This window comes from Sinohyriopsis cumingii, chromosome 16 (genome assembly GCF_028554795.1).
Source record: "Sinohyriopsis cumingii isolate HCF-2022 chromosome 16, ASM2855479v2, whole genome shotgun sequence".
Lineage (NCBI taxonomy): Eukaryota > Metazoa > Mollusca > Bivalvia > Unionida > Unionidae > Sinohyriopsis > Sinohyriopsis cumingii.
Window position 1 is genome coordinate 21,914,420 of NC_142976.1, and position 72,089 is coordinate 21,986,508.

Consider the following 72,089-nt stretch of genomic DNA (forward strand, 5'->3'; position numbering starts at 1 on the left):
TAATCATAATTTGTACATAGAAATTTGTCCAATCTGCTACCCTTATCTGTTTTATATTCATATATAAAATCTCTTTTTAAAATATTCAATCTTCTATATACATCTGTTAGTTTATGTCTTGTGAAGAAATTTTCCATTTCTGGTTTAAATCTTAGATCATTAGTTGTCAGTTTATCTGTTCTGTCTATATTGTCCCCCATCCAATTAAAGTCGCTCCCAATATTAAATTTTCCATTGTATATTTTTCGAGATATTTTGAGTCTGTCTAAAAACTGTTGCTTTTGGTATTTATTAGCTGGTAGGTATATATTAACGAAATGTATGTTCTCCATAACTTTGTGTAGTAATCTCCCTTTAAAAAATCCCCTTCATCCTTTCTTTCCCATTTAACTCCTTTTTTATTTTTAATTATTGTTGCAACGTCCCCTCTTTAGTCTCTTCATTTAGTATTACTATTCCATTAAGTTTTTCCTCACATAAATATATAAGCTCTTGGGTGAAGCCATTGTGAGTTTCTTGTAAAAAAATAAAACATCGTAAATTAAGTCGTTGTTAAGTTTTAGTATTTTGTCTTTATTTATCCCATTAGCATTTATTGATAATAAACGGAAGTTTGTTCCTTCCATTTTTGTCATTTCGCCAGGTCGTCGCATGGTTGTTCTCACTGTTACATAATTTAATTTTAGATAAAAAGTGTAATGTTTACTTTATAGTTAGATTAGATCAGATTTATGGGTCTATTTGTGGGGGCACTGGGTCACCCCCTAGTGTACTGTTAATTGGAGTTTCTGTTGTGTTTTTATCAGTAGCATTGGTCTTGTCAGTTGTATTTTCCGTGCCTATTTCTGTTTCCATTGCATTTCCGGTCCTATGTGTATCGTCAGTGTCACTTTCGTATTCTGCCCCTGTCTCAAAATTCTCGTCGCTTTCGCTTCCCTCGTCATTTTCGTCTTCGTCTTCTTCTTCGTCTTCATCGTCTATTTATTTCTTGTCCGTTATGTCCGTCTGTCCATTTGTTCTGTCCATAGTTTCCGGTCCCTTTATTGTTCTTTGTCATGTTTTGTAATGTTTCAAATTCCTTTTTTATGTGCAGTTTCAGGAGTGTCGCATCTTTCTTCCTCTATTGCTCCCTCCTGCGAGGAGCTTGACTCTGAGAAGGCTTTTCTTTTTTATGTTCTTATTGGGTAGTTGAGTTGATGTAAGGGGTACCAGACCAAAAGGTCTGTTTGATCCCCTTCCATTTCCTCCTCTTCCTTTTCTTGTAGTGATGTTTCTTCTTATTGCAATGGTGCAAATTTGTTCCTGATTTTAATTTTAATTTTAATTGGTTCGGGATGTGTGCTGTTGCAAATTCCAGTTTTATTTGGGCTGAGAATTTTTGCCCATTCTGGCGTAATTTGAGATTCCTCCAAACTTTGGTTTATTTCCGGTATTGGCACCGCTATATCTGATTACACCGTTTCACTGGTCTGTTTTGGGATTGTATTTTGGTTTATTTGTGCAATTGAATTTTCTGGACGCACTTCATCGTCTATTATTTGTGGGTCTAAGACTGTCGCCACCTTACTTGCCTATGTAGGGGGTGATGGTTTATTTGTGCATTGTTGGGGGTCATGCCCGGTTTGCCCACATTTCGGACATTTTCTCTCCAACTCACATCTCCTGTACCATGTTTTGAGCCTAAAGCCCATTACATAGAAATGTGCTGGTATTTTTTTTTTGTATCTTCTTTCTTGAGAAGTAAGATTCTTACTCCCGATTTAATTGGCCCGAACCCCCAAATGGTGGGCATCTTGTGCGCCTTGACTTGCGTTTGAAATTTGGTTTCTACTTTATGCACCAATTCGTTTGTGTCTATTTCAAGTGGTAGCCCAGACACAAATAGTTCACTTGTTTTTCCTTCTATTTCCCTTATAAAGGATGGTGTTTCTCTAACTTGTGTAGTTATCCCCTTCACTTCTACTGACTCAGATGTGATTAGGGGGGTGTCATTGTCTTTGGGATATAAAACGTACTTGTTATATCCACCATTCTGGAGGACATCGATTTTCCCCAAGTCAATTCCTTGTACATGTAGGACCATCAGTACATCTCGCTGCCTCGGTGCATTCGCTGTTTCTCCAAAATCTATTGTCTGACAGCCCTTGGTGTGATATACAAATAACCTACCTTCCTCTACCTTTGTTTTGTAGTAAGTACTGAGTGTAGTACTTGCTTACACTTCGACATTATGACAGAGTCAGTCAAGTCAGTTCACTGAAATTGCATGGATATACATTACATTTATTGTTACCTTTTCAAATTATAATGCAATGAAAAGGTGATTTTCTCGATACAAGGGTCGTAAAGTTTATGACACTATTAGCCAGTGATTTCCTTGATACAAGGATGTTAAAGTTAGGGACACTATCAGCTTGTGATTTCCTTTACAGAAGGATCGTAAATCACATGCTTATCAGAAAGTGATTTCCTTAACATAAATATGTTACATTCTTAACAAATTTTATTTGGTTAAATTTCATCGTACAAAGACTCTCTCTCTCTGTCTCTTGGATCGTCTGCCAGTTCCTTTATGGAGAGAGAGAGAGAGAGAGAGATTTATCTTTTTAAATTATAATGCAATGAAACGGTGATTTTCTTGATACAAGGGTCGTAAGGTTTATGACACTATTAGGATGTTAAAGTTAGGGACACTATTAGCCAGTGATTTCCTTGATACAAGGATGTTGAAGTAGGAACACTATCAGCTTGTGATTTTCTTTACAGAAGGATCGTAAATGACAGGCTTATCAGAAAGTGATTTCCTTAACAGAAATATATTACATTCTTAACAAATTTTATTAAATTTCATCGTACAATGTGTGTGTAAAGTTCCATAGAAGTCCTCTATGCAGTTTAGGAAGATTAGCAATAGCAAACTTGTGCTAATTGACTTCGGCACTACAATAGCTGTTAGTGACATATGCTTCAGTCTGATTTACGTTCTCCAACATACGATGCCACCTGAATCACCAGTAGATTTTAGAAAATTTGTAGTCATACAACTTCGTTTGTTTAGATCAATCCCTCATAAGTGATTTTGTTCACAAAAACTTACATATAATCAGTGGTGTTTAGCAATGCATTGCTAATAATGGTGTTGTTTAGAAAAATAAGGACTTGCGTGCAGACTCTCCAAAGAAGTCGCGGTAACAAACGACTAAATCAAGGCGGTGTTTACGTTTTTGCGATGCGGTTCATTGCATATTTCACCTAAAGATCATAGTCACCGGTCGCTTTTTGCAAACTGTCACTTATAGCAGCGCATTTATACAAAATTGATTCATTCATAACAATTGTGGTCACACAAGAAGGTCTTTCTGTATTTTGAATATGCCAATATTAAGCCATTTCATTAGTAAAAGGACTTTAGCTGAAACAATCGGATGATACTATTTTTAAATGTTATTTCAGCAAAACAGTAATGTGGATCATGCATATGACAATATTCACAATACAAATACACATCTAATTTATTTATAATTGTTCGCAATATGGTTGGTTAAAAAGACTAAAGTGATAGCTTTGGTATCTTCCCTCATTGACTATGTTGAGACTATATTCATTTGAAGCAAATTATTAAAAAAATAAGTTCAAAATGATGAAGCATTGCTACTGGCGAAACATTCTGAACGGTATTGACCTTAATCATCCATGCAGGGACAAGCGAAATTCAAGAACAGGAATAAATGCATATATAGGGAAAATGTCAAGAAAATCATCCATTAAAAGCTGCATGGAGAAAAGGTGACATGAAGGTAGCCAATAACAAATGAACGCTGATCATCAATAGCGAATGAAAACGAGTGGGATTGGGGAGTTTAATAACCACTGAAAGCAGTTCATGTATGAACGGAACCAAACAAGCAGTGAAGTTGCACATAAAATCGAAAAAGATGAATCTATCCAAAAATATAGAACCGGCTGTGACCTGAACATTGTATGCTGGGAAAAACTTAATGAACCAATAGAAAGGATATATATGTAGTAAAACGTATTGCGAAGATATCACATAACCAATGAAAGCTGATCTTCAGTCATGCAAAGTTCACGGTTGGTTAGATTACATTTACTAGCCTTGTATATACATTGGATATGCAAATTTAGCACATAGCTTTTATTACAAAATTTATAAAGATTTCTCATCAAATTAAACATTTAGATTAACTTGCTTAACAGCTGACAATACTTAGGTTTCTTTCAGGTGTAGGGATAGCAAGGTCATTAAAAATAACTCCATAGTCGCAAAACTGTTGACCTTGCATTTGTTATTCTATAAAAGAGCTGTGAGGAATTCATCCAAGATAGAGAAAGATAAAAATATAAAACTATACCTTTTTTGACGAATTCAACATTTTATTAATGTATTTTTATTTTCTTGGCAATAGTTTCTCTACACTTTGTCCTTTCATTACTAGTGAACGTATCAATTTTATGAATAGTCACCTTCAGTCGCGTATTATCTAATTCATGTCACTGTTACCTCTCAAGAAAAGAAGCAACATTATATATGTATATATTGCTGGTTTCGTTTTTTCTGTTACATAGTTTAAGATCGTATTGTCGCAACGGGAATTGTGATTTTCTCCGGAATCGGAATTTTCTTTGAAACGTTTCAAGATTATTTAAATGTTCCTTTAAAGAATTTAAGTTATCTTGGCTTCGGAATTTTCAATGTCTGCGATAAAGATTTTTATTTCATATATTTAAGGAATGTTTGGTGAAACCAACATACATTCACCATTACATCTAGCATAGTGAAATTGGTTTCCTATTCTAACTAGAAGGGATTAGATTTTATGATACAGAAAGAATAGATAGAATTGTAAATTCAGAGGGAAGAAAAGAAGTGGCAGTACAGATGGACCCAGATAGAGTGAGGAGACCTGCAAAATCAGTACGACAAAACGGTGAGACAAATGCGGATGCAACGAGAGCGAGGAGAGAGAAATACACAAATTCATAACTGGCAGATGAAGCACACTTTACGCATAAGTTAAGTATTTGATGTGACCAGAAATATTAGGTTAATGCCATTTGAAATACAAAAGTAGATAAATACTTTACTTCCTTCGAAAACATTAATGAAAACATGAATTTTCCAATAGAGCATTGGATTTTGTTTTAACAAAGTGTACTTATTGGCAAAATATTAGGAATTGAAGAAATGAACTAGAAAACTTATGTCGAATTTACAAAGGAAAAAAAAACAACTATTAGATAAATGGCCCTGAGGCAAGAAAGTTGATATAGATTTACGAAAACATCGGACAGCTCAAGTTAGTTGAAGAGTTCAAGAATGGAATCCAAAATGATATCATGACGTATATCGATGAGCGAAAGGTTGAAACCTTGGAAATGCTGCTCATAAAGTAGATGAATAGTCCTTGAATCATAGGGATTCATTTATCATCAATTTCTTCCTCTCACCAGCTTTTTTGAAAATAGTTATCTCAGTCTCATTTGAGTACTTCCAAATCTTCATCTTGCAAAATCGATAGGAATCAAACTGTTAATACGACTGATCAGAAATCATTATCTCTTTCTACTTGCACGTAATGTAAGGACAAAGGGCACAATATGTATGATTGCTACATGTTGAAAAGATACAACAGGATAAAGACAGAGTTATTCCAAAAATTCATATGTCAAAGATGTAAAATCACGGCCTTGTTGTAAAATCCATACAGTGTTTGGGTCAAACAAACAAACAGTCTGATCTTTTTATTAATAATTATGATCTAAGAATTTCAAAAGTTTTTATATCACTCATTGATGATTCTGTGAAATATATCTCCACAAATATTAAGGTGTACATGAATTATCTCAGCGTTTGTTATTGTCAGTTACTTTGCCTTTGTCTGAGAAGTCTTCCTCTAGTAAAAGTTTTCTTATTCAGGTAGTTTAGTGCGACTTTAGTAATGGTCCTCTCCATTGTGTCAATTAGGAATCAGACTTAGTTTAGGCATATGTGACTTTTGGAGTAGTGAATTCGTTACACATCAAATACATTCCTTTATTACCAGGCAATAACCTAGCAGGAGATAAGGTTGTATTTAAGACATTTGCATGAAAAAAAGTTGATCTTATTAAGACTGAATTCACTGATTTATATCCTGCTTATACAGTTACTAGAGCTATGGCAAAAGCATATCTTGAGAACAATGTTGATCGGAAAATTGCTAATTTAGCTAAATTTATTGGTCCGTCTTTTGATTAGGTCCCTTTACCACCTAGTATTGATCATTGAATGTAGAATGATCACAGCGAGCCTCTTTTTACTAATAATTGTTTCTATTTTAATCAATAAGACAAGAGGCAATCGCTCGTTATCGAAAAGAAACAATATCCTAATATCTGTTTGTTTCATATACTACTAGTAAAACTGAAGCTACAGAACTTGAAGTTTGCTCATTTGTGACTAATGGGGTCATTTTGAGAAAATGTAGGCCACCTAAGTTACCCACTGGTGATGAGTGGTCATTAAACTATCAACTTATTGTTAGAAAGTTATATCGACAGGAAATTCTTAGTCTTTCCAATGGAGCTCCATTGGCTCATCATTTAGGGCTAAACAAATCTTATCACAAGATCTTGTACATTTCTATTGGCTGAAAATTAACAGTGAACTTTCTAAATATCGTATCTGGTCACACTTGTCAAATGGTAGGAAAATCCAGTCAGGAGATACCTGCATTTGACGAATCATTTAGCAGTATAATGGTATTTTGTTGTCCCTTGCCAAAGACCAAGTCTGGTGTGTGTGTGTGATTTGAATTGTAAAGTAGTTTTAACAATTTTTCAGTCATATCGCTAAGATGTCTGCAGTGTGGAAGTTTATAGTGATGTCTAGTACTGAGGCATCATGCCGCAGACATGTAGCATGATGTTCCACCCAGTCACATTATCCTAATACCAGGCCGACGAGTCATTTGATACAGGAAACAATGGGGATGAATATGTTCATTCCTTGTTGTTTGCTATTAGGAATTCAGTTTAAAAATCAGTGGGCTTTAGTCATTTTGAACTACTTTATGGACAAAGTGTTCCTGGACCAGTGACTGTAATGAAAGAGACCTTTCTTTCAACTGAAGGTTAAAAAGTTTATCCTATTGACTATATCTCTGATTTCCAATATAAGTTGTCAATATATTGTAAAGTAGCAACGACTCATCTTCACTCTACTCAGGCAAACATGGATTTAGGTATGACAGAATTACAAGGGAATGATATTTTCTACCTTGTGATAAAGTTCTTGCTCAAACAAGCAATTTACCTGTATCTATCCGACATAGCGATTTTGTAAGCTAATAAATGCAATATGACTCTGGTGACTTTAGTTTAACCAATCTTCGGAATTCAAAAATATTGAATAATCTTTACCAGAAACTTTCTCATCTACGGCCAGAGGGAAAGGGTGAAATCAACAACTATTGTGAGAATATGAGCATTTGTTTTTATATGTTCCAACACTAACAAATGACACCTAACATGACATTAAATTGTAGGTTCTACACTTATGCTATAGCTTCTTTACAGACAAAATCTTCTCAAGCAGAAATGTTTGCAAAAGGAAATTTAGTATTTGCTGGAGATAATTTCATAGAAACATGTAGGTTCTTCTTATATTTTTATGCCTATATCAGATAATATTGTCCCTAAGGTTAATAGCAAATTCCACTCACAGGAAGAAAGAAAAAACTTTTAAAATTCTTGATAACCTTTATCAACATAAAGTGATGCCTTTTGGTACAAAAATTCTCCGTCAACATTCCAGAGCTTGAGTAAGATAAATGTGGTGCGTACCTCGATGAGGTCATCATTTACAATGCTACAAAGAAAGGTCACTCAGATCGACTCAGTGGTGCAAATTTGACAATTTATGTAAATTTAAGTTTTGCCATACTTGTGTTATATTTTATGATATATTTTGGGATACAGTTACGTTAAATTTATTGACGTTAAAGGTAAAGTCTATCTCAGTAAAATGCGACTGATCCGAATTTTGCGTATAGATGGATATTAAAAGCAAATGTCCATAATTGCCAAATATCTGACAAACTTGTGAATTAATGAATTCAAATTCCGTCGTGCTGACAAATCTCATGAGGCTTCTGATAAATTAAAGGCTTAAGAGTTTATCTGTTCTTTTAGCTCTAAATTTCAGTTAGTTATATTATATAAAATGTTTACCGTTGCAAGCGATGTGGGTTGATAGGGTATTGACTCACGAAGATAAAAATGTTGGGGATGATTTAGTGTGCACTTCGTGTATATATAAGCACTATGCTGCTTTATGTATAGTTTGTGTCATTCGTCAGACATTTATATGTAATTAATTGTTTTTGTTATAACGTCATATGTATGAGCAAGATGTAAAGGAACGTTTTACTGCGTATATATTTCCGTAGCGTTATGAGTTGAAATGCTGTGTATATTTAAATTGTATTGTTTACAAGACCTTTGTCCGTTATTGAGGATAGAGTCTTGACCTGTCTGACTATTGTGAATTTTTTTTAAAGCTGTTCGCTTGGATTGAAATTCAAGCACTATATAGACTAAAATGTACGTAAAACCCTGACCGATATTCGCAACTCAGAGTTTCTGGAAATGAACTTTTCACCAGCATCAATGTCATTTTATTTTGTCATAGATTGTTATATAAGCTACATGTAAACACAATCATTCATTCTTATCTTTAAGTTTCGTTTTGCTCAGATATAATTACAAAGTGCTCATTGACTGTATTAACACTATTTGTGGGATTATTTTGCATGCATTCGAATATATTCTGGATTACATAATTGTGATGCACGAATACTGTCAGTCCATTAGCACATTCAAGATAGAAATTCATTCGGGACAGACTATACTTTTTGGACTTTGATTCACGATGCTGTAAGCGTCCATTTAACTGTTCCTTTTGTATCCTAGGGAAATAAATATATTTTGAATTTCACAAAACTGGTTTTTTTTGGGGGGGAGGGAGGGTCTTTCTGTAACCTATTTTTTGACGATAGAATCGTAACAATTTAAACATATATACCGAATATGAAAATAGAAATACACGACTAAAGTACAGACAACCTTGTCCCTGGATCTGGTTATACCCTTGGGTGTATAGATTGGAAGCCTGGGGATATGCAATGTCATTTAATTTACCTAATTCTAGTTTTTTTTTCAGTATCTCAGTGTGGATGTTTACACAAACAATCATTCTGTTTGAAAACCGTACAAGTGCCAATGTCCACATGTTACTTGAAGAAAATATTATTCAGAGTGCATGGGTGCTTGTTTCAGTTTGTGCTGAATCTAATACAATTATTCTGCTTGTAAGGTTTGCTGAAACTAACATATCGTTTATATGCTATTTTTGTAAACGTACTCAGAGGAGAGAGAGAGAGAGAGAGAGAGTTCTTGAAGATTAAGATGGTGTCCTTGAATGTTAAGCTAGCATATTAAAGTTACATGTTGTGTGAGTTTTATAACTGAATTTGATCTAATCAGTAGTACGAAAATCTATAAGGTTTCATATAGATGCAATACAAGGGTTTAGGATTTGTCACTTACATTTTTCTCATTTAAATATTAGAGGTGGACATCGCTATATTTGTTTAAAGCTGCAACTTGCAAACATTTAAATGAAGTTAAACGCATAAAACTTAGTATGTTCATACATTATGATTTGATGTTGTAAGTTGGAACTTTCATGGACCTTTCTGCAAGGTCTGTTAGGTATATATCATTGTATGTGTCCAATCTGTCACCTAGAAGCTTTTCTTAAAGATCATAGAATGAATAGCTTTCCCTGTAGAATTATAACTTAAAGGTGAATCATATACCCATCATGTATATAAATGGCATGGTCCAATCCACAAGATTAAACTTTTATTTACATTATAACTCTAGAATGTTTTATTCATTTGCATGATATTTTCATCTCGGCTTAGATTATTGATCAACATTATCTATTGTTGTGTCTAGCCTAATCCCTAGCAATTCTCAGGAATAGTGAAATAATCACATCTAATGTACTGCTGTGTAGTACACTTGTTACTGTAAACCTTATGATTATGTCACATCTAATGTACTGCTGTGTGGTACACTTATTACTGTAAACCTCGTGATTATGTCACATCTAATGTATTGATGTGCGGTACACTTGTTACTGTAAACCTCATGATTATGTCACATCTAATGTACTGCTGTGTAGTACACTTGTTACTGTAAACCTTATGATTATGTCACATCTAATGTACTGCTGTGTGGTACACTTATTACTGTAAACCTCGTGATTATGTCACATCTAATGTATTGATGTGCGGTACACTTGTTACTGTAAACCTCATGATTATGTCACATCTAATGTACTGCTGTGTAGTACACTTGTTACTGTAAACCTCATGATTATGTCACATCTAATGTACTGCTGTGTGGTACACTTGTTACTGTAAACCTCATGATTATGTCACATCTAATGTACTGCTGTGTGGTACACTTGTTACTGTAAACCTCATGATTATGTCACATCTAATGTACTGCTGTGTGGTACACTTGTTACTGTAAACCTCATGATTATGTCACATCTAATGTATTGCTGTGTGGTACACTTGTTACTGTAAACCTCATGATTATGTCACATCTAATGTACTGCTGTGTGGTACACTTGTTACTGTAAACCTCATGATTATGTCACATCTAATGTACTGCTGTGTAGTACACTTGTTACTGTAAACCTCATGATTATGTCACATCTAATGTACTGCTGTGTGGTACACTTGTTACTGTAAACCTCATGATTATGTCACATCTAATGTACTGCTGTGTGGTACACTTGTTACTGTAAACCTCGTGATTATGTCACATCTAATGTACTGCTGTGTGGTACACTTGTTACTGTAAACCTCGAGATTATGTCACATCTAATGTACTGCTGCGTAGTACACTTGTTACTGTAAACCTCGTGATTATGTCACATCTAATGTACTGCTGTGTGGTACACTTGTTACTGTAAACCTCGTGATTATGTCTAATCCAATGTACTGCTGTGTGGTACACTTGTTTTACGCATCGATACTTTCTTAGGACTAATTTTGGTTTCCCATACTGTTTCTAATCTAACATTACAGATGAAACATAGTGAAGCTGTGTTTCTGTACACCTTCAAATTATCCAAATAAATAGAAACCGCAGCCTTTTTCTTCTTTTTTTTAAATATTTTATCATTCATTTGCTTATTTTAAGATTGTTATGTATATCTATATCGTGTGCTTAAAATTTGTCTATGATTGGAGATTGTACTGGATGCTAATGGTCATTTGTAAATAACATGTTTAGATAGCCTACTTTTATCCATGATTGTGAGTTGTAAATAACATATTAGCGTAGCATTTTAAGTAACATAATATTCCAGACTTTTTCAGAATTTGATGGGAATTTTCCACACATCTAGGTCAACTGAAAATGTGTATAAATCAGGACATGATAAATAAATGATTCATTCTTATCTTAGATCAGTCTCTGGAATCCATTTGTATAAGATAGCAAGGAGCTGAAATAAATACTAGCAACGGTCGAAAAAGATGTTGATATATTTTATGATATTGTAATTCATAGCATACTAACAGCGTTGAAAATTAAATCAAGTCAAGTCTCCGTCACTCAAGCTATGAAAACCAGCACGTATAATAATAGCGTGCAGTCTGGGTGGTCTCCGTCACTCAAGCTATGAACAACAGCACGAATAATAGCGTGGAGACTGGGTCAATCAAATTAAAGGCTGTTTAGAAGTGCCACCCAAGATTCAAGAAATTATCAGAAGAGAAATTAAAAGCTATTGAAATAAACCAGTACTCAGATGCGGCCAGATGAAAACAAAATATGGGAATTGGCGTTTTTCAATCTAATTTGTTTTGTTTTTAAGGGGATGTGTATATGACAGAAAGTGTGAAGTTGACCACACCCACAAAACACATTTATGAAAGAATTACCTTAATATTGCAAATAATAATTTTATGTCACTGTTACAAGAATGAACTAAAAAAGAAACAACTCAGCATTTAATATAGGATATTCTTTGTTCGTGAGACAATACCATACGCACTTCCCCACTGTGACGGAATTATATTGAAATATATTTCTACATGCAGCTCTACTTTTTAATTAAGTTGAAGTATTATTTGGATGAGTGGTGCCTCATTTAAAAAATCAAAATTACAACATCTGTTTTGGATGCAACAAGTTTTACCTAAAAGTTAAATTAAAAAATATATACCTATTGAAGGATGCGATTGCTTATGTAATCATAGCACATACATGTAGTTTACTGAATCTCTTAACAAACAAAACACCCAGCAACAATTTTAAAAAGCAGACAATGAATGTATGAGAAATCTGTATCAATTAGACCATGCTGGATCAAATATATAATATGACGATATTTAATTCCAGGTATAAAAAAATGGTTTTTTCTTCTTCTGAACGTTAAAGGAGAAAAACAACTGAAAAATTATAAATTTTCCCTATTTAGACACAGTTTACTGCCTAGCAACTGTTGGGCACAAGTTGAAATTTAACACAATCAGACCAGAGGAGCTGAGTTACCGCTAAAGAAGGTTCAGTGCAGAGATCAAACATAAATTTTCATCTTCCACGGTTACGAAAATGAAAGGTTAATCCGGCTCAGGAAGACAAAAAGAATTTGCATGGCCACAAGCAAATATTTAAGGACATTGATAAGAATTGGATATTGTTAGAGACATAAAGAAATAAACATGTTGAAACAATGTTGAAAACCCATTACAAGTTGGATCTTAAATTAGGTATTTTAAGACCTACACTGGGCCATCAAGAAATATCACCAAAAGAATTAAGGAAAATCAACGCATATTTTCAAAACGATGATCTATTTGTCCTTCGATTCTGAATCTGGTATCTTCTGGCTTTTCATTTTTCTATCTGAGGTGTAGAATTTCATCACTAATTGATGCCAGCTTCGCTACAATATGACGTTAATGTATGTTGGATGGCATAGAACATTCTAACCCATGAAACGGTTCAACCAATCATCGAGATGGTGTTGATAATAAAACGGAAGAAACTTCAGATAATAAAATCAGTGTTCAGTGAAATCCGTGAAAAAGTTTAAAGAAAACTAACAAAGCAGTAAAGATTTTGTTTGCACAATGCAGCAAAGAAGCGCTAGAATCTTTTGAATTAAGTGATAAATGGTATGTTTCACAACTTGTAAAAAATTTAAACAAGTGTCCGCATTCATGCCCGACATTTCAAGAATGCAGGAGTGTACGCGACACTGGTCACTCATTCCTCGCGACAGCAATTGCTGCTATGAACTATAGGTGTACTATCAGAAATATCTTATTATTGATGTACTATATTTTTAAAAAAAATTATAGTCGCAGATGTAACACTGAACAAAAACAACTCAGGTTAATTTGAATGGTGTTGCTACTAATGGTCATACTTTATCTGTACCAATCATTACCCTCTCACATTCTTTGACTTTGGATCAAACATTGTTACCCTTGATAAAATCTCCAATCCGAGGTGCAAACACTCTAATCGCATATTCACATTGTTACCCTTGATAAAATCTCCAATCCGAGGTGCAAACACTCTAATCGCATATTCATTCTTGCCCTCGAACAGTCAACTCTATAACAAAGCAATGCATATGGCTGGCTTTGAGAGCAACTACAACAACTGCGCATTTCGCTGCACATTACAAAATTCAATGGGCCTTTGCAGCTGCTCTCGCTGCTGCGCTTCACATTAAATTAAAGTTTTTCTTGTTTGCTGTGCACACTCTATTTTATTTGTCATCTTATTTGGTAAGGTATTAACTCCTCTTGTTCACGTTTCCCTGCTTTCATTGATACCGTCCCCAATTACTACTGTACAGTTTCGCTTCCAAACGGACTTTATGCAGTCTTTATATGAATTGTAATTATCACAAGTCACGATCATGTAACGTAGCGAAAATGGTCTGACAAAAATGGAAAATATTTATTTTTGTTTATTGATATTTTGCTTTTTTATTTTCGTTTCTTTACTTGTAAATAATTATATGAAAATTAAAGGGCAGGAAATATTAACGATACAAAGAATAAAGGTTTTCAGTAAATATCATTGTGGCCCTAGGGAATATTTTTCATGTGATTTTCTACAGCTTGTAATTCTTCAATCGCCCTATAACAACGTCATTAAAAAACTCAAATGTAACCTAAAATTACATAATTTCCGTTAACGGCATCTAATGATTCAACGACAGAAGGAACAATTTTGGAATTATAAGAATTAAATCGCCGTGGCTACATATGTATCGAAGTATGAAACATTGGAAATAAAATCCCGCAAATAGTACATTGTACGCCTGACCCCAGTGATATTTAGAGAAATACTGACCATTACATTTAGTTGTAAAATATTCAGGCGCTTTTATCTCATCAAAGCCAACTTCTAATTTCCTTGAATTAGCTGAGATTGCTTTACAAATCCAGAATGTTTTCCTACAACACATTTGATATTTTGAAATAAAACTACCACAGAGCTCTTGACTGTTACAAGTTCTGCTTGTAAGAAAAGACCAACATTTGTTTCGTGTTAACATTAAACGTGTGCCTACCCAGCATCTGAGATAATGTATTTGCGTTAATATTCATGACTTGAAATGAGTTCTTCATTATTGCAATGCTGATTTAAAACAATAGACAATCAAGTCCTCCCCCTCCTCCCCCTTGATGTCTGATTCTCTCGTTCTCTTGACGTAACCTCTCAATATCATTCCTCAACTTAGCAGCTTCTGTGTTGAAGCCTTCTTTAAGCAACCGCTCTTGTTCTTTAAGTCGATTCTCTAGAACTTTGTTCTGGTGTTCCATTAAGTTTTTGATCTCCTCCTGTTGTTTTCGCTCCAGTTGTCGTATATTTTCCTGCATTTGACGTGACTCATCTTCGAACTGTTGTCGCTGGATTTTGGCAAGGCGTTCTGCTTCCTTCCTTTGTCGTTCTGCTGCGATGGCCTTTTGTCTTTCAACTACAACAGTGTTTAAAATTTCACATTAAGGAACAAGTCTTTAAAAACCTTTCAATAGGAGATGGGCCATTTTTGATTTCAGACGTCTTTCGATTTGATAAATTTATATCTGTTGGACACAGAACGAAACAGTTTGACAATATTGTAATATTGCCGAGTTTTAAAACCAATTTTACTCACGTACTTTGATGATTAATTTAAAAGAAATGCTTCTCTCACTCAATAAATATGTCAGATCAGCCTGACCTTTTGAAAATAAAAGAATTACACATCTGCTTTACGATAATTATTTTTGACACTTATACAACTGAGATAATTACTTTTGACACTTATACAACTGAGATAATTACTTTTGACACTTACACAACTCAGAGGTAATTAGGTATAATCAGAACCTCTATTTTCTGAGACACTTTATTAATGATTTTAGTACCAACTGAAATAACAAGAAGGTAACCTAACATTTTGCCTGTGACGCCATGTATCAAGTTTTATCTTACCTTTAGATAGCAAAGGTTTAAACTAGTAAAACAAGCGATGAACATAATATATTTAATACTAAAATATGTTTACTCTCTGCTTCCTTTTCCCTTTCTGTAACTTGCTGGTCTGCTTGAAGAATGGTTTGGCCTTCAACCCACTTGCTCTCTAAATATTTCAGAAGCGTCTCTTGTTTCTAGATTTAAAAATACGGAAAGAACATTTGGCAAAGAGTATTTTATAACTCAGTTATAACAGGAATGTCTAACAAGCAGAAGTCTATTAGTCCGACATCATTACAGTCAGACAAATAAGTATATGTTGTTATGTATACCTATATTTTAAATAACCTTTGATACGAGACTGTGTCTATAGTGTGTTCAATTTTTGTCCATCACTGTAAATTGTAGTGATCATCTATAACGAGGATAAAATGTACCTAATTTGTTGGCCACGTGTGTAAATTATATTTTATAGATATTAGACTATACATAGGTGTTTACAACTTAAAGTCAATTTATCTATTGAATCCGTTTGCAATTTTAAGTAATTTCTCATTGGATGGTGGGGTCTGGAGGGATTTCTAAAGAATTAAGTTATTACCCATTGGATCGGTGTCTCGTATTTTTACAAGAGTTGTTGTGAAAAGCCACGTAGAGAGCGGGGGAAAATCGCGTTTAACGGCTATATGGATGAATGAAAGTAGGTAGAGTCGGACATTTATTTCAACCTCATGTGCTATTTTCATATTTTAACTGGAATTATTCCGAATATATTCAGAGGAATTCTAGACAATGCCCTTTTGATATAGTATGGCTGTTGGCTGGCCTGTACATTAGACGACCTGGACTTCATTCTAAACATTCGATCCTTTTTTACTTGTTGAGAACTTTTAGGATTATTTTATACTTAATTAACAATAATATAGAGTCCACTTATTTTTGTTGTGGACAACTTTGATAATTGAATAATTTACGTTTTAAAAAACATGTTGGTTTTGCTTCTTTCTGTTCCTTAGTCGACGATCATAGAACCGTAACACGATATATCTATGAAAGCTTGATAAAATTAATAGCACGTGTATTACCTTGCAACCCAGACCAGTTAGTTTCTCGTACATGTCTTTGATGTTCATAATGTCTTGTTGATACAGTCCATATCCGCCCGCTCGTGTGTACAACAGTTGTTTGATCTTTTCCTCAATAGCCCTGTTTAGTTGTGCAAGAGCTTCTTTGGATTTGACCTCTGACGCCTGCTCGTTCCGATTCTTGAAGTTGTCATATTCAACACTCATTTTCTCCTGTATAAGACCGAATACTACGTAGATGAAAGAAACTGTCAAATAAAACGGTATTGATACGACTCTGAATTACTTAAGCATATCCAAATAGTTTGCGTTATTCTTTTTGTAATCGTATATCCGTGTAATCAATACATGCCCAACGCTTCACTTATAGTCCTCTTCATGCGTTAAAGAGATATCCGATACTTCAAATGGAAGCAACAGTCACGGTGCAAAACTAATAAGAACAAAATTGCTCTATTCTATTTGTATTTAGCGTGCTTACGAATTTCAGAAATCTCGTTATCATATTGCGCAACTCAAGAGTTGCTCCCTATTCTCATTCTTCAGAATTTGTGCTGTTTAAACTTTCTTAAAACTGCCGTAAAATTAGTGGCAATGTCCTCTTCATATAGCTTCATGATGTAGTCAATAACAGTTCCGGCCAGTACAAGAAATTACTGTTGTCATTGCCTGTGGATATCTTTTGTTTTATAAATAGTATCCAGTTAATCTCAAAAATATTTGTTATCAGAGTGTGTGAGCCGATAGTAAAATCACCGTAAAGTAACCTCAGGTACCAAATCTGGTACCATATTTTATTTATCCATTGAACAAGTGACCAAATTCATGTTAAGCTATTATATTTCTCTCTCCCTTATATATTTCTAGATCAAATGATCTTTAGCGACTTACATTCGCCTCCCTTTGGTACTCGTACTTTTGGTCATAGACAGCCTTTTTGAGAAACAAAGCAATGGCATCCTTAGCGCAGCAATGATGGGCTTCTGATAGGACGTTATCATTCGGAACGGGTAACTGTAGCATGCTATTCATCTTCTCCACATACAGTCCAACACAGGCCTCTACAGCCTTGTTGTTCTCAATCTGTGCCATCATATCCAAGGCGCTCTCTATACATGGGATTTTCCCATCCCGAATCGCCGCAACGTATGACCGAGTCAAAGTCGCAAACACTGAAGAATGATTATAAAAACATTTGTGTGCTAAGAAGTATAATACAATTATGGCCATGAACGATATTTTGATGCTTCTTTATGGAACAAGAATCCCGTGTCCGACATGAAATTTGGTATAGGCTGTGAAAAGCAGCTATAACACTGGCTTGAATTTTATGACAAAATTATTTAACAGTATTGGTACATTTTAGTGCCTCGTTGCCCTATTTTAGGCAATTCGATTAGGTAAAACTTTGAAGGATGAATGTTAAATATTCATAAATTCAGATATATATTAATATATAAGGAAATCTATCGTATCGGACACTTTTATATACTGGGCTTCTGCCAAAACGGATATTATACAAATTTATAATCTTGCTTACATATTTAATATCACCATAAAGGCCACCTATCCTGAAAAAATGTAATGATTATTTGAGAATCGTGAAAAGACCGACGTTGCTGTACAGATATATACAGATTGTCATACAAAGCTAGGAATATAAATGAATTTGAACGGTTCATGACTTAAATCGTATGTACATATACAACGAATAAATAGTTCTTTCACATAGACACATATTTTTCTGTGCAGAAACACACAAACAAATAAACTCAAAAGATGAAAGACAGCCTACTATAGTTTATACTATATCCGTTTAACCAACGATCTGCTTTAAAGCATGAGCTTGTTAGTCCTAAAGCTGTATGTTCATCCAACAATGGCATATACCAAGTCCGACTCCGTAATATGGATATAAAATTTTATGTAGAGTATCTAACATTAATTATCGTCGTGTGTGTGTGTGTGTGTGTGTGTGTGTGTGTGTGTGTGTGACACATGTACTCGATGCAAAGTCAAAAGGTGTTACTGTTATCTATCACACAATTAGGTCTGTTTAACAATAAGGAAACAAGGTAGAAAAGTCCAAAAAATTACGCTGTCTTTTGGAAACAAAAAAAGTATCAGATGATCATATTGTACAACAAGATTTAGTACAGTTGACTTCACTGGATAAAAAGAGGTAGACTGTCTCTTACTTCTTCCATTGACTGGTTGTCCGTTGTCCAGCGATTTTGGAAGACATTCGCATAATACAAATTTCGTGAACTTCTTCGAGTCTTCTACGAATTCTTTATCGAGATCTTGATCAGTCAAGGCTTCTAACTTTTTAAGAGTTGCCTTCGAGCCTGGCCTTTCAAAAGTAAAACACTTTCTCTTTTTGAAGTACTTCCTGATACATATGCGTGGTGTATTGTACTTGACGTCGGAATCCTTGGCGCCGGTACGAAGGCTCAGGCAATCTTCTAGATATTCGTCACTGGTTATTTCTCTACCATTAGATTCGAGATCCAGAGTAAAATCCCGAAGGGTCAGGATAAAGAGCGGCAAGTACAGGTCCAAGTCTTCGGCCCCTCTCTTACTTGAAGGGCTATCTGATATCTTAACATGCTTCGACATTTCCGTGATGAAACTGAAAAAGTAAGATTTGTAGCATGGCTTGACCTTAATAAAGATTCCAAATGAGCAGCAAAGCTGGCGCGCATACAATGTTTTATTAAATTCCGAAACCTTTACTTAACTATTTCAAGGAAACTACATATAAAGGTAATTCTGACCATAACATTTATCAAACTTTTGCTCTAGACTTATTTAAAATAGCAAATTATTTCTTATGGATTAAACAAATAACAGTCTTATTAAGAAATACATATTTGCAGGGGTAAACATAATTTAACAAATGGATGCTACGACCATACCTACAGGCGATGGATTGCAAACTTCTATCGTATTTTTCCTGCCAATAAGTAAGATTTAATTGGATGGTGTAATCTACATTAAAAAAGGAAACACGTTTGGTATTGCTCTGGGTTCAAACGTGCACCGTTCATTTTCATTTTGATAAAATTACATGCCAGAAGAAGAGGCTGCCATCCAATGACATCACACAACATTTGATGGAATACTTTAAAAACTAGTTATTACCTCAACTTTTCCAATGCATCTTGGTCAAATGTCCCTAAAGCATTATACACAAGTGTACTGCCCAGAAGTGTTGCCAAGGTGAAGATCCAGTTATCGTGATTCTTGTCGCCCTACGTTAAAAATAAAATGAAAAATCCCGAGTTAATACTTAAACCTAATGAAAGGTAAATCATCAATGAGAAAATGTACAACATGATTATTTGATTATTGCTACACATATTTTCAATGACAGTACACAATTTGCGATACATTAATTAATTTTAAGTAAAACACGAAATAAATTAAAGATGACAACTGGTGGTATACCAGCTGAACATAAATATTTTCTTCCGCTGATAACTTCAAAGTATGTTTATAGTCCCTGAGCAAACCATCAACATTACTTGTATTGTGACGGGACAGGTCATATATACTGCAAATTGTATCTTAATTAAGAATTTACAAACGAGTGTGAGTTACTCGAGATATTAATCTTAATCTTGTTCTAGTTTTATGAAAGTGTTATTTACATTCAAACCTAAAACTACATTGCTTCATATTCAAACGTTCTAGAGGAATCATTATATATGTTCTATTAGATAGCGCAAGGACAGGATACATTGCTGATAACCAATGCTAGCATGTCATAACGTGTATGCATTATGGAAGCTGATAATACATAAACCATAAAAGTCAACTTGGGATAAAATAATATTCAGCTCAGCACATATCTGGTTGATTCAGATTGAATCCTGTTGTCATTACAAGACGCACCATCTTGGAATTCCCTGGATATGTTCTGAGGTTATTTCGTGACAGATTCGCCGACTTCCGAGACTACCTTGCGCGACGTTTATCTACCTTGCGCGATTATCTAACTTGCGCAGAGGGTTCAGATGCATACTACAGCATAGAGATTCAATAAGCTAGGGTCAGCTTATGATTCAACTGCTCAGGACACATAACAAAACTCATAAGTGTATGTGTGTGCTGCAGTAGTGTTGAGGGTAGAAGATTGACATTTATTGGCTAAATGTCTTGTTTTAACGATTCCATATTACCGAACATTCACAGACCAGAGGAATCATGGAATCCGATAAAGTTTTGTAACGCCATTAGCCTGAGCGCTAATGTCAAACATAAAAATCAAAAGATCAGACATCTGCGTTTAGGGTTACGGTGTTCGAAGCAGATCAAGTAGCTTTTGTCCCATCCACTGCAAGGATTCACCGTACACTAAGCACATGGTTAGAAGTGCTAAGGTTGGATAATCTCTTATAGGAATTGTTTCTTGCGTATAGACTACTTAGTGTGACAGAGCCCTTAACAAGTAATGCTAATAACAAATAAAACATTTAAAACCAAACTAATCAGACTATTAAACAAAATTGTAAAACACACACAGTGACACGCTAATGTATTTTAAGTCCAATATTTAAAGAGCTTCACCACAGATGTATCTTCTGAAAAGAAATACAAAATTTGTTTCAACCTTTTGCATCAGTCACGTTACAGCGAACTGATTATAAATTAGTTCAATTGTAGTCATTTTATGATAATGCCTGTTGATTGGTTGATTCATATGTTACTACTTTTCATTTCCTATTTGACTGTGTTTTCAACGTTTCTACTACGTACACAATCAATATAGCGAAAGCTAACCTGAAGCTTTCGTCCTCATGCTAAGGAAGGACTTCATCAGCAGAATGATTTAATCTCAACTCGATGAGACATGTCAAAAATTGTCCCAGATAGGCGGCAGGTTGTAAGGGCTCACGTCCATGTTCAGTGTCGGTTTGTGTGAACGGATGTAAATCGAGTCCTTAACACAAAACTAAAAACCAGCCTTGTTCTCCATCTAAGATTTATAATGAGTTCCAAGTTACAGTATGGGCCAGGGCAAACATTGTGGATATGACATGATACTTGAGACGAGCTTGAAATTGGTCATTTATGTTCATTAAACCTCGTTTTCAATGTCCTTTCAGTTTCCCTAATATAGTCTTGATTGCACAGACTTTCACCCTGTCCTTCACACCTAATGTGACAGATAGGTCCACACACTGATCCTTTGTCAGACTTATCCTTAGTGTGAAATGACATCTATTTTATGGTCAGGTAGGTTTGAAACACATCATATTTTTTCTAAATCAGGAGCAATAATAACATTTGCTTATACTTTACTAAATTATATAAAACCACGCCTTCCCTCTTCCATGTAGATAGCTCTTGTTTTATTTTGTCGTCGCATTGGTATGGGTTTAAACCGATGGGTACAAAACACGTATATGTATATTCCTAAATAGCTGTTGAGAGAGAGAGAGAGAGTTGTTGTTATTGTTGTTGTAGGGTTTAACGCCATTTTTCAGCACACGCTAGGCTATATATGGCGGCCAGTATTAATGGTGGAGGAAGAACCCGGGTAAATCTCACATACCCACATTGGCTGAATCCGAGACACGAACCCACGCAGACAGAGGTGAGATAGCAGCGATCCGTAACGGAGATCGCTTTAGACCATTTGGCCACTCGGGGCCCCGAAAGAGAGAGAGAGAGAGAGAGAGAGAGAGATTTTAATCTTAGGTCAATAGTTTTTAAATCTTTGAAATATTATGGTACTGTCCCTTTTTCAAAAAGATTAACGCAACATCTTTATATACATTCGTATGCATTGCTGACCCTTGAGCACGGGGACGTCAGTTTCCCCACAATATCCTTTGGCCCCCATATATTCAGCATGTGCACACTTCTGTGCGTGCATTTTAGCCAGAAAAATGATCGCAAAATACACCGGCAACATTTTTAGGAGATGTCCATCAACGTCTATGTTGGTGCTAGCAGAGGCCAAAACTGGTAAAAGCGATAAAAACTGTAACATGGTCGTAAATTCCAATTTTATAACAATGCGTACGTCAAAAAAAACATTCAAGGTGTTTAGTAGTGGGCGGATTTGCAAGGTATTCTTTGATAGTGTAATGAATTTTCAAGGATAAAGTCACACCATTGGCAAGGAAGATTTAATTTTTTAAAGCTGAAGTAGTGATAAATGAGTATGATTTATAAGAATAGACACAATTTGTAATTTAATAAAATATTTATCATTTTGTAAACAAAAGAAATAATTCAGGAAACATGTATATTTATTATTGCAAATACTAGTAGTATATTAAAGTGAAATAAGACTAAACGAAAGCATGATCAGAAATTGGCAATTCCAAAGTGCAGCTCATTTCAGGTTAAAATGATATTCAAACATGTTAACGCTTTCAAGAGCGACTTGAGCACTTAATACAATGTTTATCGCAATGATGTTAATGTCCAAGAAGAATATGATAGTACAGAGTAGACCACAAAGCTATGCTTGCACAATTGTCGAAGTGAAATTTTTTATAGCACTTTTGCATTATGTATTCGAATTTTCCTTTATCCATTTAAAATGTAATATGTCCCCGAGGTTTGGAGGGTTGGAGACAGAGGCCTGTGCCCTTGGAAACCAAAGTGGAACGCTTTATTTATGCATGCATCTTACATACATACATACTCGCAGACTCTAATTTCTAACACCATGCTATGTATATGTAGGTGAAAATAAAAGTGTGTTAAGGCAATCTTTTAAATTATATTTAGATTCTTTGTCGTAATCTGAGAGTAAGGAATGATATTATGAATATCAATGATTTTTTAAGGATGGTATTGTAAGCTAGCATTATAAATCCGTTGTAAATCCTTAAAGTACACTTTGGTATTATGTTCTTTTTTTTGTATGAAGGGTTTAATATTTTAAATCTCTCTCTCTCTCTCTCTCTCTCTCTCTCTCTCTCTCTCTCTCTCTATATATATATATATATATATATATATATATATATATATATATATATATATATATATATATATATATATATATATATATATAATGTGTTGTTGTTAAGTAACCAAATATTATGCCGAAATAATAATTTCGCTTTCTTTAAGTCCTATAATATCTTAGATCGGTGCCCTACTTAAGGTCTCAATACACGATACTACCTTCTTGATATCTCCAAGACCCTCGGTATCCAGAAGCAGAAGGACCTCATCTCTTTTGACTGGATGAGGTCGACACCATGCCCATATTCCCTTTGTCTTAGACTCAATTGTAGAACCAAGTGGGAATCCTATAATAATAATAATAATGATAATAATAATAACAATAAAGACAGCAACAACAATGAAAAAAATAGCATTGATATAAATCCAACAGGAACATGATCAATGGGTACATTCTGCTCCCCTTCGCATCCCCATTTTTTTATATTGAAATAATTGAAGGCCTTGCCAAAATATATATGTTCTTGTCAGTATCGAAAATGAACTGAAGGGCAGAATTTTGCGGAAATCATAGAAAGAAAATCAAACAATTGGCGTGTCGACCGATTGGGGATATGAGAGAAGGTAAATCTTCCAGTGTTAGTGGCGTTTCCTTTAGGCTGGATAAGAAGCGTAATTCTAAGTTGTAATTGCACAGAGAGACGTTAGTGCGCTGATAGTTCTGGAAGGGTAGAGACTTGTGTCTGAAGCAGAGCGGAAAGCTTGAGCTGAACAGGGATTTTTAGCTGTAAGCCACTGAGATTTAACTCATGAAAAGAAGGAAACTTGAACTTGGTAAGACTGTATCTTGGCCGAGTCTTTGTCTTTGATTTTGGTAGATAATTCAATTTATCAAAATACTGAATCATAACCTCTATATATTAAATTTTATTAAAATATTGAACCATAACATATAGAAAGTGGATTTTATTAGAATACTGAATCATAACATATAGTTTAATATTTTTAGAGTATTGAATCGTAACGCATAGTTGAATTGAGCAATGACGTGTACTTACATTTATGATAATGTTGATTGAGATTGAGAACTATGCGAAATTAGACTGGGTTGAATTTATATGCAAATGTATTTATATGTATAACTCTGTAATTCTTCGGACTCATGAAATAGGAATTACTACTTATTAGCGATGGGTAGATTGATGTGTCCGAACATATCAACATTTAGATGATGTGTGCGTGTGTTAAAAAAGTCAGTTAGTAATAACATTCGTACGTAGAGAGCAAAGCAGGTATAAAAAATGGAATTAGCATGTGCATAGGGCCTGTTAAAGTTGTCATCATCAGTCTGTTGGAAGGTCAGTGAGAGAGTGATAAATTCCGAAGAGTAGGGTAGAATGACGAGTGTCTACGTCCCTTTTGTTTCTTCAGGAAGCTCTGAGGGTGCCCGTGAGAGACGGCACTGAGAGATTCCCAGGAAGTATTTAGTGACAACAGCGCAAGAATAAGAAGAAAGGTGTAGGGAGGAGGACAAAATGCGAAAGAAGCCGAATAAACTCGCAAGGTGCATATACGAGGCCCGAAATACACACGGAAGAAGAGGAAGGAAGGAGGAAGGAAGGAGGAAGGAAGGAAGTGAAATCAATAGTGGATGAGTACCAGAGCCAACATTCTGAACAGAGACTCTCTCACATTAGGACAGTAACTTACATGCGATGAATTAAATGTAAAGTGGCATTTGGTTTAACAGGCCATTATTGTGTACAATTAGTATTAAACTGAAGCTTTGTGTTCGCATTGTTATTGAAAATCGAAATTGAAAATTTATGTCCAGGAAATTGTTTGAATTGATTTTGATATTTTGTCAAATTTTTAGCCATTCAACCTTGAGTTGTTCTATGTAGCTAAAGTGTCAGTGTTACTAACTGGGGGGTTCGGAGTCATTAAATTTTAATGGATATTTTCTGCAGATTCTTTTTAATACCTTAGCAGATCTGCAGTATTATTTACAATACGCATGCGGGGTTGTGACAGAAAGTTCATTGTTTTTATACAAAGATATCGATTAGCCAAGCTCTTTTTGTTTATGATAAATGCATGCGTATGAAGAAGCCATGTGGACCTCTATAACTCAAATATACTGAACGCCAGTTACCTCCTCACATTTTAGAGACGAAAGAAACTGCTAATACCATGCTTTGATCAATTAATTGATAAAAAGGTTGTAAGTAATGTTTTACACGAGTTATAATTCATCTGGTTGCACTTATATACTTAGTAATATTTCTTGGCATATTATATTTGTAGAAGTAATTATAGGTTGTATAAGACAGGTTGTCTGGTTCTTTTATCAATACGTAAAACAACATTGACAAACCATAGATTGTGTAAGACAGGTTGCCTGGTTCTTTTAACAATACGTAAAACAACATTGACAATTCATAGATTGTGTAAGATAGGTTGTCTGGTACTTTTATCAATAATTAAAACAACACTGACAAATCATAAATTGTGTGAGGCAGGTTGTCTGGTTCTTTTATCAATATTTAAAACAACACTGACAAATCATATATTGTGTGAGGCAGGTTGTCTGGTACTTTTATCAATAATTAAAACAACACTGACACATCATAGATTGTACAAGACAGGTCGTTTGGTTCTTTTATCAATACTGAAAACAACACTGACAAATCATAGATTGTGCAAGATAAATTGTCTGGTTCTTTTATCAATACTTAAAACAACATTGACAAATCATAGATTATGCAATACAGGTTGTCTGGTTCTTTTACCAATACTAAAAACAACACTGACAAATCATAGATTGTGTAAGACAGGTTGTCTGGTTCTTTAATCGGTGCTTAAAACACTTACAAATTATAGATTGTGTACGACAGGTTGTCTGATTCTTTTATCATATACATCTCATGTTCAGTATCAGTTGAAAATGCTCTTTTTCTGGCAAACTAAATACGTTCACATTCATCTGATTAGTTGTAACCGCTGATGTTGTTTGCTTGGTTTACTGATTGTCCTGAGACCACACCAGGAACAGTTATGTACGCACCGACATTTGCATATTCATATGTCGGAACACCAGACGGAGTTTTTCTTATTACCAAGCACTACAACTTAAAACTGTACACTTTACAAATATAAAGTTAACGCAGAGCCCATATTTTGATATGACGAATGTAAATCTGTCTTTATCTATCTAGATCTTTGTGTCCAAATTTATTTGAAAATGTAAACATTCCCTTGTAGATATTTTCTCTCATGTGACGTAAAGACCTACCTTTATTGACTTGTGCCAGTCGGTTGAGAAGGTAGGATTTTCCAGTCCTATAGAGGCCAGCTATTACAACAACATTCAGTTGCTTTGGGATCTGGGAAATTTGGTTCAAAACTTCGTCCACCACCACTAACGTTCCATCTTTGTCGGAGTCAATTATGCATAGAGGCTGTTTAAAAACTGGGCATGACTCGTATGCCATGACAGACATGTAATCAATATCGTGTGTTAAATGCACTGTAACGAAATCGAACAGCAATGTACGGTACAGGGTGACTAATGAAACAAAATGCAAATGTCTTGAACGTATATTTGCCAGCTAATAATATTAAATCTGAATTCAAATTTTGTTCTGCTGAATTACACTCTGATATTCGTAGAATCGGTCTCACTATAATTAAGTGCTAAAGTTATACGCATAACTAGACTTCGTCGTGCGTTATGTTGTCAATCATCGCCAATTTATCGCTCCTTATTTCAAATAGTGGGACAACTTGCTCAATATTTAAACAGCATGTAACGTAGATCATTCCACTTGTCATTTGATGGTCACCATGCAGCTATTATATTCATACAAACTGGCAATAAATTGAAAATAAATATGACTGACCCTTCCGTCTGTCGGTTTATTGATCCATTCATTTTCTAACGGGTAACCAGCAACTTAACTGACAAATGCTATTCCAAACGGCCTGATACAATTTAATCTTCGCCTTGCATTGATAATTCCTAGGAAATGATTCTTTCCACATTTTGATTATTATTTTACTCCTAATCTGTATGGTATACGTCAGTCAATACTTGAACCAAGCATTTAATATATGTCTATTTTTTTTCTTTCCTTTTCGTGTCTGTATCGACAATGATTTTCGTTATCTCCTCTCTATGACCACATTTGAATAAATGAAATATCTGTCTGACTCTCTTGTAAAAATACAATTGTTGGGGTTATCGCAATTTTAATCGTGTCTCTGAAAAACAAGAAAGGAAAGGAATTATGAATTGATGATTAAACTTTGCCTGACAATGTATACGATTTAAGTTTAACAGTAACTTTATATTTGGATAAATTGATCATAATAATGAATATTCTCTATTCTTGCAAATAACAAACAAACTAAATCGAAATTATCTCGTTTCCAGTTGAGGTAACTTCAGCCTTGTGCTCAGACACATATCTATGGGCACAGGGAACATCCAAAGACACAAAGTTTCTGAGTTTTCAAAATATGGCTCGAAAAGTTCAGGAAAATATATCTAACTCGACAGAAGGAAAAGCCAAAGGTCAACCGAACAAGCTGTTCTCGAAACCCTAAGAAATATAATTCCAACATGGAGAACACAAGTTAGACTGGCACTACAATAAAATAGAACTGAAATACAACTCTTGTAGTGATGTCAGCAACCAGACTGAACTGTGCGAGAATCATTCATCAAGAGTAACCACCGATTAATATTTAAAATCAAAACATGCTAAATGCACATGTTCAGCTTTTGTGGTATATTTAATAGTACTATTTATGGTTCTCTAAATATACAAAACAATCCTTTGTTTGCTTGATTCTCACATTTATCTAATGAATGTATCATCAGTTAATATTTCATGATCTTCTAAATGTTTAATTGTGTGTATATTTGGTTTTTCAATGACTCATATAATTTAGCTATTTCATAGCTAAATATCCCATATATAACCCCAACATCGTCCATATCGATGATTCATCCTTTCCTTTGATGCAGAACCTAATTAAAAATCGACAACAAATGCAAACTGTATATCAGGTGGAATCAGATATTTTCTCCGTACTTGCATTGCAGTTGTCCATTTTGTTCTCATACATTCACTCGTTTCCCTGTTAATCATCTGGCAGTGGCTGCACTTTTAATGCAATAGGAAATAATTCAACAAGTATATGCTAATTTGGCTCAGCCACTGACATGAAGGTTCCTACGAAAGTTACATGGTGTACTTAAATGATATTGATGGTCGCATTCTACATACAAAGAGATTATATAACTGAATTTTACGCGGAATATTCATTTAGTAACTCAAAATGGTGTAGTTTCACATTAATTTAATCTTGGCATGTGCGCGCGCATGTTGTTCCATCTGCCCCCTAACTACAAGTATGAATTATTTAATTTACTTGTCAAGTGTTCTTGCGGCATAGTCAGTTACCGTGTCATATTGCTTATAATGATATTGCAGGTTCGACTCACATTCGCTATAAATAATGCTTGTCTTAATAAATGAGGAAACGTCGAAGCTTGAATTTGACTTTGCATGGAACTGAAAGTCAATCCGACGATGTAAGGTGATGTCAATAACAGTACGATGGCATGCATAATACTTTCAGATATATATCCTTTCGAAATAACCATTGAGCCTTCTAGTCTGTTATTTGGCAGACTAGGGTCTCATCTGGGGTTGAAAATTCAAACGGCCTTTATTTATGCTTACTACATATTTCGGTCGACCTTAAAAAATGTATGTGTAACAGCTTAAAATAGGCAGTCTACTATAATCACCAAAACAATACATATTTACAAAGCTCGACCCGAGCGGGGATGTTTCCTTTTATATGTAACAAATACGGTGATGTATATAATCTCCAAAAGTTCACAGACGTATGTGTAAAGATTTTGTTTAAAAATTATGTATTAGCGTAACTAATGCTGGCGTCAGATTACCTACAGAGTTTCTAAGGTTAGCTAACTGATTTAATCGTTATTTAATTTAAATGCGTCAAATAAATTTTTCAAAGACGCTCATAAGCGGTTGTACGATGATGTCTCTAATATGCATCATGAGCTTCTTGAAATATGCATTGACTTATCTTAGAACAGCACCGATGCACCGAAAGCGTGAAACATCATTGTTTGATATTATGCAAGAAAGATTCAAGTTGTTGACACCTAGTGACAAAAGCAGTTATGTAACCAGTGAGAGCCAAGAAAGTGATAATTGCCCCAATTAGAAAGACACTTTTAGTATTAATATAATAATGGCATCCCAATTGGCCAGATTTTATAAATCCCTTTCTAAGTCCAGAGAAGCAAAAACCATAGATGAAATATACAAACTATCCAAAACGTTTAGAATTATTGGATTTAATGCTGCAAACGGCGTGTGGGAGTCGGCACAATGTTAGCAATGGATCATTTGAGCCTCTTTTGGCCGGTACAGACTTAAAGCACTTTTTACGTGGATTTATTCATTAATTTGCTACTGGATATTCGGACTACCCCTATTACATTTTTTCTGATTACCATGAGAGTAGACGTGGCACTGTATTCTTACCATTCTAAATAATATATAAAAGATGTTCAAAGGCATTAGGACCTCAGTCATGGCAAAGCTGTATGCTTTGGAATACGTCAATTCTGAGTCAGAACACACCAATACGAATACTTTAAATTACATTAGCTATCTTTACATATTAGTCTACGTGCTCGACCATGTCGGGTAACCAGCTTTGGTGGCCATTCGGATCTATTCGCATGTGTGGTGCTGACTGCTGGACGGACCACAGGCTACTGATTTCCAAGATGAATCTTAAAATTCAACCTCCCAGACGCCCACAGGGAATTAAAGTCCCAAAACGACTCAACGTCTCCAGGCTGAAAATCTGCAACAATGAGCAAGCTCTGTCTGATGCTCTGACAAACCAGCTAGAAACCACAGACTCTAATACCAACCACGTAGACAAATGATGGATGGCCTTCAAACATCTGGTGTACTCCACTGCATCGGAAGCCTTTGGCATCACTGCGCGAAAGCACCAAGACTGGTTTGACGAGAACTGTGAAGAAATAAAGTCCCTGCTAGAGAAGAAGCATCGTCTCCATCGTGCATACAACATCGACCAAAAGTCCGTTGCAAAGAAAGATGCCTTCAGCAGAGTCCGCCAAGCTGTGCAGAAGAAACTACGCGAGATGCAGGACACATGGCTGAGCTGAAAGGCTGATGATATCCAGTCCTTCGCCGACAGACACGACATGAAGAATTTCTATAGTGCTCTTCGTGATGTTTATGGCCCAGTAACATCAGGCACAGCCCCACTCTTGAGCTCCGATGGCAGCACTCTCATAACCGAGAAGGAGAAGATCCTGGATCGCTGGGCGGAACACTTTGACGGTATCCTCAACAGACCCTCTTCCATCAACGATAAAGCGATCAACCGTCTACCACAGGTGGAGATCAACGATAGGTTGGTTGACCCTCCAACAGTGCTGGAAACTCATAAGGCCATTGATTTCTTGTCTAGTAGAAAATCTCCAGGAGCAGACTCCATCCCAGCTGAGATCTACAAGTCTGGTGGGCCTAAGTTAGTAAGAAGACTAACAGAGATGTTCTGTGGCATATGGAAGATGAAACGCATACGCCAGGCATTCAAAGATGCATCCATCATCCACCTTTACAAACGCAAAGGCAGTCGCCAATCCTGCGACAACCATAGAGGAATCTCTCTACTCTGCATCGTTGGTAAGGTCCTCGCCAGGCTACTGCTGAACAGACTCACAGAACACCTTGATCATGGCCTACTGCCAGAAAGCCAGTGTGGCTTCAGAAAGGAGAGAGGTACCATCGACATGATCTTTCCTGCCGGGCAGTTGCAAGAAAAATGTCTTGAACAAAATGTCCAGCTATACACCACCTTCGTGGACCTGACTAAGGCATTCGACACTGTCAGCCGGGAAGGCCTTTGGAAGATCATGGCCAAATCCGGATGTCCAGAAGTCTTCATTGAAATGGTGAGACAGATTCATGATGGCATGCTTGCCAAAGTACAGGACCAGGGTAACTATTCCTAACCCCTTGCAGTTACGAATGATGTGAAACAAGGATGCGTCTTAGCCTCCGCTCTCTTCAGCCCCATGATCTCCGCAATGTTGATGGATGCTTTCAAGGACAGCGATGTAGGAGTAGGTCTCCAATACCGTCTGGATGGGAAGTTGTTCAATCTGAGGAGGCTCCAAGCCAAAACCAAAGTCCAAGTTGAGAACATTCGCGACCTGCTGTTTGCAGATGACTGTGCCCTCAACTCCAGCACGGAGCATGGACCTTTTTCCCACAACGTGCTCCAACTTCGGACTCGCCATCTCTACCAGCAAGACCGAGGTTCTGCATCAGCCAGATCCTGGAGAAGATTACATGGTACCATCCATCACTGTCAATGGTCATAAGCTCAAAAATGTAGACAGGTTCACATACCTCGGCAGCACCCTCTCAGAAGTAGTCCAGATAGACGATGAGGTCAACACTAGGATTGCCTAAGCCAGCATATCATTTGGTAGACTCCGCTCAAATGTCTGGGATAGGAGAGGCATCAAGCTTGCCACCAAACTCAAAGTCTACACAGCGGTTGTTCTCCCCACCCTCCTCTGTGCTTGCGAGACATGAACTGTGTATAGCCGCCATGTTAAAAAACTGAACCACTTCCATATGAGCTCCATGAGGAAATTACTGAAAATCAGATGACAGGACAAGGTACCAACAAAGAGGTGCTCACTAAGGTCGGCATGACAAGCATCCACACCATGCTGTGCAAGGCACAACTCCGATGGGCTGGCCATGTTGTCCGCATGCTGGTAGAACGCCTACCTAAGAAGGTCTTTTATGGAGAACTACAACAAGGCAAAAGATCTCACGGTGGTCAAAAAAAAAAAAGAAGTACAAGGACACTCTCAAGGCTTCGCTGAAGAACTTAGGCATTGATCCTGATAGCTGGGGGAGTGTCACTGCTAACCGATCTGCTTGGCGCAGTCAAGTCAACGCTGGTGCGGAAGCCTTTGAGCAAAAAAGACTGGTGGACGCAGCTGAAAAACGTGATCTGCGCAAATCCAGGAACAGCAGTTCCGCAACTCCCGGCCAGCAACCTGCACATCCATGTCCCCACTGCAGCAGACTCTTCCGGGCCCGGATCGGACTGATCAGCCATCTCCGGACCCACCCCCAGTGAAACGATGACATTAAATGGTCCTCATCGACACCGACATCATCATTCGCAAGTATTAGCGCGCGCAGTCAAAGATTAAAACTAATATAGAAGTCAAGGAAATAATAGTCAGGATTAAGTCTGTTACATTTTCTAATCCTGGTAATGTAAAACAATGATGCAAACAGTTCTCAATTAGACAACCATTCCCTTGTATATAAGCATGCCAAATGTGACTCAACAAATGAAACTCAAGCGAGCGCGTGGGGTACGAAAACAAAGCGTTATGAGAAAAGCTGACATACTTGTACTGTCAGTACGTTACCAAGATGCACCACAGCTGACTATGAAGCAACCTCGTGAAATGGCATCGCAGTACACCAAGATTGCTATTCGGGACAAGCCGTCTGAAATAGCACAGGTGGTAGGTGATGAAAAAGAGCGTCGACGCCATCGCACATGCCATTGCTCCTGAGGCTGCTGCAAAAGCACGACAATTAAAAATACCCGTGTGTGATCTGCATTAACACCTTGGTGTTTTACAAGAAAATCGGGCAATATTCCGACTGAATACGAGGCAGGTAAAAACGAAGTGAGACTGCTTTCATAGCTGCGTCCACAAATCGTATCACAATTACAGCACATGTGCACCTTCGAGGATGAGTGGCGTTGGCTCAGTGGTATCGAGCCGAACTAACGACCGAAAGGGTACGGGTTCGAAGCCTACCACCAATTCGGCTTAAGTCAGCTATCGTGGTTTGTCCTTTGGCAAGGCACTTTATTCGAATTACATTAAAACTAAATACCCTACTTATGTTGCTGTGCCGTAAAACATCAAATGTACCAAGAAACCCTCCTAGATAACACTGAAATTGTTCACCTCGTGTAGTTGATACTACCCCTAAATTGTGACAATGATAATGCGTGGATTGATAGCACTATCATCCTGAACCGTCATGACATTGAGATCATAAATAATAAAATCGACAAAGCCTTTTCAATGATTTTTGAGACGTTGGAACTAATTCACCGAAGCATAATCATGATGGACTGGAGACAGATGTGTGGGTGTTGTAAAAATTTACGGTCAAAATTATTTCATTTATTAATACCTACTGTTAATCAATACCAAACCGTCAGTGGTATGATTTACTTGTATTTTCGCATATAAATTGACCATAAATCATCATTTGAACTACATTTTTATATAATTAAACTTTGACATCTGAAATACTGAAAATTGTAAAACAGAATTACATATTGTCAAGAGATGTTATAAAGACTGTTCGGAGTACACCTCAAACAAACTGAGTTCCTTGTGAATGTAACATGGTACAATGGGTGAACAGTGAGCGTAAAAAAATCCTAGATTATTTGAGTGATTAAACTTCCCCCTCTTTACATGATTATTCAATACCTAAAATTCCTTCGAAATGATATTCTGTTAAAATACTGATATGTTGTATATATTTGAATTTATGTGGATATCTCTGTGTGTGTGTGTGTGTGTGATTTCGTTTTTATGAGAGATTATGCATGACAGATTTCTTAGATCTTGACTGTTACGTTTTGGTCCATACGATACGGTTTCGCAGAAGAAAGACAACACTGAGTGTGGACAATTTTATTTTCCTACTTTTACTTTTATTATAGTTTTCGAAAAAGGAATTTTTCCTGCTTTACTTTTAGCATCGTCTCAGAGGTGATGCTTCGGGAAATGCCATCGTATTAATTAATCTAATCAGTAATATTATGATGAATCAAATACATTGCACATTGTTGATACAATTCGCCATCAATATCAGTTTTCATGCTAACATCGCTGTGTGTGTGTGTGTGTGTGTGTGTGTGCGAGAGAGAGAGAGAGAGCACAAAAATATGATTCCTCTGTACAAACTTGAATCAATAGTTCTGTGCTTGCAAGACTTGAAGTCAACTCAAAACACGCTTCGTAAAACAGGGCACGAAGTACGTGCCATCCATGAGTGTAAATCTAAGGTCTCACTTATAGTTTCGTATTTTGATACCTCCCTAACTTTTAAGGTAGAAGGTATGAACTTAATTATTATAAGCCTTACATTTATAAATTCACACAGAAGCTAAATCTGTAATGTGGTTTAGATTTACTTTGAGTTTGGCTTGAAATAGGTTGGCTTGTTTGGTGACTGCCTGTCACAGTTAGAATAGTGTGGGAGATCAAATGCGTAACTTGGGCTGCAAATGAAAAGCCGACTTGGCTTACGTATTTACGTATGTCTGTTACAGAGGTAAATATCTGATGTGATGTGATGTGATTTTAATTTTTAACGTAGCTTTAACAATTTTTCAGCCATTTCGCTACGATGTATGCGATGTGCCAGTTTATAGTGATGTCTAGCAGTGGGGCATCATGCCGCAGATATGTAGCATGATGTCCCACCCAGTCACATTATCCTGACACCAGGCCGACTAGTCCTAACACTAACCTATTAATGCTGAACGCCATGCTAGGCAGCTGTTAGTACCATTTTTGTAATCTCTGGTATGACTCGGCCGGGGATAGGTAAATATCTAAAAATTGAGATGGTTGTGGGGTGATGAAAAGTAAACTAATTTGTTATAGTACTAGTGAACTTTATTCATGCAATAAGACACATACTGATCTTTTAGCTCCCGTGTCACATGAAAATATTCAAAATAGCTCTTTGCTGTCAAAAATGAAAGTAAAAAATCTCATATGCATGCTATCAACAAAAATCATTAGTTTGCTTTTATTTGTATCTTCGGTGCAAAATTATTCTCATTTTTCTGCAATAGACCATTGTCGGATGAAAGTTCACCAGATAAACTGTCCAGTGAGACTTAAGATCTCAAAGCGTATTGACATCCTTGCATACAAATCGTTAAACAGTGAGGCATGACAAGGGAGAAACAACTTGTTGTTTTAGGGCGTGCGGAAGTTATTAGTGATGATTACCCTGCTCACTTTGTTAATTCTCCTTTTGTTAACTCTCCCTTTTTGTTTACAAAACCTTTCTCCATTTCTCAATGGAGGAGAAGGAATGGAGGTCGGCCTCATTTGAAATGCAGGTTCATATAAATGCATAACGATTTTGGGATTGCATTTACGCCAGAAATCCCCCCTCCCTTGCCTTGAGAGATGAAATGAGTGTATGAGTGTACCTAACTTAACAACCCCCCCCCCCTTCTAGTCTTACCTCCGCTTTAGATCTCCTGTCCCACCGCTCGTCTGCTCGAATTCAGTACTGAACTATTCCGTATGAATATGGGAAGTCAATGACTGGAAAATTGTTCAATATTTCTTTCCTACTTTCGATTCTATTTTTATCGGCCGATTGACTAAATTGCGAAATTATGCTGCGCTCTTCTAACAGCCAGGTCCAGCAAGAACGACAACAGTGAGTGTGGAAAAGAAATGGTTCCTATTTTCCTTTCAGTTATAACCTCTGAAGTTACGTCTGAAGGAAAAGTAATTTCTCCTACTTGACTTTCATCTTCGCCTTAAGAATTATGCTTGAGACAATATTTTATTATTATTATTATTATTATTATCAAACCCCAGTGTCAGATCTGTAACATTTGACTAATACAATCAGCCATCAATATTAATAACTGTAGTATGTATGTATGTATGTATGTATGCATGTATGTATGTATGTATGTATGTATGTATGTATGTACGTACGTACGTACGTATGCATGCATGCATGTATGTATGTATGTATGTATGTATGTATGTATGTATGTATGTATGTATGTATGTATGTATGTATATGTGTGTATGTATGTGTGTATGTATGTCTGTATGTATGTATGTATTTATGTATGTATGTGTGTATGTGTGTGTGTATGCATGTATGTATGTATGTATGTATGTGTGTGTATGTGTGTATGTATGTATGTATGTATGTATGTATGTATGTATGTGTGTGTATGTATGTATGTAATGTAATGTATGTATGTATGTATGTGTGTGTGTGTGTGTGCGTGCGCGCATGTGCGTGTGTATGCATATATGTATGCATGGGTGGGTGGATGGATGGATGGATGGATGGATGGATGTATGTATCCTGTGACGACCTGGATAAACTCGCAAAGTTATTCAAGTACTGCATGAAATTTATAGATAAAAATAGGGAAGGAAGGGGCAAGAAGCTAATGATACCTCCGTAGAAAATGGCTCTGTTCTAATCTCAGGTAGCAAGAAATAAGAATGTACATTCACGTAATGAATGTATCTCTTATGTTTAACATCAAACATATATTGATTGTGGCCCTCTACATTACATATAATTGAAATGATAATTTTTAAGAGAAATGAATATTATCAAGAGTTGTCGATAGACATTGTTCGGAGTACATTCAATACATACTGTAAGAATTTCTTGAGTGTTACACGGTGCGACGTATGAACAGTGAGCGTTAAGAAACATATTTGCATGTATGTAGATGTGTGTGTGTGTGTCTTTGTTAAACAGAGAATACATTTGTCAGATTATTATGTGTGTGTGTGTGTGTGTGCATCTGTGGCTTCTTTATGAGAGACAGACAGTCAGGCAGTGTTTTTGCTAGATTTATTAGATCTTCAGTGCTACGTTTTGGTTCATACCATACATTTCTCACATTCAGAACATAGCTATTACATAAGGTCTATTGTGCACTAGCTCCATAAAGGAAAACAACAATGAGTGCACATTTTCTACTTTCATTTATACTTTAATCTTCGCAGCTACGTCTTCTGGAAAAGTGAGTTTTATTATGTTTAGCACCACCTTAGGGTTCGCGCTTCAGAAGATACGGTCATATTAATTAATATAAAAAGTACTATTAATTAATATAAACAGTAATATTAATTAATATAAACAGTAATATTAATTTTATGTCGCGTTATCGACTTTGTAGCCTATAATTTATAGAATTAGCCATCAATATCAGTCTCAAGTGTTAATATCGCTGTTCTATTTGTCTATCTATCTATCTATCTATCCGTGAAAACCTGGATGTACGCGCGATGCAAATTACTATAGTATTCCATGGAATTTGGTGACAGAGAGGAGAAAAGCACAATAAGCTAATGATTCCTCGGTAGAAAAATTGGCTCCATTCTAAATTCGGATGACATTAAATAAGAATGAAATTACCCGTACAGCAGAATTTTTCTCTGAAACACTTATATTCAAATGAAAACAAGATTTGACTATGGCTCTTATGTATTCACACACACACACACACCTATATATATATATATATATATATATATATATATATATATATATATATATATATATATATATATATATATATATATATATATATATATATATACACGATGGTAAACATTATGTCTGAAACTGAACATTATCAAGACATATCGAGACCATTCTTTACATTTCATTTAAAACAAGCTGCAAGCTTTACTTTTGAATGCAATACGGTACAACGTACAAACAGTCAGTAAGCATATAAATATACATATCCTGCAGTTGATTCTATACATAAAGTTCCTTCGAGAAGATATTATGTTAAAATACTGATAAATACTACTAGTGTATAAATATGTGCACGCATCTAGCTATTTATGTGTGTATCTGTGTGAACACGTGATCGATCGATCTTTCGATCGATCGATCGATCGAGAGACAGAGAGAGATTTTTTACAACTTGAATGTTACATATAAGTATATTAAATATCATTTCTAGCGTTCAGAATATGGTTCTTTTATAAGGCCTGTTGCGTTGTTTTGGACACCGATCTCCAGAAAGAAAGACAACAATGATTGTGAAAAAGTGGTTATTCCAACATTAACTTTTACAGTACTATTTTGATCTACTTCTTTTGGAAATGTAGTGTTTCACGCTTTATATCAAGCATCGCCTCACGAGTTATGCTTCGGTAAATATGATAGTATTAATTAATCTAATCCGTAACATTCCTTTTATAACGCGGTATGGCATATAACGGATACAATTAGCTACCAGTATCAGTCTTACGTGTTAAGATCGCTGTAATAAATAAATACGCATCTATTCATCTTTCCAGTGCCGACGTGGGTGTACTAGTGATGAATGTTTCTAAAATATTCCATCAATTTTTCAGAGAGAGGGAGAGAAGACAAGAAACAAATGATTCCTCGGTGGAAAGTATAACCCTTCTAAACTCGGGTCACATAAAATAAGAGTGTAGGTAGACGTTCTGAACTTATCTCTTATAGTGAATTTCAAACACACACACATTATATATATATATACATATACATATATATATATATATATATATATATATATATATATATATATATATATATATATATATATATATAACGGGGGTAAAACATTTACACTTGAAATTGTGACTGAAAATTATAAAACAACAGAAGTAAATATTATCAAGAGATGTCTTTAAAAATTGTTTGGATTTCAGTTCGAGCAGACTGTAAGCGTTCCACGGTGCCACGGATGAACAGTGAGGGTAAATAAAAAACAAATAGTTTCCTTAAGTGATTAAATTTCCCCTCTTTATATGTTTATTCAATACCTAATACTGATAATTTTTACGTATTTGAATATGTGAAGCTGTCTCTCTGTGTGTGTCTTTGTGTGTGTGTGTGCGTCTGTGTATGTGTGTGCACGCGTCTGTGTGTGTGTGTGATCTCGTTTATGAGAGAGATTACGCGTGATAGATTTCTTAGATCTTGGCTGTTACGTTATGGTCCATACGATACCGTTTCTCTCATTCAAAAGAAAATCAACAATGAGTGGAAAATTATATTTTCCTGCTTTCACTTTCACTATAAGTTATGGAGTTACGTCATAAGGAAGAGAATTTTTCCTACTTTAATTTTAGCATCGCCTTAGATGAGATGTTTTGGAAAATGCCTTCGTATCAATTAATGTAAAAAGTAATATTAGTTTTATTACGCGGTATCAAATACATTGCATATGGGTGGATCTATCTATCTATCTCTCAGTCTCTGTCTCTCTGTCTGGCTCTGTCTCTCTGTCTCTGTCTCTGTCTCTCTGTCTCTCTCTCTCTCTCTCTCTCTCTATATATATATATATATATATATATATATATATATATATATATATATATATATATATATATATATCTGGTGCAGACCTTGATGTACACGTGGCGTAAGTTACTAAAATATTGCATGGAATTGAGGGGGCAAAGCACATTAAACAAATTGTTCCTTCACATAAACTTGAGTCAATATTTACCTGTTTGCAAGACTTAAAATCAACTTAATATACCCTTCGAAAACAAAAAGTCACGAAGTATGTGCTATCCCTGAGCGTAAATTTAAGAACTCAGAGCGTATTCACATCCTTCCATATAAGTTGTTAGACAGTGAGGCACGTCAAGATATAAACGATTTTGGGATTGTATTTCCGACAGAACTTTTCCCCCTTGCCGTGTGCGATGACATGAGTATTTGGGTGTGCCTATAAATAATTTAAAAAACACCCTCCCCGCCTTACCTCCGTTTTATTGACATACAGTCTTGACCTTGTAATTCATTTGCGAAATTCCTCGAGAAATATTTATAACGGTATATGATTGTGGTTTCTTTTTATGTATGCCTACTCAAGAAAGATAGTAACTAAAACGTAACTGCACGTACTGAACTTTTCTTTTAATGTCGAAGATAGGTTGAGTATGACTGTCTCTCCCCCTCCGTCCCTCCCTCCTCTCTCTCTCACACACACACACACACACACACACACAAATACGTGCATACATACATAACTGGGGTAAATATTTTATATTTTGTACACAACTGAATGCTTTCAAGATATGCCGATAATCATTGTTCGGAGTAAAGCGGAAAGAGTTCGTGGTGATTGTAATACGCTGCAACGGATGAAAATTGGGCATAAACAAAAACAGATCCTGGAAGTGATAATACCTCGCCTCTGTGCATGTTCATGCTATAGACAAAGTTCTCTGGAAATGATATTATGCTACAATACTGATAAATACTCATATTATGTATGTACGGATGGATGAATGGATGGATGCAGGCATGTCTGTCTGTGTCTTTCTCTGTGACCTTTTTAATGCGTTTATGAGAGAGAGAGAGAGAGAGAGAGAGAGAGAGAGAGAGAGAGAGAGAGAGAGAGAGAGAGATACGGTGTGCATGCCAGATTTATTTGATCTTGTCTGTTTCATATTAGTACGTATACTACCATTTCTTTCTTTCAGAATACAGGTATTACGTAACGTCTGTTGCAAACTTTTAGACAGCTAGCTCCAGAAAGAAAGACAAGAAGAATTGTGCAAACGTGTAGAATGTAGAGACAAGTGGAGGGAACTGGTCAGATGTTCAGCAGCACAGTGCCTCGATGACCACACTAGGTCATGAGACTGATGATGATAATGATGATGTAAAATGTATCTTTCCCTATTGTCTCTTTTACTATTATCTTTGGAGTTACTCATTATTGAAAATTAATTTTTCCTAATTTGCTTTTAGCATCGCCTTAAGTGCTATGCGTCAGAAAATACCGTTTTATTAATTAATCTAAACCGTAATATTATTTTTAAATCGCGATATCGAATATTATATAATTGATACATTAGCTATCAATATCAGTCTCACGTGTTATTATCGCTGTAATATGTCTCTTTGTACGCAAGCACGCACGCACGCATGCGTGTATGTATGCATGTATGTATGTATGTATGTATGTATGTATGTATGTATGTATGTATGTATGTAGACAAGGTTCTTTGGAAATGATATTATGCTACAACACTGATAATCCATTCATCCATCCGTACATTCATCCATCCGTACATACATAATATGAGTATTTATCAGTATTGTAGCATAATATCATAATATCGAGGCACTGTGCTGCTCCTTCGGGAGTAGCTTGTCCATCTTTGGTCCTCACCAGGCGCTCAGCCTTCACCTGTGGCTCCAAGTAGCTGTAGCATGCACAGCGGCGACACCACGGACAACGGCTTCGACTGGCCGGCTAAACCAGGTAGAGGGTAGCCGACGGGCCTCAAAAAACCCTCGGTGACTTAGGAGCTTGCCTATCCTTGCATGCAAAGCCAGTTTCGGCAGACTGGGCGGAAGAGATCAACTGAGTGATCCAACGGCCACGAAGGCGAATGTGCAAACGTTTTGTGGAGAGCGCAGGGTATGACAAGGCACGGAAGACGTCATAGCCATCCAATGCAGCCGAAGTAGTCCCCAGCCGTGACGAATCTTCGTACCACTGAGTTCTAACTACCAAGGCCGAGAGAGTGAGGCTGTCTCTGTGCAAAGGCTGTTTCACTTTAATCTCCTTCACGCACAGGTTATGTTGTGCACCTATCATTCATCCTCATCATCACACTCATTGTTCCTTACCTGCACCTACCAAAGTCCTACGGCGATGGGCGACTGGCGACTCAACAGGTGGAGATGACCACTGGGAGTTGTAGTCAGAGACCTGCACGTAGGTGGCCCTTGGACAAGTGGTCGTTTTGCTTTGCACCCAGGGCAGCAGAACAGTCCGGCAGCTTCCAGGGGAGACTGAGCAGACCTTTTCAGGACGGCGCTGCTCACCCTGAATAGGGAGAGGCCTAGAAAAGGTGGCCTAAAAAAAGCTTGCCCTAAAATATCTGGCCAGCATGCCGCGGCTGGCAAGATCATCCATAGCCGCGGTCGAAAAAATCAAAGAAAAAAACTTATTATTGAAGCATGGAACATCCGTACTCTCATGGACAAAAAGAACGTAGCAAGACCACACAGGAGAACAGATCTAGTTGCTGAGGAGCTTTCACGCTACAATATTGACATTGCACCCTTGAGTGAAACCAGGTTCGCAGAGGAGGGTTCTCTTACTGAGCTAGCAAGCGGCTACACATTCTTCTGGAAAGGAAAAGCCCAAAATGAGGACAGGATCCATGGAGTCGGCCTGGCTATCAAATCATGTCTTCTGAAGCAGCTTCCGGAAATGCCTGTTGGTATCAATGAGAGGCTAATGAAATTGCGAATACCTATCAGCCACAAACGCCATGCAACAATCATCAGTGCCTACACCTCTACCCTATCGAGTCCAGCAGAAGCCATCGAGCAGTTCTATACCGACTTCAGCTCTGTACTTAGCTCAGCTCCAGCTGACGACAAGATCATACTACTGGGGGAGTTCAACGCCCGTGTTGGCTGTGATTATGGTCGATGGAAATGTGTGTTTGGCAAACACGGTGTCGGCAGAATGAACAACAATGGCCTGCTCCTACTCAGCAAATGAGCAGAATTTAACCTCCTAATCACAAACTCAATGTTCAGAATGGCGAACAAACACAAGAACACCTGGATGCACCCCAGATCTCTCCAATGGCACTTAATCGACTATGTAATAGTCCGCCAGCGTGATGCCAAGGATGTTCTCATCACCAAGGCCATGCGAGGAGCAGAATGCTGGACAGACCACAGACTTGTCCGAACTACCCTACAGCTGCACATTGCCCCTCATCACATAAGACGTCCTAACCTTGTGCGCACAGCCTTCAACATTGTCAAACTCCAGCAGCCTTCCACCAAACTCAATTATCAGAAGAGACTAGATGACAAGCTGTCAACAAACGGACCGATATGTGGAAATGCCTCCGAAAAATGGAACAAGCTCAGGGACACGATAAGAGAAACAGCTATGGCGACCCTGGGCCCAAAGAAGCGAATCCATCAAGACTGGTTCGACGAGAACAACGATGCCATTGAAGATCTGCATGCCAGAAAGAACAAAGCATTCATGGACTGGCAGAATGACACAAACTCCATCAACAAAAAAGACCGCTTCAAATTCTATCAAGCTGAGGCTCAGAGGGAAATCCGCACGATGCATGACCATTGGTGGGAAAAGAAAGCTGATGAAGTGCAAAGCTATGCTGACACTAACAACTCCAAAGAGTTCTATAACGCCATCAGGTCAATTTTCAGCCACGCAAAGTCCAGCTCTGCGCCCTTGATCGCTGCAGATGGCGTTACACTAATAAAGGACAAGAATGGCATTAAGGAAAGATGGAAAGAACACTTTAGTTCGCTCCTAAACATGCCCTCATCGGTCACCCAATCTGTTCTTGACCAAATACACCAGCAGCCAACGCACGACCAACTGGATATTCCACCAAAGATGGAGGAGTTGAGGAGGGCCATTAAACAAATTAACTGTGGCAGGGCACCTGGAAAGGATGGTATCCCAGCGGAGGTATACAAACAAGGCTCTCGGTGAACAGACTCTGGAGGCATTCCACGATGTGCTAATCAGCATCTGGACGGAAGAAGAGATGCCATACGACCTCAGGGACGCATCAATCATGACCGTCTATAAAAATAAAGGCACACGTGTGGACTGCAGTAACTACAGAGGCATCTCGCTGCTGTCAATAGCTGGCAAAATACTTGCTCGCATCATCCTCAACAGGCTTATTGCGGCAGTGTCAGAAGATAACCTCCTCGAGTCTCAGTGTGGTTTTCGCCCAGACCGCAGCACCGTTGACATGATCTTCGCAGTGAGACAAGTCCAAGAGAAGTGCCTTGAGCAGAACATGAATCTGTATGCTGTCTTCGTGGACCTGACAAAGGCTTTTGATACAGTCAACAGAGACGCACTATGGGTAGTACTCAAGAAACGTGGTTGTCCTCAGAAGTTTACCAGCCTCATTCGGCTACTCCACGTTGACATGACTGGAGAGATTCTCTCAGACGGTGAACCCTCTGAGAAATTCCCAATATCTAATGGTGTCAAACAGGGCTGTGTACTTGCTCCGATACTCTTCAACCTCTTCTTCGCACAGGTACTGTTCCATGCCATCCGTAACCTTGACATTGGCATCTACATTAGGTATCGCCTGGATGGATCAGTGTTTGATCTCCGTCGCCTAGCTGCAAAAACAAAGACGCCGGAAAGACTCATCATTGAAGCACTCTTTGCAGATGACTGTGCCCTCATGGCCCATGAAGAGACTCACCTACAGGCAATCATGGATAGATTCTCTGAAGCCTCCAACTTATTTGGACTCACAATCAGCCTAGGAAAGACAGAAGTCCTCTTCCAGCCCGCCCCAACCACTGTCCCCTCACAACCCTGTATCACCATTGGCGACACGCAGCTGAAGAATGTGGACAGTTTCAAATACCTTGGCAGCACAATATCTAGTGACGGCTCCCTGGACAAAGAAATCACTGCGAGGATCCAAAAAGCCAGTTTAGCACTCGGACAACTTCGAACCAAGCTTTTGCAGCACAAGCACATACCCCTGTCAACAAAGATGAAAGTGTACAATGCAGTTGTCCTCACGTCTCTCTTGTATGGCTGTGATACGTGGACACTCTACCGAAGACATATCAGTCAGTTGGAACAATTCCACCAGCGCTCCCTGAGATCCATTATGCGGATCAAGTGGCAGGACCGAATCACCAACCAGGAAGTCCTTGACAGAGCCAACACAACAAGCATCGAAGCCAAACTAATCCAGGCCCAGCTTCGTTGGACTGGCCATGTCATCCGCATGGATCAAAGCAGAATCCCAAAGCAGTTGTTCTATGGCGAGCTAGCCCAGGGAAACCGAAACCAAGGCCGCCCTCATAAGAGGTACAAAGACAACCTCAAGATGAACATCAAATGGGCAGACCTCCAACCCCGCCAGCTCGAGCTCGCTGCCTTAGACAGAAGCCATTGGCGAGCGCTGACCAGAAAAACCTGTTCCACCTTTGAGGATGACCGCCGCCAGCGTCTTGCTGAAACTCGGGAGAGACGTCACAGAACTGTATCACAAATACCACCAACCACCGGTGACCCATGCCCCACCTGCAACCGCCTGTGTGCATCGGAAATTGGACTCAGGAGCCACATGCGCGTCCACCGTTGAATGAGATCGCACAGCTTGTCTTCCTCGACTCGAGAGACTACCATTATGTATGTATGTATGTATGTATGTATGTATGTATGTATGTATGTATGTTCTCTCCATCTATCCTGTGACGAACTGGATATAATCGCAATGAAAGCTACTAATATATTCCATAAGAAAGAGACAGAGACAGAGAGACATACAGACAGGCAGACAGAAAGACAGAGAGAGAAGGAGAGAGGTGCACAACAAACAAATGATTCCTCGGTAGACGGAGGTTCTCTCCTTGATTCGGGTCATATAAAATAAGAATGTAATTACACGTACTAAATTTATCTCTTATATTCAGCTGCAATCATGAGTTGAAGATGGCTTTTATCCGTAATAATATGGGAAATAAATGATTGTAAGATGGTGGCGGTTCGCTAACGTTTCGTTGACTTAGGCCTTGACTGTGCCAAACATTTACGACCCTTTCCACATTACGTGTTTCGGGCGAGTTGTCGTTCCTGAGATCCATCACTTAAAAATCAAGACGCTATCACTGCTGAGTGAATGGTCTTTATACTGACTTGGAAGTGGAGGTCTGCGTTGGAAACTGAATAATATCGTGACATCATGTACATCTACTTATAGCGTTGATAAACAAATATTAGTATTCAGAATATATAGATCTATAATAATAATGATAATAATAATAATAATAATCAACCTATTCCCCAAATTGTTTAAACAAATATATAAGGAACACACACGCAGCCAAGCAAATGAAATATATCTCTTAGAAATTGGTTTTATACGAAAAGTTTGTCGTCTCCACCGTTGTTGCCGAACTTAAATTTAAAATAAAAATGTCCTTAGTTCCACTCTGTTAAAACAAATGTAAAGAATTTAATATGTAGTGACATCTACTAGTCTCTGACTAATGGACTGTTAGTTTCAAACCCTAAAAAGGTCTACATAAACCCATTTCAGAAACCTGAATCTATGTCTGACAATTCTCTAAAGAATTTCAATTTAAAATAACATTATTCGATTGCTTATCTTAATTAAAATAATATTTTTCTTTAGTTTTTATTTTATTTTAATTAAAATAGCAATATTCTATAGTTTGGTATATTAATTAAAAAGAACCACTTTATTCTGTAATTTTGGTCTTTAAATTAAAAAAAACATCAGTGTCTATAATTTAGGTATTTTAATATAAATGTCTTTATTACATAATTTTAGTATTATTCTATAGTTTGTTATTTTAATCAAAACAAACAGTATTCTCATTTCTCATTTCTCATTTTAATTAAAATAACCTTATTCTATAGTTTTGGTATTTTGATTTAAGTAACACCATTCTATACACAAATGAGGTCTCTGTTCTTTGAAACCTTAATCCCAAAGGCAAGGCTTTCAGTGAAAACGCATACGCAATTTCTTTTTCAAAATTTGTTCCAGTAGTAACTGTTTTCGTATTCTCTACTAAATCGTCATAAAGCTGATCGAAATTCATTTCTGATAATTATTTATTTGTTAAAATCCCTGGTCCATCCAGCTTTGGAAGTTGAGTAAGCACCAGCGAAATTATTCCACGTTAGAGAAGAGGCGTTTGACTTTGACGATGGCCTTCGAGATGGATGCTAGTGAAACTCTTTCAATTTGTTTGAGCGATCACAAGCCCCTTACTTTGATTAATAAAATGGAGAACAATAACCAAATATTAAAGCGACTGAGTCTGATCTTACAATCCTATAACATCAATGGCAAGCACATATAGGGAATAGAGAATTGTATTACAGGCGCCTTTTGGTGTGCACAGAAGTCCAGTATTGCATTGTTGTGTATGCATGGTTGAGACATGATTGTGTTATTAATATTCTTATGCTATGCTAATTCTATGTATGTTTGACATGTATGCAAAAAAGTTGTATTGCATAAATCTTTCTCTTTTTTTCAGGAGGAGGATTTTACGGATATCTATATTACATTTATATTTGTCCAATATAATTTTTATTTAAGTCATTTATGTTAATGAAATTTAGCTTTTCTTTAATTCAATGGCTGGCTTGTAAGATAATAAAAGTACATACACATTATGTTGTGATATTTTCAATTATAAATTAAGGTTGGTAACAAAAGCCAAGTCAACAACTTATTCTTTCAATGTACGCCACGCATTAGTTGAATGCAGGTCACGTCAACATCACCTGTTCCTAGGAGAATATCTGTACTTTAGAGATGGCATGCATGTCCTAGCTGCTGATTGGTTAAATTAATTTTGAAAAATGTTAAGATATTTCACTATTAGATGATTTAAATATTCGGAAATCTTTTAGTGATTCAGCGTTTGTTTATTCGATACGTAGAAGGTGACTGTATAAGGGAATTGAAGCTCGCGTTATCATTCTGCAGTTACATGACAGTTTTGTAACAGAGAGTGTGAGGAAATCGTGATTTATTTATAATTTGTTCGTGGACAGGCAGAGTGAAAAACCTTTATTCTAAATCAGACAGTACATATGTAACTATGTGAAATTATTCAAGCATTTGCACAATTAAGTCATTCTGTCGAATTATATGAAATTACTCTAAGGTTTATGCGATATTCTACTTTAGCGGCATTTCCCTTGAAAGAATTGCATATGGAATTAGAACTGGCATTATTCATTGGTTCTAGCAAGCCTGCAAATAAGCACATCAGAACCGTCGTTCGGAATAACTTCAGATCGTTTTCGGGTTTTGGATAATATTCTATGAACTTAAAATGTAAGTTATTTTTAATTCTCTCACTTTGTTGTTTTGATATTTTATTCTTTAGAGTAATAAACTTAAATTTTGGACAGCATGTATGCTTGTGTGGTTTTACATTGTTTTGTTAGAACGATTAAGCCCTAGACGTAACAATGTTTCGTATGCTTTACTCCCAAATCTAGATTCAGATCTTGTTCCTAGTTCAATCAAGTATAACCACCCAGCCGAAATTGTACAAGGCCATAAAGCACTCACCATTTTCTACAGAACAATGACTTCTGCTTCTTCCATGACACAAATGCCAGTTAGAAAAATATTTGTCCTATCACCAGTACTTACAAATATAAGATAATATTTACTTATAGCCGGAATGATTAGAAACAAAAATTCAAGATATCCTAAATTGGGGTTTTAACCGACATGAGAGAAAGAAACATTAACAACACTGCATTTAGCAAGATGTGGAAGATATACAAACTCTTGGAGAGAACTGCTTCATGTAAATAACAGTCTCATCGATTATCTCCCTTGCATTTCATCATTGCTGTCATAGCAGAATAAAAGTAACCCAAGTGTGGAGAAAAGATTTATGTTAAGGGATGTATGACCTCAAATAAGCACATTAGAAACAATTTATTGTCAAGAATGCTAGCTGATAGGAGAACCATATTACGTTATTGTATTTACATGTAGTTAATAATGTCTAATCAACTGCAATACAGTTTTTGTTGTTTTAATTACGGGTCATACAGCCACAATACATGGTGTATTGACCGATATGGAAACATTAACATGTTGAATCAAAGATGTACGTAGACTTTGCCTCTAAACGCTGGTTGAAATAATAATAATAATAATAATAATGATAATAATAATAATAATAATATAAACATACAATAACAGAGAGATGCGATGATTATGCTGAAGCAAATGCACTTGTCATTTTGATGGTTGACATCGTAACCTAACATCAGCACCACTGGAAGTTACTGTGAATGAGAAAGACTTAAAATATATTTGAAGACGAAATCATTATCACACAGTACTTGCATGGATTCTATAAAATCATCGAATCAAAATATGCAACAAGACTTGTAATAAGTGCATGGCAATAAAGCTATATTGATAATACCGCCAACAATGTGGTGTCCCGTAATTATATAACATTCCTTAACTATATAACAGACCGCAATAACATAATAATATCTATGATATAACAGGATCTAACGATATACTAAGTCAATATCATATAACAAGACCTAATGATAAAACAACTCCATGAGATATGACAAGACCTAACGATATACCAACTCCACATGATATTACCAGACCTAATGATAAAACAACTCCATGAGGTATGACAAGCCCTAATAATACACCAGTTCCATATGATATGACCAGACCTAATGATAAAACAACTCCATGAGATATGACAAGCCCTAATAATACACCAGTTCCATATGATATGACCAGACCTAATGATAAAACAACTCCATGGGATATGACAAGCCCTAATAATACACCAATTCCATATGATATGACCAGACCTAATGATAAAACAACTCCATGAGATATGACAAGCCCTAATGATACACTAATTCCATGTGATATGACAAGACCTAATGATAAAACAACTCCATGAGATATGACAAGCCCTAATAATACACCAATTCCATATGATATGACCAGACCTAATGATAAAACAACTCCATGAGATATGACAAGCCCTAATGATACACCAATTCCATATGATATGACCAGACCTAATGATAAAACAACTCCAAGAGATATGACAAGCCCTAATGATACACCAGTTCCATATGATATGACCAGACTAATTATAAAACAACTCCAAGAGATATGACAAGACCTAACGATATACCAACTCCACATGATATTACCAGACCTAATGATAAAACATCTCTATGAGATATGACAAGCTCTAATGATACACCAATTCCATATGATATGACTAGACCTAATAATAAAACTCCATGAGGTATGACAAGACCTAACGATATACCAACTCCACATGATATGACCAGACCTAATGATAAAACAACTCCATGGGATATGACAAGCCCTAATTATACACCAATTCCATGTGATATGACCAGACCTAATGATAAAACAACTCCATGAGATATGAAAAGACCTAATGATATGCCAATTCTATATGACATAACAAGACCTGCATATATAGCAACCCTTAATATTATAACAACCAATAATAATTTTACAACTTCATATGATATAACAAGACCTAATTATATAACTGCTCCATATCATATAACAAGACCTAATGACATAACAACCCTTTATGATATAACAGCCGTTAATAATATAACAACTCTAATGATATAACAACATGTCATGACATAACAATTATATTTGATGTAACACGTCCTAAGCATATAACAACCGCATATGGTATAACAAGACCTAATAATATACCAACTCCATAGGATATTACCTAATGATATAACAACTCCATAGGATAACAAGACCTAATGATAAAGCAACTTCATATCATATAACAAGACCTAATGATATAACAATGTCATATGAAACAACAAGACCAAATGGTATTTTTTAAAAACACCTTATGATACAATATGTGAGGATGGATCGGTAGATAGAGAAATGGATAGATATATTGTTTGATAGATAGATACAGTAAATGTATGCCTAGTGCATTAATCTATGCCACATTAAATGCTACACCTTGCCTTTGTATTCGATTACAGATATGGTGATCTTGACGTTCAGATGCACATGAAATGTCTTAAGTTTTGATTTAACTGTTAGTGGCGCTGGGACCTGAACATTTTCGTCCTTAAGAAACAGTAATGTTGAAGGTACGTATTGGCATGTGCTATTCGAAATCAAACCGATGATGGGGTCATTAAAGATTGTTTCAAAGACTGTCTTATGTGTAAATCCAGGTATGGATGACTTTACTTTGTTTCTTAGTATGTATTCAGGTTTTACTGTATCTACTTGCAGATGTAATTACCAGTAACGTAAATACAAATATCTCTACAACTTCATTATTTTGCTATTTTATGTATGATACAGTGATTTGTATGTCGATTAGAGAACGAAGTGACTATGGGTATCACAATATAAACTCGATTGGTGTTTCTGCTCAGTCATCCACCCGGCCATCGTTTTAAAGCGGGTAGCACTGTAGTTTCCCCTTTACAACATCAAAGTCTATGGGACTATTATTTCTGGGAAGCTTAATAGCAGTAATATGATTATGTTTCTAGTTTTTACTCATTATTTCTTGCCAGTTTATTCAAGCTCTGAACATCACATACGGGAGTAGCAAAAAAAAAAACCTCAAAAAAAACCCCACTGCTAAGGCTGGGGATATTTCCTCCAATAGCCCGTTAATAAAATGTGGTAAAGGAGGAGTTGCAATCTTCTGCAAAACTTCTCTCATGAGATATGCTAACTTCATAGATGACGTTAATATTGACAGAGTTCTTTGCATATAATTCAAATTTCCACATATGCAAAATGTATATATGTTTTGTGTATATATGCCGACCCTATTGTATGGCATAGATTGTTACAAAGCGCAAACTGAGTTGATTCAAAATCTGTATGATCATTTCATTACTCACAGCTGGGGAACGTGTATTTTACTGGTGCTTTCAATGCAGTAGCTGAACCAGACACTTTCAGAGATTACAAAGATAGGGTATTGTATGCGTTCTTGCGATATAATAATCTGATGAGTGCTGGTTCCCGTTATACATTCACCCCAGCAAGAACTGAATGATTGATCATTTTGTACTGTCAGATCAATGCATAGGTAGATTACCGAGTGTGCACATTGTTTTAGATCACGAAGAGCACGTGATACCTGACCACCTCCCTATCCTTACTTCCCATCGTACAGTGACATGTGGGAGAGACTTCAGACAGTCTATGAAGAGAAATAACATAGCTTGTAATAAATTAGACGCCAATATCTTGAAAAACTGTCAAACTGAGCTGGACCATCGCCTGAAAACCTTTGATATAGATACTATTTCGGACAATGTTGGTAGATTTTACGGACACATTTTTAATGCAATACAACAGTCAAGCGACATCGCGCTTCCAAAGTCTAAATTCAATTATCATGCCAAACCATACTGGTGAAATGAACTCAAAGAAGCGCATAAACTTCACAGACAAGCTTGGTATATTTAGATACACGAGGGAAGACCGAGGGGTGGTCAATATAATGCTTACAGAGAATATAAAGATCAGAAAAGAGACTTTAGAAAACTTCAAAAACTGAATGTGGAAAAATATATGGGGGGAGGTATATGAAGAAATTGAAAAAGCACATGAATGCGATGCAAGACACTTTTGGAAAACTATCAATGTTATGAGAGGGAACAATATAAATTTTTGTCAGGAACTATCAACTGATGGAGTTTGTGTCCGTGATGATGATTCCATCGCAAATAACTTTGCCAGATACTATGAGGACATTCACACTACAAATTTTAGCCATAGGCTTGACGGAAACTTTTATGAATTTCCAGAGAGAGAATTAAATCGGGGTCTACAGGACGGAGTAAGCCATATCGAGGCCTTTCAGACCAGTATCAGTGTAAACGAAGTAAGATAAATCATTAAAAGTCTAAAGAAATCAAAAGCATCAGGCCATGATCAGCTTTGCAATGAACATTTGATCTATGGCAGAGACTAAATCGTCGAGTGTATGACAATTTTATTTATTCAGATGACTGATCAATCTTACATACCTGTAGATTCCAAAATAGGGTTAGTAATACCACTGTACAAAGGTAACAGAAAATCAAAGAGCTCCCTCGAAAGTTACAGGACTGTTACTGTACTGCTTGCTATCTACAAAACATTTGAGAAAATTATTCATGAACGTTTGGTAACTTGGCTCAAAGACAGTAATTCTACCATACCCAGTTCACAACAACATGGTTACCAAAATGGTTTAGGCTGCTCAACAGCGTGTGTTTTGCTGTTGAAATCAGTACAATATAATGTAAACATGGGTTCACGGGCTTTTGCTGCTTTTGTTAATACAAAAAAGGCATTTGATACTGTGTCGTAAAAAGGATTACTTTTTAAATTATTCACGTTGGGAATTACGGGTAAATCCCTTTTGATATTTTTTTAACATGTATACCAAATGTACAGAGTAAAGTTATTGTCAATGGCCAATTTTCGGACGGGTTCTCAATTGGCCAAGGAGTGAGACAAGAGAGTGTTTTGTCAACCGTGATGTACACAATATGTATAAATGACTTGCTGCTACAGTTAGAAAATAGTGGATTTAGAGCAAAGATTGGATCCTTAGCTGTGGGAAACCCAACCCTAGCTGATGACATTTCACCTTTGGCTATATATCCTAGCAATTTACAAAAGCTGTTACATATAGCATACGCCTACAGTAATAAGTGCCGATTCGAGCTTAGTGTCACAAAGTCATACATTATCATTTCGGTCCCCAGTACAAGAATTATGTCAATATGAAATGGTATCTTGACCGTTATGTTTGCCGGTTATTGATTCGGCAACACAACTGGGTCACCGGATTAACTCAAAGCTGACGCTGCATGACGCAATACTCGATGCATGCAAGAAAGGAAAGAAATCTTTTCACGGTCTGTTTGGTATTGGCATTAAACCGAATTGTTTAAATACTTTGTTTGATGAAAATGTATTCAAAAAAGTAATTTTTCCTTCAATGTTTTATGGAAGTTAATTATGGTGTAACATTTCAAAAAGTGACCTCTCTTCATTGGATAAACTGTGAGGTATTTTGCCAAACATTTACAAGGCTTCCCAACACATACAAGATCAGACATCGCCCTGGGAATGCTAGGATGGACATCAGAGTAGTCCGAAATTGATAGACGAAAATTTATGTTTTTACACAGATTGTGTTTGATGCCTAATAACGTACATACTAAACGTGTGTTTAACGTTACGTTATTTCACTTCATTTTGAGCGGATGCATGTCAAGCTACAGGTTAATTTCAAATTTATATTACACGTTAAAGACGTTTGACTTCCTCGAGTATCTAACTGATTATTTGCAGCATTCCGAAATTCCAGATAAACAAAATTGGAAAGAAATTGTAAGGTCAAAAACTGCTGGTCCTGAAAATAGCCTCTGGAGAGATCGTATGTCTAATCAAGCAGATTTTGATAGATTCTCTTCGATACACAAATACTTACGACCTACCTCAGTGTGGCAGTCGGCTAAAACCAGACAGCACACTAAGGTATTTACATATGTAGCTAAACTATGGGCTGCTGTTCCTCAAACACAGGTCGATATGTGGATTTAGATGTGGTTATATTTATACAGACTTGATACTTCATTGTTGTGTTGCTTGTCCTTATGTGTTGAATTTCATAAACTCTTTCTGGGATTTCCTTACTGATAAATTTCCACTGAGCCTGAACATTACGGTATTTAATGCAGAAGATGAGCTGCACTGCAACATCTTCTAGGTAAAAGGTTACCAGCAGGTGTAATCGACAAAGAAAATTCCAGGCTATTCGCCCTGTTTGCAGCATACTTGTTCATGCAGTGTGCAGCTATCTTCTGCAAATAAGGTACTAAATCTTGCAACTTCTGCAGTTGACGAACACTTTGTTGATTGATATACTTAAGAATTTATATTCTAATATTCAATTTTTTGGTATTTATTTATTGATTGTCTTCAGATGATTTACTTTTATATCATGCAATATTCTGTGGAAGGATATAAAGATGGTGATGACATATTGGCGTGTGCTATTCGAAATCAAACCGATGATGGGGTCATTAAAGACTGTTTCAAAGACTGTCTTATGTGTAAATCCAGGTATAGAAGTCTTTACTTCGTTTCTTAGTATGTATTCAGGTTTTACTGTATCTACTTGCAGATGTAATTACCAGTAACGTGAATACAGATATCTCTACAACTTCGTTATCTTGCTATTTTATGTATGATACAGTGATTTGTATGTCGATTCGAGAACGAAGTGACTATGGGCATCGCGATATAAACTCGATTGGTGTTTCTGCTCATTCGTCCACCCAGTCATCGTTTTAAAGCGGGTAGCACTGTAGCTTCCCTTCACAACATCAAAGTCTGTGGGACTATTATTTCTGGGAAGCTTAATAGCATTAATATGATTATGTTTCTAGTTTTTACTCATTATCTCTTGCCAGTTTATTCAAACTCTAAACAGCACATACCGAAGTAGCAAAAAAGACATGGCACGAAAAAGCCATTGCTTGTTTGACAGTGGACTGTTCTTTGCTGATAGTATTATTATTATTACACATATCACTGAAACACACACACACACACACACACACACACATTAAAGACGCTATCTGAGCCTTTTCCTTTTCAGACTTGAATAATGTTTGCTGATTTGGTTAGTGAATATCATGTACCTGCAAACAATTCGACACCATGACTGTGGCGCCCAAGTCAGTTCCTGTCAACTGCCTCATATGAAGAGTCAACCATTTTGCGAGGTGACATGTAGTTAAATCAAACGTTTGTAACACTTCTTTGCTAAATGCATTGTAAAACTAAGACATTTCTTGTTCCACTGACCAATGTAAAAATCAAATTTAGTTTCACAACTGTTCATGTCAAGCTGGATTACACAAATGCGCAAACAGTTACTAATCTTAAACATGGCAAATGCCACAACAAGCACTATATTATCCCTGCTGTCTATGCAACCTATGCCATGACAAGCACATCATTTCAAGGTAAAGACAAATATATACAGGCTTTTAGGGGACTTCTTAAAACCAACCCACTCAACATAATTTGATTAAGTTTGACAGGAAGCATATTGGCAGGCAAGGCTGTAGTTTGATATAAATGATACAAATCCACTATCAATAATGGCTACCATCATTAAAGTAAACAAGCCTGTAAACACTCTTACTCTTCGCAAAAATGTTAAATAAAATTTGACGAAATTGACAGAATGTATTCTGGCTCAAAGCCTTTCAATTGTAATGAAATGATGCTGATCCACCCATTAAATATGACCATGTATTAAAACTGAAAACATTTTTCTTTTCTAAACTACTCACCAGAATGTGACCAAATGTGACCCAAGTATTTTGTTATTAAGGTCTATGACGTTGTATAAATGATACCAATTTGGTATCAAATATGGATGCCATTGTTTCAACTAGAGAAAAATTTAAAGTTGCATTCCCTTGAAGACTTTAGTTAATGGCATGATTGTATTTTGTGGCAATGACAGTGAATAGTAATGACAACAACTTTGATCAAAGAAAGGAAAATAAGAATCCAGGCCGATACCTAAGCTACTAAGCAGACAGTTAATCATTTAAGTAAGGCAGGACATTCCCCAATTTGTTGTTCATGCATTTGTGTAACATTGCCAAAAAACCAGAGATGAGATCATCCTGCCATAATCAACTGTACACACCCAACAGAAATTAACTATACTGGTCAAAAATCAGAAGAACATGCTAGATGGTCTGATGTCCATGTTTTCTTTAGTTAATCCTCCTAAACTACTCAAAGATAGACATGAAACGTTACACGTGTTCATCTCAGGGTTGTGTTGGTCATATATGAATATGATGCCACAAAGCAAACAATATGGCCTCAACAGTATTTAACTTCAAGATCTCATTGCTACTTCTCCAGGATTCATGGTCATATCAACACAGGATTTTCACTGAAAGACTTCTGATAATGTCTAGTTGGTCCTCAATGAAAGTGTGTTGATCGAACCTCCAGATATGGCCACCATTCAGCCGTCTTGAAAACCTTATCACGATATGTCGTGAATGGAAAGTCATATAAGCTTGGGATTTTCACAAGAATATTTTTGTATAAGGACTATTGGTCTTCAATGAAAATTATGCCTATCTGACCTCCTTTTGAAATCTGTTTAGTGGTTCACCCCCAAGACGGACTGTCATATCAAAATGAAGTCTTCACCAAAGACTTCCTGCATCTAGTTGGTCCTAAATAAAAATTGCAGCAATGTTGAAATTTTGTTATTGCTTCTTCTAAACGAAAAGTCATATTGACATGTGGTTTTTACTTGAGGACTTTTCTTCGTGTCCAGTTGGTTCTAAATGAAAACGATGCTGAATCTGGCGCATTTAATGCCAATATGATGACCATCTTGAACCTCGTTTCATTACTACTCCTGAATAGATGTCATATCAGCATGGGTTTCACTAAAAGACTTCTAATTATATCGAAATGGTGCTGTTCTTATATCCAAAATGGCCACCATGGTGACCATCTTGAATATCTTGTTACTACTGTTCCACTAGAATGTTTGTTCATGTCAACGTAGGTTTTCACCGAAAGAATTATTATGAATTATCTTATTCGTTCTAAATGAAAATTGTATGGCCACCATGGTGGTCATCTTGAAATTCTTGTTATTGTTATCCAGGATATTTTTGACACCCAGAGAAAGGGTTTGATCATGAATTCCTGGAATTTCTTTTCGGCCAGTAGATTGCCAGTCCTTTCCAAAGACCCATGCTAGAATGAGGTTCGCAAAGCAAAGTCTAGAGATCTCATGCTGTCACTATCTACGTGTTGCAATCATACAATATGTACCCTACTTGAAACTTAACTGAGCTTGAAATGTATAGCAGATCCAATACAAAAATAAAAGACAGTTGTCTGCGGGGTGTTATATATATATATATATATATATATATATATATATATATATATATATATATATATATATATATATATATATATATATATATATATATATATATATTGAATTTCTGAGACAGTGACAGGATAAGGTCAAGTTGTTTGCTAATTTGAAGAAACAAATCTTGTGATTGACAAAAACATCAGAGATTGTTTCGACACTCTGTAGGTAAAATAAGGAATGATCTCATTTTATATTCCTGTAAATTGATTTCATTCTGTTGATCGTCCGTACCTTCGAGAGAATTTTCACAGGAAAGGCAAATGACACTTCGATTAGAATATGCTAACACTGCATTGGATTCGACATCTGCATGGTTATAAGTGAGTCTAATACACGTGAATCCCAGAAATTTGATGTAGTGATGAACTTGACATATAAAATATGACAGTAGGGATTATGATCATATGATCACACACAATAGCATGATATGGTCCAAACAGAAGTGAAATATTACTATAAGGTTTTAATAGAAATGAAATAGAAGATCCATCTATAAATGTTATAGAAGGTTCTAATACAAATGATATAGAAGATCCATCTAGAAATTATATAGAAGGTTCAATAGAATTAAAGGTTTGCTGGACAAATGTTAGCCTTGCATCATTGTTGCAGACTACTATATTTTGGTGTTGATGGAAAGGGATGGAGGGAGTTAGAAAATCGTTGGCACTAGAAATCACCATATGCATAAATTGATTTCTGAAACTGTTGACCAAATCTCAGTGATGGTATGAAAACTTACAGGAGGCTCAAATTACTGACTGGACCTTGGGAAATTAGTAGTGGACATGGATCGTGGTAAACAGGTCTGTGTAAAGAGTACTCGGATAAAAATTGGTTCTGGGAAAGAATGCAGTCTTACGCAAATTTTCTGCCAGCAGAATTAAACCAAATTTTACAGAAAGCTTCCTTGTTTGAAGTCGTTTTCCAAATGCTCACAAAATGCAGACCGACTGTCCAGGATACTGCTGCGTACCTGCCACTTTTCAAGACATTGCTTGGGGTTGTTAGGGCAATATGGTGTCAGCTTGCATGATAATTACCAACTATGAATAAACAATCTTTTTGTATAAAACTATATTACTCCTGGAAATTCAAATTTGATTAAAAATAAAGTAACATATCGGTTTTCTTCGAAGCTTTTAACATACTTACGAACAAAAATTATTTGGTAGGCTTGGCATGGTCATATGTTATCACTACACATGTGCCTCAGTCACATACACACAACCACACATACTTTAAATAAAAATGAATACCATGTTTCTGTCTTTAAAATCTATTAGACAATGGAATATTTTATAAACTAAATTCAGCCTATGTTGCTCTCACCAGTTTGCTGTGGGGGATGGTTATTGAACTTAATACAAATGTCATTTGTGTTGATTTTGGCACACATTGTGAGATTGGATGGTATTATTGTTCAAACATCTCAGCATAGAAAATTATATTTTATCATCTAAATTGATGTGCATGGCACATATGCTGCGTGGTGTTGAAATGTTGACTGATGTCGTACACTCGAGAATGAGTAATGTCGATATGGTGTTTGCAGTTTGTGCAAACATATCCCCCTCCCCTTGCTGCTACACTTCATGCAGGTGTTCCAATATTTAGTTTTGCTGGGCTCCGCGCATTTTGATTTACTATCCTGGCTACTAAAAGAATTGTCTTTTGCATTTAATGTATGGACTAAAATTCAGTTTTGAAGAAACAACCACGGATCACATCTTTGCCAATAATCTTTCATAATAATTATTTAAACAGTCTCTTTCAAGGCAGTGATGCGTAATTGTTGTGGAATGGTGGTTGTTTAAATCTGACCGCTCTACCTTTTAATCACTCTATGATAATCAGCTGTGTAAACTGCCTTGAGGATCGTTTTTCATGGGTTACAAGCAGGACCGATTACTGTTTTCAAGACCACATGCTTTGGACATACATGTATAGTGGTGGTCAAATAATTTTCCCTTGGATTATTGTAATCATTGTTTCTTGAAACATAACCATGTCCCGCAATTTTGAATTTGAAAATGTAATTGTATTTTATGGGTGACATGTCATGTTACGGCAGGTACGCTGCTGTAAATAAATTATACAACTGATAAATAGCCAAAGCTTGTTTTAAATATAGACTAACCTTCAAATGGCTGTTGTCATAGCCTTTCCACTCACTTCGTGGGCACATGCACCTGTTTTTGATTATTCAAGGCCGTTGTTGACCAGGTGAGTGATTCTAATCCCTCAAAATTTGTAATCCTCTTGTTTATTGTTTTCTTTCTGATTTAGTCAGCCAGTGTTCTGAAACATTGTCCGCCTTCCCTTTGTGGCTATCCAGTTTGCACCAGTTCCATTCATTGCATTGAGAAACCCATGTCTAGTATAAATGAGACCACTTGCCATTTGCAGAGAAGACAGGTACATTGATTGCTTCCGGGTATTAATAGGTATGTATTATAATGTATTTTTGAGGCATCTATTGTATGTTGAAATCTATGTGATGTTGGTCTTTGAAATCGCTACCGATTGTGTTAGGCTAGAGACTAGATAGTTCTGCATGATTTTGAATAAATTTAAAATATCTTTAATAATTTTTCGTCAATTTGTATGCTTAACGTACACAAAACTGGTACTGTCTGACCACACAGGTGGACTAAATTACATACTGGACTTTGGAAAATTACTGATTGACATCCGTCATGGTAACATAGCTGTGTAAAGAACATGCTTGTAATAATACATAAAAAATTGTTTTAGGAATGCAGACAGCCCTTTGTGAAAAGCATGTTTGTAATATTAGAAATTGGTCTTGTGAATGCAAACAAGTTTGGGTAAAGAGCACGTGTATGTAATTTTATATACAAATTGGTCTTAGGAATGCAAACATGCCCGTGTAAAGACTACATGTTTTGTAATATTAGTTAAAAATTGGTTTTGGGGAATGAAAACATGTCTGTGTAAAAGTAGTCTTTGTATATTAGAAAAAAAATTGGTTTGGGGAAAGAAAACAGGCCTATGTACAGAGCATGTTGGTAATATTATATAAAAACTGGTTATGGAATGCAAAAAGACCTGTGTAATGAGGACGTTTGTAATATTAGATAAAAAAAATTGAGAATGCAATTTTAAATAACTTCTCAAAAACTTATCAACATAATTAAATCAAAATGCAACAGAAATCATTTTAACATAAAGACCTTTCCGTTGTATACAAATAATGCAGTCAGGCCATCCAATAAGGCTAAAGATAGAAAATTTATAAATAACTATAAAAAAAAATTTCGAAAGCATTCAGGCATTAAGCTACATGTAAAATACAAACAAATTGGAGAAAGCTTCAAACAGCTGTTTTCATAGCCATCCTTTTTCCTGCTAACCCAGATTTCATTGCTAACTACACCTGTGTTTGACTAAAGTATAACACTTACTAGCAAGATGACTGATCTAAGACCAAAGTATGTCTCATATTTATTTTATATTTTTTTTTGGGGGGGATAGGTTGTGGAGGGTATTCTAAATAAGCATTCTTTTGACCATTTAGTTTTGACGTGTTCCTTGCGACGCATTTACGAGCTCATGGTCAACATAAAATGAGACCACTTTACAGAGAACGTATATTTATTGCGCCTGAGAATTAACACGCATTGGTACTGTTTTTTGTAATTTTGAATGCATTGATGACAGCTATGGTATGTTCAATAAGCCTAACTACTAGCTGACTTAGACCTTTCTAGTCTTGCCATTGTTGGCATTAATGTCAGCTATGGTATATGGAATCAACCTTACCAGTAACTGACTTAGAGTCCACTATGTTATACTGAGCAAGCCTAACCACCTCCTACCTTTCTAATCTTGCCATACTTGTCCCAGAAGTTTGAATGCAAAGTTCTGTGGGTTATGCTTACATTTGTCGTTTCATTTGGACTAGTGACAATTGTATTTACTCGCTTTTAAGTCAAGTCAACTGCAAAATGCATAGACCCAGAGCTGCCATTGCATAATGCGCCATCATATCTGGGTATGTGCAGTTTGTTTATCAGTAGAATAAACTACAAAGACCTGACCTGCCTGCTCATTATACTACGGCGGATTAGGATCCTTGTTGGTGTTCAGTCTTACTCTTATAAGTATATATCGTACACCATTATAAAGTTTTGACAGTCGGACGTTAGGATCAAAATGTTGACAATTTTGGACTAAATGCATAAAATTCAATTTTGAGTAGTCTTTGATGCATTTAAATTCTCTTCTTGTGGTTTCAGCTAGTTTGAAAACTACATGAATACACTGCATATAGCTCAGTCAAGTATTTTCTACATCTATATAATAAAGGGTTCTGCAGAGTTCTATGTCTACCCTTCTTTGACTTGTGGTGACACCACTGCTGCTGCATATGCTTGCGATATGTTGGAATTTTCTATGAAAAAGCAGAGGCAAAGGATTATTGTCCTTACCCATGCAGCTGTTAACACTTGGGAGGAATAGTGGATTAGTTGAGTTAATTATTTCTTTTTTGTTCCATTACAGGGACCAAAATTGATCTAACAAGTTTCACCATCGTGTAACAAGAACAAAATGGCAGATGCAAGTAAAAAACTAAAGGTTATAATCTTCCTTGGTTCAAGCAGAGAGGGTCGTTTAGGAGAAAGAGTCAGCAAGTTTTGCAAGAACTACCTGGAGAAAACCAATCATGAAATCACAGTTTTCGGTAATCCTACAAATAAATCAGTTTTGTTTCCAGCTATCAAATACATGCAGTTGCCTTTAAAAGGTCTTAGTGGACAGTAACATTATTGCTTTAGCTCACCTGGCCGAAAAATCGAGTTTATGACATGGCCCGGTGTCCAACACGCAAAGTCTGTGCGTTTAAACCATTAGAACATTGTACATGTTCAATAATGAGCAAGATCCAATCCGTATCAATGAATTGATGATGCACCTGAGTTGCCAACCTTTTTGTTATCACTCGAAAGGCCATATTCTGATCCAATTGTCATAGCAAACTTGGAATATGTGCTTATATAATTAAGATCAGATTAGTAAAGAGTGCAATGCAAACATACTATCTAGGCTATCATATTTATTTGTCATATTTCTGACTCGACATGTATCAGACTTTTGATATGAAGTTCATCATCACGATTTTTTTTCGGATTCAATAATAAGCAAGACCCACACATTTATCTAATAATAATCATCCATCCAATAGCTGAGATTGTTATCGATCTTGAAACTATTGCTGATCCAATTTTAATAAAACGTGGAATTCATACTTCTCTGACAAGCTTATTAACAAGCATGTTCCAGGCATACCAATGATGTTTTTCGCATCTGATTGACTGAGATTCTTGCCCTAATGGAAGCCATTTCTTCGTTAAATGCGTTACACAATCGTAATAACCCGGGCGCACTACTACCTCGCAAATCCAACCCTCCCAGGTTAAAATTGTTTAGCTAAAAGGGTAAAATTATTGGCTGACATGCCAATACATTTAGTGTTTAGGAACAAAGCTTCACTAAATGTTCTTTTACAGGTTGTCATTAAGAGACTTCCTACAGGTAGAACAGCTCATGCAGTTTTACTATGAGCGACATATGAGTGATTTTTATCTGTATATGCACCTAAACATTTCGCCTTCCTACTGGCAAGCTGTTGCTTGAATTGATCAGTTTGCTTTCCAGTTTGAACATGTAAGTACTATAAGCGACGGTTAAGTGATTCGACCTCGACAGGCAGTAAAATTCCCATGCCTATGGGTCATTTGTGACTCGTATTGTTTATTTAGCGTCCATTTCTAATCATTAATAATGATGATATAGTTCTACCTGTACAGGTCACGTGCATTCTTCTGTAGGTGTTTGTCATTCTGGGCAACCCTGAACGATTTCTTACAAGCTGAAGCAGGACACTCACGTCGCAAAATGTATTTAGGTCTGCTCTGTATTGTCTTACAAATTGAGAACATTGGCGTGACCTGTCGGACAGCTGCTCAGCATGTGTAAGTTTATATGGTTGTTGTTCTTGCATTACATGTTGGACCTGACTAATATGGATATGAGACAGTCATAGCTTGAGAGACGAAAACATTGAACACAAGGGTTCACACAATATCATTCCTGTGCTGCATCATTTACAGTCTCCTATATCCCAGTTATGTACCGGATACGTTGATCAATATGCCATACCACATCCCAACCTCCAGAACTGGACTAGATGACCATGTTCCTTCACAACCGGACATGGTCGCATAACTAATTGCAACTGGGCCATGATCACAATCGATCAACAGTATCAGCCACCAGAAAAAAAACTTTCCATAACTTACATAGTGCTGCCAAGCTTTGTCTGAGTATGATACCCAGTTTAGTGCTGTAATACCAAAAAAACAACTTCGTGAAACCAGTCATACACGGATTAGTCTAATTCGCATAGCGCTTCTAGGTACTTCCTGCAGACAGGAACTCTCGTGTTTCCGTCTAACCATATAGTGCTGCTTGGCACTTCCTGTGGAAGACGTACAGTTTATATTGATACCCTCATCGATCAATGTTACCCGTAATACTCCCTCAAAACACTTCCAGCATACTATGTACATCCTGGGGCCTCCGTTTACATGGTATATCTCTTCACCCGCCCTCAAGCCTCTGCCACCCAAGAGTCTGCTTATTGCCACACCCGAAGTAATGGTATCTCACTCATAGAAGATTCTTTTTGCCAAAAATATTAAACATATTGCCAATTATTTTTAGCAAAAAATGAGATAAAAATCAAACATAATTATGGTGTGTATTTTTCGTTGTTGTTTTTTGTAATTCTTTAAAAACCCTGTATTGTGATGTTTTATACTTGAAAAACCTGTCCTGTTTTGAATGCCTTTGTACATATACAGAGTATTTCTTTGTTAAGAATATAAATGGCGATTTACTTTGGGTACGTTATTAAGTGATACATTATATAATATTTACAATTGACAAGGAATGGAAAGAATTCCATTTTTAATTACACGGAATTGTTCATTTCATTCAGATACAAATGACATTGAAAATTACAAATGTAAAATTTAGATATGGCACACTGGAAATGTATTATTTTGTGAGCAAATGTTTTACATAATCTCAGGTGAAAAACATACCTGAGTGTTGCCTCGCTGTCAAACTAACCCAGCCAGTTTGTTAACTTAGTGTACATTACTGTTTGGGGCATTGATTAATTTAAGAGGAGATTAAGAAATAAAGAAAATAAATTGTTTATAATCAGGCAGAAAAGCTCTTGATATCTCATTTAGTTTTCATTGAGAATCTACTCAAATTCATTAATTGATAATGCATGTAGCCACTTTTGTGCCGAGGTGCCATAAATCACTACTTCATACTCATTAAATAACCAGCCCTTTGGTTTTTTTATTGGAGAAAACATGACGGATGCACCTGATCTCTTGTTATTACATTATTTATTGTTGTTCGTACGCAACTGACCAGTGTTCTTTTCAGCACTTTTGCCCGTAATGGTACCGTAAATGATGTTGCTGTATTAAGTCGCTCCTTGTAACAAAACAGCGCACACATTTTAAAATGATTTTGAAAGGTATCTGATATTTTCTTATCCAGTACAAATTATATCACACTACATGCCTAAGTGAAAATCATAAACCATTGGTCAAATAGTTTTATTGTTTCCTTATAGCATTACAAAAATAAACTCAGCAGACTTGGTCCATTTCCATCATAAATGTGAAAGTCATCGACCCAGTGTGTTCTGTTCATATATAAGTTATAATAAGTTGGAAACGTACTTAGGGCTATTATTCATGTCTACCAGCACTCACTATGAAAGCCATTGACAACATGTTGTCGTCGTGTGTGATGAAAAGTAGGACCAGTTTTGGTTATGGAGAGGGCCAATAGCATTCTTTAAGGTCAGTGGTCTTGTCAGCTTACAGGTTTTCGCAAGATTCACACAGTACAGTGCTCACTAATTGCTGCATCCATTGGAACTAGTATGGAACGTGGCAGTGGCCAGAGTAGGACTTGAACCCAAAACCTACTGATTTGGAGTCACAGTCTCTACAACTGCAATATGGTTTATTGATTAATGTGCTGGACTCACAACCAGAAGAGGTATGGGTTCAAATCCAGCACAGACAAGGCTTTATCAGCTACTGTGCTGTGCCTCTAAGCAAGATATTTGACTCCAGTTACCTTGACACATTATATCCCTTTACCTGTCGTGTAAATACCACTCAATCACTCAGCCAATTAACTATTTGTGCATGCACTTTTTTCTGTAAATAATGGATCCATATTTTGTCTTCCAGATCCCATCGCACTTGATTTACCCCTACTGAAGAAGCCACTTCATTTCTACAAGGATTTGTCAGAGGCCCCAAAGAACCTCAAGGAAACGAATGATCAGATCAAATCTGCTGATGCCTTCCTGTTTGTATCCTGTGAATACAACCACTGCATTCCACCTGCCCTTGCCAACTTGGTAGACCATTATCCCTGCAGTAGCTTTGCATGGAGACCCAGTGGCATTGTCACCTATTCCGCAGGTTAGCTGATACTTTTTCTTTAATAATGTATAGAAATCTAATATTTGTCTTGCCTAGAAAGCATGTGTGAGACAACGCTATTACTTATGCTACAATATTGTTGTTTTCTTACAATGATATCCCACATAGCACATGTGATAAGAAACTTGATGGGAGGCTTCATGTTGGAGAGTACCTCTCCATCAATAACCTTCGCACAACGGGATCCAAAAGCACTATAAATAAAAACGTGGGTTACCGAGGGATCTCTGAAAAATTAAAAGTGTGTCATCCCAGCTAAACACTGAAAAAAACTGGAAGGAGGTAGAAACATTGGAATGGCTGAATACTCGTTTTATAATCCTGTTGTAAATATTTGTCAAAAGCCAGCTTTTTCTAATGAACGTGTTCGCTTTAATGTATAAATTACTTTATTTTCAAGATAACCAATCTCTTAAAGATTGTGAAATACCTAACTGCAAGATGTTTCGACACCTTACACACCTTGTTGTTTACCTGCAGAACTTTGCGTACTGTGTCGCTGGTTTTGTTCAACAAAGCCAGATTCCTTTTGTTCAAATACTAGATACATTTGTTTCGTGCAAGCACTCTCCATGTTGAAACTAAATCTTGTAGAATTGTTTTACTAGTAAAATACTTAGAGCGTAATTTTTTTAAAAAATAACATTGATAATTGAAGGTAGTTTAGTTGTTACGTATACAGTGTTTATAACAGTGTTAGATTGGACAATTGAAAGTAGTTGACCTGACATACGACCGTGACCAAAACCTCTTATACAAGTAGGATTTGCATGCCTTGTAAGTTTTTCATGTATTCTATTCATTTTATTTGATTTGATTCAAAATATACAATTAAAGTGATAACACAAAGCAGGCCTGCTTTTAATTGAAACAATCCAACAAATATTTCTGCAAATCGGAGACCAAAACAGTCAGCAGTCGATTAGGCTCCCACAGAAATGTTTGCGAACATAGGTGTGAGCTGTGACGACAGATTGATATTTTGCAAATATGAATACAAGAGGGTTTATTGCATTTATGGTGATTACTCTGAATTAAAATATACGACTAAAACCGAAATTTCATTTGACAAAATTTATTGGATTGTTATTTATATCTTAAAGTGTTGCCACCAGTTGGCATTAGTCAAATTTTCGCTAATCAAAATTTTATCAAATTTTTTTATATATTTGTTTACACTGTACTGAGAATTGTTCTTTATGAAGAAAACTTAATAAAATAGAGGACTTGTTATAAGTCATTATGTTGACTAAGGTTTATGGACACTAATCGCCATTCTCGTCGATAAAATGAACAATGTGTCAGAGTTTCATTTACCAACTTTTATCTAAATTTTCTTAACATTCAACAAATGACGGTCATTTCGTTTGTCATTGAAAAAAGTGGGATCCATTCTTACCCCCTGCGTCAAAAGTGGGTTAGCGACTTATCCGGGTATAAATTAATGATGGACTGGTGTGTGCGTATGTGCGTGTGTGCGTGTGTGTGGGTGTGCAACGTGGTTATAATAGAAGATGCCTTAGGGACGATGCACTTTCCAATGGGGAAAGGGGACGTTTAATACCATACATAACGTTTTGACAGAAAACGTTCGTAAATTAAGTTGTTTCGATTTTCCTAACAGTCATTTGATTACTCGTTTATTGTTTTAATTATTTGGACATACCATTGTGGATATATGCTGATCTATAAGCCTTGATAACGTAAGAATGTCTTTTTTGTCGAAAAAAGCTGGAGGCGTTTATTAGAGGGGGAGCTTTTATTAGAATAACTATGGCATAACTCTGGTGGCCTAGTGGTTAGAGCGTCCGCCTCGGATGCGGGAGGTCGTGGGTTCGATCCACGGCCGAGTCATACCAAAGACTTACAAAATGGTACTAACAGCTCCCTCGCTTGGTGCTCAGCATTAAGAGGTTAGTTTTAGGACTGGTCGGCCTGGTATCAGAATAATGTGACTGGGTGGGACATTATGCTACATATCTGCGGCATGATGCCCAAGTGCTAGACATCACTATAAACTGTCACACTGCAGACATCGTAGCGATATGACTGAAAAATTGTTAAAGCTACGTTAAAAATCAAAATCACACACACATGGTGATTCATAAAGTTTTAACTGGATACATCGATGACATATGTATTCTCAAGGACCAATTGATTTATTGCATTAATGGTACCTCTACTTTAATCTTGAAGAACTGAATATTTTTATATACATTTTTATGCCTTGTATGCCCTGCTTCAGTTGGTAAGTGGGTACGTTTGTATATCAGCCCAATACTGGTCCTATGGTGCCAATTAAAAGTTAAAATTTAGAATTTTAAAGTTATTAACAATTCATATGTAAAGATGAAATATTGCAGAAAAATACATAATTATGAAGTGGAGCATATATGACATTAGTCGGAATTTGTTTTAAGTACAATCATATTTACCACAGCTACAGGAGACTGGTAACAGTAAAGGTGTTCTGTGTAATTATTAATAACATTCATGTTGTGTTATGCAGCAGTAAATTAGGCAAGACAGACTTTCACCCAAATTCTTGTTTCCCATAAGTGCACATACGGAGTAAGCAGTTCCGGATTACCAGATAGGCAGAGTAGGCACCAGCCTAGGGGCCCGGCGACAACGGATCAAACTAATATTGATAAAACGTATTAGGAGATAATTTGCGAGGGCGGCCCCAAGATTTCGACTGCCTAAGGGCCTCCACAGGGTTTAATCCGGCACTGGGAGTAAGGGTTGTAGCCTGATCACCAAAACCCCTTCCATATATTTTAATTTAAAACTGTAATAGTTTTGTCTCATTGAATATAGATTGTGTTGTGATAGTTAGTTGATCATTCGGCCTCGATTGTGAACCAGTTGGGAGAACTCAGATTTGATTCGATTTGTACTGTAGGCATTAGCAGTAGTAACTATTTACTTTTCTTATGTGACCGGTCCTCAGTTTTCTCTACATCAGAGACATCTTCATCCCAATATCTCAAGTGTCAAAGATTAAGCAAATATTAATAGTTGTACAAACGTCTGAAAAAATTTATAACTAATAAATAGGTAGCATTCACAGTGTATTCCTTAAAAACATCCCAGACTTGATCTTTATATAATTTAGGTATTTTTGGTGGAGTGCGTTGCGCCATGCAGCTGCGAGCCTTGACTGGGGAGCTCGGATGTATCAGTGTATCCAATACGTTTGGAATACCTCAGGCCCACACTGCAATAGACGAACAGGGCAAGCCTCTGAATGGTGATATTGAGGCAGGGATGAAGAACTTAATATCACAACTTGACTGGATGGCATGGGCAATGAAAAATCAGAAGGAGAAACATGGAATTCCAATGTAAGAACAGTTCGACCATGAATCCTGCAGTGGAAATGTGTACATTTTCATAGTATAGATTATATATTTTAATAATTTTCTTCTTTAGTTTTGTTACACGGAAACTTTGGCAGTTTGTTTAAATAACTGCTTCCAATGGCAATGTATATTTTTTACATGTTGATCTGCAGTCATAGGTTAATTGCTCATCCATGGATATCATGATGTTTGCTCATGGCTCACAGTAATGCTGAAATGACAAGCGGAATTTCAAAAACAATACAATTTGTAGATATTTAAGTAGCAATTTGCTATTAATATTTTTAGAACAGTCTCTCATGACCATTTTTTGGGTCAGATATATGTGATCCACACTGGAATCAGTTGTAGACAAAGTGTCTTCTCAGTCCCACAAAACTTGCCCAAGTTGGTGAAAATGGGAGAACGTAATTGTAGAATGGAAAAATATATAGAATGTTTACAATAACTATGTTACTAAAGCATTGTGTCAAATGGCTGAACACCAAAGTAAACAATCATTAAACGTGTGGAAAATATTTAATTTTGAGTTTATCTGGTCTTAATACCAAGTCAGTTTTAGGTATGGCCCTTTGTTCTCCATACATCATCCATAGCGTACCTGTCAACGAGTGCTATTATATGTTCATCAAAAACTGCTGGACCAATTGTGACCTAATTTGGCTGAGAGGATAGCTCCACTCCGCCATTAAATATAAGGTTACCTGTTCAATATATATAAATACTTTTAAATTACTGTTCAAAAACATCTTGTCATAATTTAACCAAATTTGATGGAAAGCATTCCTGGCATGAAAGTCATTTACTTTTATACAAATAAAATTAGTCTGCTATTAATTGTTGTCAAAATAACTAATAATCAAGAAAATACCATTGTCCATAAACCATTTACCTTTAAAAACAATGTGAGGATGAGGACGACAACGAGGGCGACGACAACGAGGAGGAGAACGATGACCATGAATAGGACGTTCACGACGAAGATGCTGATCAATTCCAATAACTTAAGCTAGTAATATTTCTAGCATGCTAAAAGTCTGCGTGTCCTCACATATACATCAGGTCGTGAAAGTCGAAGAGAACTAAAGTCCTGAGAAATCACGTGATCACCACAGTCGCCCGAGGATATGTTCATGTATTGATACCTCTAAATAAAATATCCTGATCCTGAGTTGAAGATATATCAGGGTTATTTTAAGGGCACGACACAGCAGATCATCTCACTACAATACCTAAAGATGTCACAGAATATGACTGATATTTTTATTCCTGCAGCTGCCTGAAGATTTATGTATGCAGATTTATAACGCATGAAATTCATATAATATGATAGTTCTGAGGTTGAGACATGAGTGTTTACATACACAATTATATTTGCTTCAAATAAAACTTAGTAAATCATAATGAAATATATTATCCAATTTTATAACATGAACAACTATTGCTAAAGACATATTTTTTGTTGTAGCGTCTTTCAAATGTTCCTACAAAAGCAGCTACAGTTTTTTTGCAAATGCATTCATTCCAGTTTGAAATGATACAACTGTTCGGCGATATTGTAGCATAGATGTACGTAGTTAATGGAGGCGACTTGAGTAATAGGGATTTCCTTGTTAAAAAGTGAAAAAGAAATATAGTGTCAAGCTAATGTACAACTACAAAATATTTATAGGGTCAGTGGGAATTTAACATGGTGGGGCAGTATAGGTGGGGCAGTATAGGGTCAAGGGAAAGTGAACATGGATGACGTCAATGTACTGGACCATGGGGGAAAATGGCAACAGTATTACAAGTGTCTGACCTCAACCGGGCGGAAACTTAGTAACAGTGTTTGAAATGACCTCAATACGCGCTATTGCATGTAGGCAGTTATACGAAATGGATTTATAGGGACAACTGGGTTTTAAAGGAACAAACAAAATACGAACATGCACAAACAAACAAAATGTAGACAGACACAAAGAAACGAACGAGAAAAAAAATTGCTTATACAAC

The 72,089-nt window shown here is 36.4% G+C and overlaps 3 protein-coding genes across 3 annotated transcripts; 2 read left to right on the forward strand and 1 right to left on the reverse strand.

Moving 5' to 3' along the window:
• Positions 1-12,083: 12,083 nt before the first annotated feature.
• LOC149780054 (guanylate-binding protein 1-like) lies at positions 12,084-36,222 on the reverse strand. Its single transcript, XM_089936808.1, has 9 exons — positions 36,017-36,222; positions 26,884-27,117; positions 23,808-23,935; positions 19,803-19,912; positions 18,857-19,290; positions 17,550-17,830; positions 16,659-16,871; positions 15,665-15,767; positions 12,084-15,091 (listed from the first exon to the last, which is right to left on the reverse strand). The coding sequence occupies exons 2-9, from the start codon at positions 27,089-27,091 to the stop codon at positions 14,757-14,759; spliced, it is 1,812 nt and encodes a 603-aa protein (XP_089792934.1). The 5' UTR covers positions 27,092-27,117; positions 36,017-36,222; the 3' UTR covers positions 12,084-14,756.
• Positions 36,223-42,539: 6,317 nt separating this feature from the next.
• Positions 42,540-43,073, forward strand: LOC149780055 (protein CFDP2-like). Its single transcript, XM_089937448.1, has one exon. The coding sequence runs from the start codon at positions 42,540-42,542 to the stop codon at positions 43,071-43,073; it is 534 nt and encodes a 177-aa protein (XP_089793574.1).
• Positions 43,074-60,458: 17,385 nt separating this feature from the next.
• Positions 60,459-71,435, forward strand: LOC149780056 (uncharacterized). Its single transcript, XM_089936308.1, has 4 exons — positions 60,459-60,603; positions 62,684-62,864; positions 66,472-66,708; positions 69,848-71,435. Exons 2-4 carry the CDS (start codon positions 62,732-62,734, stop codon positions 70,078-70,080), a joined length of 603 nt encoding a protein of 200 aa, XP_089792434.1. The 5' UTR covers positions 60,459-60,603; positions 62,684-62,731; the 3' UTR covers positions 70,081-71,435.
• The last annotated feature ends 654 nt before the right edge of the window (positions 71,436-72,089 follow it).

Coding starts and splice junctions, on each gene's coding strand:
- LOC149780054 (XM_089936808.1), bottom strand. CDS start 27,091: ATGTCTGTCATGGCATACGAGTCATGCCCAGTTTTTAAACAGCCTCTA. Junction 19,913..23,807: donor GTCTTGGAGATATCAAGAAG/GTAGTATCGTGT, acceptor TTTTTAACGTAG/GGCGACAAGAATCACGATAA. Junction 15,768..16,658: donor TAACTGGTCTGGGTTGCAAG/GTAATACACGTG, acceptor TTTTAAATCTAG/AAACAAGAGACGCTTCTGAA.
- LOC149780055 (XM_089937448.1), top strand. CDS start 42,540: ATGGACAAAAAGAACGTAGCAAGACCACACAGGAGAACAGATCTAGTT.
- LOC149780056 (XM_089936308.1), top strand. CDS start 62,732: ATGGCAGATGCAAGTAAAAAACTAAAGGTTATAATCTTCCTTGGTTCA. Junction 62,865..66,471: donor TCATGAAATCACAGTTTTCG/GTAATCCTACAA, acceptor TTTGTCTTCCAG/ATCCCATCGCACTTGATTTA. Junction 66,709..69,847: donor CATTGTCACCTATTCCGCAG/GTTAGCTGATAC, acceptor TATATAATTTAG/GTATTTTTGGTGGAGTGCGT.